Genomic DNA, 72,089 nt, shown 5'->3' on the forward strand with positions numbered 1-72,089 from the left:
TCCAGCTACAATAGTCATTTATAACATGTACAATGTCTACACTGTATTTATGATCAATTTCATGTTATTTTAACACATTTTAAAAAAAAATGCTTTTGTTTGTTATTGGTATGTTTTTGGTTATTTCGTGTTGTACAGTGCTTTCAGAAAGAATTCACACAACCTTTACTCTTTCCACATTTTTTTGTCTTACAAGGTGTGATGAACATGTATTGATTTGGGTTTTTTTGTCATCGATCTAGACAATTTTTTAAAACAATTATAAAAATAACTATAAATTAACCACTAACATATCTTATTACATAAGTATTCAACCCACTGAGTAAATACATGTTATAATCACCTTTGGTAGTGTCATGACTGTCCTGATCAGGTCAGGTTACAGGAGACCACAACCCTACAGATTATCTCTCAACCCCAACAGAGGAAGAGAGATCTAGGGGTCTGAAGATGTGGGGGTTTTATGACCCCTCACGTCCCTGGTAATTCTTAGGCCATAGACAAATTCCTTTTGTCCTGTTACTATGGAGAACCAGCCTCAGAACATTAAAAATGAAATAAAGGGACTTTGGAACAATGGTTTCCGTCAGCCACATGGAATATGTAAATGTATGTAATTTTTATTTTGTTATTAAAGGTTAATAGATGACGTTATTACGAAAACATTGTAGGTCAACAGTTTACCTAGTATATGTTTGATGTTTATACATTGTACGTTGTATGGAAAATGTCCAAATCAAAGACAATGTTTTGGTAAAGATGAAATGTGAAGTTAGTTGTCTAAAATTGGATATAAGTCAAATCTAGACCTTGCCTCTTAACTAGGTACGCCCAGAGAATTGCCCTAAAGGCGGTTACGCCCACTTCTGACACGATGGTATAAAACCTGCGAGTGAAGAATTTACAGATAAGACTATGTGACCCAAGCTGCAGCCGAGGTCTAAAACGAACTCAAAACGCAACACAAGTTTGAAGACACAGAAATCTTTTTCTACCCAAGCTACGGATGAGTAGCTGTGTCTAAGCGGGTGAATTCAAGTCGAACCACCTAGCCTCCACCTCCCATCGAATCTTGGTAACTACACTGTTTCATTCCTATGCTGTGAGCTCTGAGCTACAGAGCTGTCTGTCCTCAGAAGAGCCCTTCCAGAACAAGGGCGAGGGATGTCGTGGAATAATCAGAATTTGTTGGTAACATATGTAAGATGTTTTATATTCATCATATGTTTGTAAGTTACTTCTCATCAAGAATGTCATTTTTGTATAATACTGTGGCAGGGTTTGCAGTATCTGTTCTATGTCAAGACTAAGTTGTTTGGGCTAGAGAGAGGGGAGAGGTCAAGCATGTATCTCTTGGCTCCACAATGTCTGTGTGCCAGTCAGTGTGTCTCTGTGATCTTGTCAAGATAGGATTGGTTGTATTTAGAGTTGGTTGTATCTAAATGACAATTTGATATATGCCTGTTGATATGGAGGATTGGTTTATGGTTCTGGGGTTTGAGTAAGGAGACAAAGCTGAACTATTTATTATGTCTATGCTGTCTGACTATGTGTGTTCTTTGCTATTAAAGGATGGCAGTTGCAATGCAGAAGGGGCTCTCAGAGAATTCATGGTTAGACACTGTATTGCCTGAGAGTCACAGGATTGTGATAGAGCTGATATAATTAAAGATGGACTTTGATAACTAACTCTGACTTGTGTGTGGTTTGATCCCATGATTTGGTAAATAGAGGAAATTTCAACGACAGGGAACAGACTCCTAAGCCAAATGGACACTGACATCGTGAGGACGACCAGAGAGGTGCGCCGGAGAAGTGCGTCATTGAGCAGCCCGAACGGTCCACGCGGAGAATCCACAGAGACCTTCCCCACCTAATTACATCATTATATTCTGACCCATAAGAGCGGCAGTTTGGGGCAAAGCTAGGGTTAGAATAAGCATAGCTGACAAATTCACCCAAATATATATTTATCTTGTGTACTTTCTCTTTTTCTCTCTCTTTTAAATCCCCATTTTGGGTAACACGCGCCATAGTGTGTTGGCCCGTTATACTAAGTTCTAATCAATAGCCTAGAATGTGTTTTTGTGCATGTGTATCTTTTATCATAATTTTAGCTTTCTAGTAAATAAATACTCAACTAAGATTGGTGTGGTACGAACTCATTGGTGAGACCCGGGTCATACGACGTTCAGAACGAGATTGTAGAGGTAACTGATTAAATAGCGGCTGTTGTAAAATCGATATTATGATATCCTTTGAGTTCATTTGGGAAATAGAAACTCAATAAAAATGTATTTTCCCATGGTGCCCCAGGTTAATGAGTTAATAATTGCTTGATTCAGTTAATCACTTATAAACTTTTAATCATTAGATGAGCAACAGTCGTCACATTAACTAATACAGCGTCACGACAGTAGTGATTACAGCTATGAGTCTATCTGGGTAAATCTCTAAGAGCTTTATATACCTGGATTGCAATGTCAACTGCAATGCATTTCAATTAACAGGTGTGCCTTCTTAATGCGTTTGAGCCAATCAGTTGGGTTGTGACAAGGTAGGGGTGGTATAGAGAAGATAACCCTGTTTGGTAAAAGACCAAGACAATATTATGGCAAGAACAGCTCAAATAAGCAAAGAGAAATGACAGCCCATCATTACTTTAATACATGATGGTCAGTCAATACAGAACATTTCAAGAACTTTTAAAGTTTCTTCAAGTGCAGTCGCAAAAACCATCAAGCGCTATGACCAAATTGGCTCTCATGAGGACCGCCACAGGAATGGAAGACCCAGAGTTACCTCTGCTGCAGAGGATACGTTCATTAAAGTTACCAGACCCAGAAATTGAAGCACAAATAAATGTTAGACATTAGACCGGTGGAAATTTGTCCTTTGGTCTGGAGTCCAATTTGGAGATGTTTGGTTCCAACCCTTGTCTTTGTGAGACGCGGTGTGGGTGAACAGATGATCTCCGTATTTTCCATCAATGGAGGCCGATTTAACTTGTATGACTGCTAGGATTGTGAATAAATCCCTTATGCGCATGTGCATAACTATAGATAAATCCAACAGGAGAGTTTGAGGGATGAAAGTTGGACACATTGATCTCAAAATCTCTGTGCAAGAAACACTTGAACAAACTTCAAAAGAATGTTTGGCTATTTTCTGGCAATTATGCCTTCATTATGTGTCAGATGTTAAGACTTTGATTTATTTAGATTTTAAGGCACACTTAACCAGCATGGCTACCACAGCACTCTGCAGCGATACGCCATCCCATCTGGTTTGGGCTTATCATATGTTTATCAACAGGTCAATGACCAAACACACCTCCAGGCTATGTAAGGGCTATTTTACCAAGGAGAGTGATGCTGCATCAGATGACCTGGCCTCAACAATCCCCCGACCTCAACCAAATTGAGATGGTTGGGATGAGTCAGACCGCAGAGTGAAAGTAAAGCAGCCAACAAGTGCTCAGAATATGTGGGAACTCTTTCAAGACTGTTGGAAAAGCAATCCAAGTGAAGCTGGCGGAGAGAATGCCAAGTGTGTGCAAAGTTGTCATCAGGGCAAAGGGTGACTATTTGAAGAATCTCAAATATAAAATATGTTTAAAATTGTTTAACACTTTTTTTTGTTACTACATGATTTCTAATGTATTATTTCATAGTTTTGATGTCTTCACTATTATTCTGCAATGTTGTGTCGTGGAAATTTCCTGTATTTACCAAATCATGAGAGCAAACCACACACAAGTCAGAGTTATCACAAAGTCCATCTTTAATTATATGAACTCCACAACCCTGTGACTCTCAGATCAATTCAGTGTCTATAAATTAATTCTCTGAGAGTCCCTTACACATTGCAACTTAGATCCTTTATAGCAAAGGCACACATAGCCAGACAGCATTGGCCATAATTTATCGTTCAGCTTTGTCTCCTAAACTATGTTATTTTCTCAAACTCAGAACCTAAACAAATCCTCATATCAACAGGCATATATCAAATCCACCCTATCTTGACAAGATCACAGAGACACATTGACTGGCACACAGACATTGTGGAGCCAAGAGATACACGCTTGACCTCTCCCCTCTCTGCGGGCAAGTAACTTAGTCCTGACAGAGAACAGATGACTGCACAGTATTGCCACAGTATTATACAAAAATAAACATTCTGATGAGAAGTAACATACAAACATATGATGAATATAAAACATCTTACCTATGTTACCAACTAATTCTGATTATTCCCCAACAGTTGAACATTATAAAAAATAAAGAAGAACCCTTGAATGAGTTAGGTGTTCTAAAACATTTGACCGGTAGTGTACTTCCACTTTAACATTATGGAGTATTTTGTGTAGGCCAGTGACACAAAATTCAGGCTGTAACACAAACAAATGTGGAAAACATCAAGGGGTATGAATACTTTCTGAAGGCACTGTACATGTTTCCCTGAAGTTTCAACAAAAACCTGTGTGGAAGCCTGGGACATTAAAAACCTGTATTTGACATGTGCATAAATCAACCAGTTCTGAGTTATCTCATCAGGCTATAGTATAAACATATTGAAGCGTTCTAGTTTTTAGGTAGCATAGTTTAGCTTTGGCAAGCAGCACCTTAGAGAGCAGTTGCAGTATTTGTGTTACAGCATTTTATCCAGGCTTGAAGGGATATCGTGCGAGTAGGTCGATTTCATCCCTCCTATGACACAGGAAACTGTTTTGACGGTTACCAGTGCAGCAGGGCTCAAACTGAAACATCCTCCCTGGTTTATTTTTGAGTCCTCTGGCTGGGAGGCAGCAGAGTGTATACAACTGTGTGTGTACGTCACAGGAGGCTGCTGAGGGGACGACTCTTAATAATGGCTGGAATGGAGTGAATGGAATGGTATCAACCACATGGAAACCATGTGTTTGATGGTTTTAATACTATTCATTTGATCCCGTTTCAACCATTACTATCAACCCCTTAAGGTGCCACCGTCCGCCTATTGTGTACGTGTATGTAGCTATGTGTGTTTGAGTGTGTGTGTGGGCGCACGTGCATGCGTTTGTTTGTGTGAGTGTGTGTGTGTGTGTATATGCCTATTTACAGTACGCAAGTGTACATAATGTATGTGTGTGTGTTTATATTGTGTGTGTGTCCAAGAGATAGGCCGTCCTCTTGGGCCCAGAGCTGGGAGAGCCTGCCTTTCCTAATACGTCCATGAAGCGTAGCCAGGGCCGGGGAGTGGGGAGCAGGGAGGGAGTGGCGCGCATGCAGCAGCGCTAAGATCAGGGCTATTCTGGTGCCGCCGGCCTGCCCAGCGCTGAAAGGAAAGGATTAATGAGGCAGGGCCGCTCATCACTCGTAATTAGAAACAACACTAAAAACTATTTCTGGGCCTATTCCTATGGAGGGAACTTGACCCGCGCTGTGTTAATCAAACCCCCCTATTCCCCCTAGCCATGCAGCAGTGGATTCCTGCAGGGTTGGAGTAAAAATAGGCCCATAAAGTCCTGCAGCTATGTGACACAGGGTTCAATGGACGAGTGCAAATAATTCACAACTCTGTTTCGGTGCAGCGGCGACGTGGCTATTCGCATTTCAGCAGGCCGGGATAACTGGGAATAGTGCCACTCTTTATGGACTGTGTGGTAGTGTTACACTGTGGTGAAACTGTTGTTGTTATTGTTGTTGCTGGGTTATAATGTACATAACAATAAAATATTTACCCAAAATGTGTGTGCTTACAGTCAATGCAACCAGGAAATGGATTCAAAAGGAAGAGAACACATTTTTACAAACGCAAAAACACACGCAACCCCAGATAAAACTTTTAGCCTCGGTTTATTTTAAACCTTACAAGTAGGGAAGGGATTACAAAATTACAGTGCTTAAACCACAACTGTTTAAGAATAGAGAGGAAGAGAGGTTCATAGTCATAGATCCGTCATAGGGGGTAATATTAAGCAGGTCATGCAAAAAGGTGTTGTCCGGGAGAAGGCCTCCATTATAATAGCACCCTTTGTGAAAAAATAAAATCCAGCTGTCCATCCATAGGTCAGTGCAAAAATAGTAATGGATATAAATTTATGCATAGAAAAGTTGTGAATATAGAGTATATGCTTTAACTGCGGAACTATAGACACACACTCACTGTTAAAGTACATACACTTGTATACTGACCCCCCTGTTCTCCCCAGAGTCTCCGAGCCCAAAGCAGAAACTCAAACAGGTCTAGCCATAAACAGTCCCAAATCAAATATGACAGTTTTAAATGGTTCTAATACAGAGGTGTCTTTCCAAATAAAAGCCATACACCGGAATCCCTTTCAAGGAGCTGTCACTCAAAACCGCCTTGGCGAGAGACACAAAAGTTGCCTCCCAAATGGCACCCTACTCCCTATTTAATGCACTACTTTCGACAAGTCTAATCAAAATAAGTGCACTATGGAGGGCATGGGTAGGCAAATATATTCAGCCGCGGGCTGATTTTCCTCAGAGGGGGGCCGGAACATAATTTGAATAATTTGTAAACTGCAAATTGACCACAGCTAAACCCAAAAAGAGATTGCATTTTGAAAATAACAATAATTTAATATATTGATTACATTGCGATATGATTTTTCTATTTGTGGGAATACATGTCCTAAAGTAAACCCACCCTGGTCATTTTACAGTCTTTTTTTAACAAGAAACTAAAATCCCCCAAATCGCTGATATTGGGTGCCATTTGGAACGAGGCATAAAAGCTCGACATCCACAGTGAGAGAGCATCATTGGAAAGACAGTAGAGAGTTATGAGCGTCTCTCATGAACCGACCGGGGACACTCAACACACATGCTTTGTTTTCCAACCATAGAAGAAGAATGTACAACAGTAACATGTATCAATCAAATACCACACTGTAATTACAAATGAAAAGCAAATAGGGAACAGGTTTAGGAACCAGTGGAAGAGAAATGGGGGTTTATATTTTTTACTTAATTGGTTCAGATGTGTACTTCTTTTGCAGATGGTTATCATTTCATATACTGTAAATGTACAAGCTACAAACGTATGGTAAACTTTTGAAGACCAGTCATATCCACGTACAGTGTTTGTATAGCACCAATATACACCAATGTACTGTAAATGATAATAGCAACTGAAGACAGGAAGAATAGATGAGAATTAAAAAATATATAATTTATTACCCCAATACATAAGAAAGAACACTCCTAAAGAACACCTCAATTTGCTTAATTTGACTTGTAGTCTCCCTAAACTCTCAAATGTTTTCTTGAGTGGACTATCCGATGAATAATCATGAGGTTTTGGGTGCAGCAGTAGCAACAGTATGTATATAACCTATATGCAAAGAAACTTCAGTTCAAACCCCAAGGACACTGCAACACAAATATTATGATTGCGCGTGCAAAGCATATTTAAGTATACTTTTCCTAATTTATTCAGACACTAGTATATGACTCCATGTTTTGTTTTTGTTTCTGGGTCGTATATTCATCAAGCACTAAATCAGGGGTGTCCCAAAAAAATGCCCCGGGCGGTCTTCAACGAGATCCGGAGTGCCGCACTGAAAAGGTGTTTTATTTCCACGGCGTAAAAATTTGCATCTAAATGTGCATCTATCCAAAATTTGAATCTATCCATCGTTTTTCGAATTTTCGATACTCCCTGATGTCTATCTTTAATTTACGTGAATATTAGCGAGCTGGATACAGTCAAGAAACTATATAAATGTAGGTCCATTCTAATTTCCACAGTTTTGATTTGGTTTTAGTCATTTTAAAGCATATTGAGTTATCCCGCCCAATTGTGGGCCCCCTTGCGGGCCGGACCCCCTTATCCAATGAAAACTCAAATTTCCATTTTCTGTTGTGAAATTTTTTAAGCATTGCATGCCCTATTGAATTACGACCCTATTTTGTCTTTCGTTGTATCTACCATTGTCTACCATTGTTTGAGTTGTCGCGCTAACCCTAATGCTAACGCTAGTTAGGGCCAAAACTGAGCATCAACATAATTAGCAGCTAAGTGGCTGCACATCACCTTGTTTGAAACAGCATGCATTATGCGAGGAAACATTTCAGTGACTCGTCTTTGATGAGATTCAAAAGCTCAGCGCGGAGTCACACACACAGCCATCATAACAGACTTTTTTGCTTCAGCACAGCCTGTGTGGAAGAGGCCTAGACTATAAGTTGGTCAGGATCTCAATTCTCCTTTCAAATATCAGATTCAGCACCAGATCATAGTCATTTTAAAATACACATTATCTAAATAGCCCAAAGTGCCTTAAAAACCAAAGCAGCACAGAGTCCATTAGTGAAATTTGGTTTTAAAACAAATTCTGTGACAGGCTCTTTGGAGTGAAACTGTGTGCAAACTGCCTTAATATCCTTTTGAATGTATCACAGAGTTGACTGCTGCTGCTGAAGGTTTGGTTTGCATCCGCAGGCCGTGTAGTCGACCCCAGCCTGCTCGGCTGCTTCTGTCTGCATGCGATGATGGCCTGTACTATACAGTGCCGCAAAAAGATCCAGTGGAGAAAAGATAGGTGTTAGTTAAGGCATAGATAGAGGCACAAGTACTGAGCTTGGTGTTAAACGAAGTGGCAGAACAAGAGCTCCCCGTTAGCTTAGCTTAGAGGCAGGACTGGGAGGTTTCAAAATATTAGAAAGGGGTTACAGTACCTTCCTTCTACGACAGGTCTGACTTTTAACAATGACCCTTGATACAATGTCTCGTTTGATGCCAGAGGCCCAATTCAAGGTCATCTCAGAACTGTGTTACTTTGTAATGTAGTAAATACTCTATAAGGGCAACTATACCAAAATATATCTGGAGAGGATAGACACTACATTAAAAGAGGGACAGGTTAGAAGTGAGGGTAAATTATTTAAAAGGAAACACAGAATAGTCCTCAAATCTACTTTACAACTGAAGTAATACTTAAAACAGGATTACCACCATTTTGTTTGAGGAGCAATATATCTGCTTTCAGTAAACTTGTGGTACGAAGCTCTTTATGGCAGTAAATGTATTACTAAAAACAAATGGTATGGTTGATGGTGATGGGCAATGGAAAAACACAGTTGGAAAACAAAAAACACAGACAATCTAATTTGTGCCAAACGTAACAGCTCAATTGTATGTGCCAAAAAATACGGAATTGAGAACAACAACAATAAAAAATAAAAAAAGGTACTTAATGTCAAATCAGCGGCGAGCTGGAAATGTTTAATCGTCATTGAATACCCATATATACACATAATATCAAGCTCTCAGGCGCAGTCCACTCAGAAATTATTGCACAGTAAGCCACTTTGGGCTTGTCATGGTCACTCCCATAAACTCCTGTATAAAAATAGAACAAGAACATCAACACACCAAACAAGTCTTCATCTTTTCTGACAGGCACCGCCTCGGCCAGCTCGTTCCCAGCCTGCCTGCAACATTAACCATGAGCCACAGCACAGTGTGAGCCTGAAGAGTTCAGTTTCTATAACTACTAAATTGCTCAGTCCCCACAGAACATGGTGTTTTTTTCTCTCAAAATAGTTCATCTATTTTCCTTTCCTTCCATGTTTTTTCTCCTCCGTTGTCATGCACAGACAGCTTCCCACTGACCGTTTTCTCTCCCCAACACTGCTGTTCCTCCGGGAAGCCGGCCAGTTCAGAACAGCTGGGATTTTTGGCGTATCTCATCTCAAGAACTTTGGCACTCCTGTGACAGTCCCAAAAGAGCATGATTAGGAGATTCTGAAATAAAGATTTCTCTCTCAGAATCAGCCTTTAAGAGTAGCCTGTTGGATGTCCTCCTAAAGCAGGAATGGCAGGTGTCCTCCTTAAACCATGGTCTCCACCCCAATGAGCTTTGGCGTGAGGATGCGCGGCGTGACACCGTTGTTCAAGTCCTCCTCGAACTCAAGCAGCTGGCCCATGAAGTTAAGGTTGGGTGAAATGATGGGCCGCCGAGTCTTGACGAACTTGTAGGCGTCTGTCATGGTCATCCAGGTGTGCTTCATCAGGTAGGCGATGACAATGGTGGCCGAGCGAGACACACCCGCCTGGCAGTGGATCAAGAGGCCCATCCCTGCTTGCTGTGCTTCCTCTGAAGAAAGGAAAGAGAGGAGCATTTTAGGAGAGTTTTAGGAGCGTTTTAGTGCTAAGGCATTTGAAACATTGTACAAAATAGACTTCAACAGAAACAGATAATCATTTTAGTCTCTTTAGAATAGAACTCATCATAGCAACATAAAACATGCAGTAGTACAAAATAGACTTAGACAACATCACATTAATGTTTTAGTTATGTAACTAATGTGTCATATTTTACCCTGCAGTCCGCTCACTCAAAACCTACACTGTGCATACGTTATACTAACTGTAGAGCTAACAAATCCATAATTTCAAAAGTCCAACAACCTACACAGCCTCTGATCGATACAAGCAAGCCATTTGAATATGTATCAACCAAGCTAAATCACTGACTAACTCCAATCATAATGTGGCCTGAAAATAAATAATACAACTGAATCGATTCAATGAGATCCCACCACTGCCACCAACTGCAACCCCTGCAGTGCTCTGCCCTATTCACTGAATCTACAATGCGTTATGCTCTTTCCATGACATAGACTGACCAGGTGAATCCAGGTGAAAGCTATGATCCCTTATTGATGTCACTTGTTAAATCCACTTCAATCAGTGTAGATGAAGGGGAGGAGACAGGTTAAAGAAGGATTTTTAAGCCTTGAGAAAACTGAGACATGGATTGTGAGGGTGAATGGGCAAGAAAAAATATTGAAGTGCCTTTGAACGGGGTATGGTAGTAGGTGCCAGGTTTGAGTGTGTCAAGAACTGCAACCTTGCTGGGTTTTTCACGCTCAACAGTTTCCCGTGTGAATCAACAATTGTCCACCACCCAAAGGACATCCATCCAACTTGACACAACTGTGGGAAGCATTGGAGTGAACATGGGCCAGCCTTCCTCTGGAACGCTTTTGACGCCTTGAAGAGTCCATGCCCCAAAGTATTGAGGCTGTTCTGAGGGCAAAAGGCGGTACAACTAAATATTAGGAAGGTGTTCCTAAATGAGTTGTACACTCAGTGTACACTTCTACTGTGCACCCACCCAAATAAGAAATACTACAGTTTACTATAGAATACTACAGTAAACTATAGCATACTTTAGAATACTATACATTAGTATCCCTCAATTATGTGTAGTACTTAGTATAGAATTTTGTAGTATAGTATAGAATACTACAGTATTATCCACACAAAAAAACACTGTAGTAAATACAACAGAAATGTCTGCAAAAACGTAATATATGTTTTACTATAGTAAATGCTACAGTATTGAATTTGCATATACCTTTCCCATTCCCCTCCCCCATATCCCAATTTGTGCTACCTGTAAGTGAAAAACCTACATGCCAAATATAGACCATATACTGTGTTCCCTACAGGTCATAGAAAAGAGCAGGAGCACTAAACTCTCTGTTCAGAACCCAGTCCTGCCTTCCTGCCTGCCTGCCTGCCTGCCTGCCTGTCTGTCTGTCTGTCTGTCTGTCTGTCTGTCTTTAGTAAATATGACAGTAATGTCCCCAAAAACACTACAGTAAATCCTAAAGTATAAAGACATTACAGTATACTTCAGTCCGCAAAAACACGACAGTAATGACTATAGTATATACCCCAAAAAAATACTACAGTATTTATACTATAGCAAACTATAAATACTACAGTATACTACAGTAAAGTCAGCAAAAACAGTACAGTGAATACTATAGTATTCCTACCATTGCACACAATATAGTACTTTTTCATGTGGGCCAAGCCGCCATGCACTGACTAAACTTGGAAAAATGTCTTACCGATGAATTCAAATGCCTCCTCAAAGTACTGGCGCAGGTTCTGCTTGTTGCTGTCAGTTGCGGGCAACCGCTTGTAGCTGAAGAGACCCGTATCGTAATGGTAGAGCGGCAGGTGGGTGGTAACGTTAAGCACGAAGCTGATGTTGTAGCGCTGCAGCCTGTGGGCGTCCTGCGCATCGTGCTCATTGCCCAAGTAGAGGAAGGGCAGAATTGGCGTCAGGTCGGCATTCTCGATGTCCGGCGTGGAGGGCAGGGACATGGAGTGAGGTAGCACCCCCATGTGGCCGGAGGCCCCACTGACGCCCATGCTGGCGTCCAGGCTCTCGTGGAGGTGGAGGGAGTGGTCACACAGGCTCTGGTGGTTCTGTCTAAAGGAGCTGAGGCCCCCTGGGTAAACAACAGACAACAACAGGATGAGTTAGCGAAACATAAATACACTTAAATGTGACAATAAACTTAACGCCTGCAGGTATAATCCTTTATGTCAATGGCAGGTTACTACTGTCTGACAGGAACACGTCTGCTACGTGTCTATTGGAGGGAATTATTACTGTATTAAACTATCAAAAACAATCCATGTCCATATTGTTAGCAGTTGATGTTATTCTTTAATAAGAGAAAAATAGGTTTATTTGAGAAGGACAAATCATAGATGTTATGTTGGGAGGTAGATGTTCAGTCTCCTCAGCTTTTCTCCACAGAACAAAGGAACAGGACGCCATTTATAACCCCCCACCCTAGCCTGGGGTTGACCAATCAGAAGTCCTTGCAGTACAACTGGGCCAATGGCCGAATAACAACTATCCTGCTCCCGACTCAATGCACAGAACGTAGCACACGTAGCTCTGAGTTCAGGAGTGACATTCCACAGATTCTAAACAGCTGTTGAACTGAAAACCAACTCCTATTTACATTGACAATTCCCTATTGACCATTAGTATATTTTGTTTTTAGTACTCTCATCCTCTCATCCTATGTGTTGTGTATTTATCTTCAAAATATTCTTAGAGTTCAATTGATGTATCTACCTATTATTCAGTTGTTCTTCTTTCTTTCTGGCCCATCGCTCCTCGTTCTACTTTGAAAAGTGTAGTTTTTCATATCAATCTGATAGGGTGGCAAAATAGGTGACCAAATTATCATAACGTACACTTCTATAGCCTGAAGTCGAACACTGGGGCACTCCAATCCCCCAACTAACCCAACCATTCAAACCATATAATGTGTTTGAATTGGATATCACAACAGTTTGAAGGGAAGGCTTTGCACTTCATTTGTTTCTGTCTCTCAATCACCTACGGTCCTGGAGGTAACGTCCTATTTCCTTGATCATTTAGAGAGTGAAAGAAACATAAAACATGGCCCCAAGGCAATCCACACAGCATTCCCTTTTTTACCTCTGAAAAATAGCTGTCATCACTCTCCTCAGAGCCAAAGATGATGGCCAAATAAGGATAATAAATGTTGAACATTTGTCTTTCTGGACATCTGCACTCCTTCAAATAACACTGTGTAACGTTGACACAATGTTGACACAACGTTAACATAACGTTAACACACATAGGGCATGACGCCATCGGCATGGGGGCCTGACACAGAGTATCAGTGTCAGTTAACAAAATCTAACATCATGCTAAGTGAGTTCAAGGTATGGCCTCACCGGCTTCGCCATAGAAATGGGGCAGGTAAGGATCTCCTATCAACTTTCAACTAGGGAGGATGTTGTCTATCATAAGAGGGTCATAAAATGAGTCTAACTGATAGGGCCACACTAAACAAACATATTAAACTGCTATGTTTCTAAAGTAACGCTTTTTCATCACTCTCTCACGCAAGTATTCCAAGATGGCGTAGCAGTCAGACGTCTTTGTCCTCGTCTTGTCGTGTCCTGTGTATATACCTTTATATATTTTTTTCTTCACATATTTATTTTACTTTTTTTTTATTAACCTCAACTTCAACATACTCTCCTGCAATCCGCCTCACCCAATGTGGTACGGATCTGCTATTTTCTTTACTTTTGAACCGGAACCCCCAACAGAAGCCCCAACTAGTTACTAGCTAGTAGTCAGCTAGCCACTGCTAGCGGTCATCAGCAAACCTATAGCCCGGACAACTCTTATCAGTATGCACAGCGCGACTCAGACCACAGCAAATCTGATTTATTTTTCTCCATATCTACGGATTCCTACTGCAAGCTCTGAACCTTTTCACCTGGATCATCGCACCTAGCTAGCTGCTATCCGAGTGGCCACTCCTGGCTAACGTCTCTGTCCCGAAGCAAGAACCAATTAGCCTGGAGCTAGCCTTTGCTAGGCCCATCTCCCGGCTAGCCAAAGAGGTCCATCAGCCACTCCTTGGGCTACAATACCTATTTTGCCATTTGGCCTGGACCCCTGTTAGTGCCGACACAGAGCCACGCCCATCCATCATGACTGGACTACCGATGTAAACTGCCCGAGGTGTTTTTTCCACTGGCTCCTACGTCGCGACGTCCTCAGAATGCCCATTCTGCTAGCCTGCTAGCCACGGCCCGCTAACTGTCTAGAGCATATCGGACTGTTAGCTGAAGAGGCCCATAGGACAAATTCTTTGGCCACTATACCTATTTTGCCAATTGGCATGGACCCTTTTACCACACGGAGCTCTGCTGATCCATCACGACTGGTCTGCCGACGTAACAGCACGAGGGGGCTACAACAGACTTCTTCCATTGCGACGTCCCTCTAAGGCCCTACTGCTAACTAGCTGCTAGCCCCGGCTGCTAGCTGTCTGAACCGCCGTGTCTTCAGCCCGCTGAGCTACTCACTGGACCCCTATGATCACTTGGCTACGCATGCCTCTCCCTAATGTCAATATGCCTTGTCCATCGCTGTTTTGGTTAGTGATTATTGCCTTGTTTCACCGTAGAGCCTCTAGCCCTGCTCAATATGCCTTAGCTAACCCTTTAGTTTAGAGGTCGACCGATTATGATTTTTCAACACCGATACAGATTATTGGAGGACCAAAAAAGCCGATACCGATTAATCGTACTATTAATTTTTTTTTTTTTGTAATAATGACAATTACAACAATACTGAAGGAACACTTATTTTAACTTAATATAAAACATCAATAAGTTCAATTTAGCCTCAAATAAATAATGAAACATGTTCAATTTGGTTTAAATAATGCAAAAACAAAGTGTTGGAGAAGAAAGTAAAAGTGCAATATGTGCTATGTAAGAAAGCTAACGTTTAAGTTTCTTGCTCAGAACATGAGAACATATAAAAGCTGGTGGTTCCTTTTAACATGAGTCTTCAATATTCCCAGGTAAGAAGTTTTAGGTTGTAGTCCCTCTATACCACATATGTCAGAGTCAAGGCCCGCGGGCCACATCCGGCCCGCAAGAAGGTTTTTTACGGCCCCTGGGATGATCTTGATTTATTATTAGAACCGGCCCGCAGCAAGCCGGCAGCCCGCAGATCTTTTACACGCACCAATACTACATTTCCCACAATGCAAAGGTGACGCACCGAGCAGTAGGCTGCTTCATTTCAATATTTATTGGCACAGCAGTCGTCAGCATCACAGTAAAATTAACTTTCAGATACCCATCAAAAATGGCAAAACGGAAGGTGGATACTGAGAACCGGGGGTTTCAAACAAGGTGGGAGTCGGAGTATATGTTCACGAAGGTAGCTGGAAAACCTGTGTGTCTTCTGTGTGGAGAAAGTGTGGCGGTACTGAAAGAGTATAATCTGAGACGACATTATGAAACGAAACACGCGGACACACACGCGGACGCAACTGTCAAGGCCAGTTTTATTTTGGCAGAAGAGATCGCTAAATCAGCCCGGCCATTTACGGAGGGGGATTTCATCAAAAACTGCATGATTAAAGTTTGCCCAGAAAAAAGGCAACTCTTTTTAAATGTGAGTCTGAGCAGAAACACCATTGCCGAGAGAGTAGACCAGTTGTCCATCAATCTAAAAGAGCAGCTTGTGAAAAAGGGAAAAGATTTTATTGCATATTCCTTGGCTGTGGATGAGAGCACCGACATTTCTGACATTGCCCAGTTGTCAATTTTCATCCGCGGAGTGGACTCCAACCTAAGCGTGACAGAGGAGTTTTTGGCTTTACGTCCTATGCATGGCACAACTACGGGGCATGATTTGTATGAAGAGGTGTCAAGATGTGTAAATGAGATGGAGCTGCCTTGGGAAAAACTCGTGGGTTTGACAACCGACGGAGCACCTGCGATGTGTGGACACAGGAGCGGACTGGTGGCGAAGATACGGGAAAAGATGCAAGAGGAAAACGCGACAGGTGAGCTGACAGCTTATCATTGTATCATACACCAGGAAGCGTTGTGCGGTAAAGCCTTGAAAATGGAGCATGTAATGAGCATCATCACGCGCACAGTTAACTTTATCAGAGCCAAAGGTTTGAATCACCGCCAGTTCAAGGCATTTCTGACGGAGTTAGAAACGGAGCATGGTGATTTGCCTTATCACACAGAGGTGCGATGGCTAAGCCAGGGAAAGGTGCTTCAAAGATGTTTCGAGCTTCGTGAGGAGATTTGTCTGTTCTTGGACAGCAAAGGGAAAGACACAACACAACTCCGAGACGAAATGTTTCTGTGTGAAATGGCTTTTCTGTGTGACATTACGAGTCATCTGAATGCAATAAACTTGCAGCTGCAGGGTCGGGATCGTGTCATCTCTGATATGTACAGTACAGTGAAGGCATTTAAAACCAAACTGACTCTGTGGGAGACGCAGATGCGGAAAGAAAATTTGAGCCACTTTCCCAGCTGCCAGACCATGAAAGAGAAGCTCTCTACCAGTGCGTTCCCGAGCACACAGTTGGCTGATAAAATAGGTATGCTTGCCGCTGACTTTCGACGCCGATTTGCTGACTTTGAAGCACAAAAAAGCAGGTTGGAACTGCTCGGTAACCCATTTGCTGTTGACGTGGAAAGCTCACCACCAAACCTCCAAATGGAGTTGATTGACCTCCAATGCAATGATGCACTGAGGGCAAAATATGCGGCAGTGGGTGCTGCGGAGTTCGCCCGTTTCCTCCCCGGCACAATGCCCCAGCTGCGCATCCAGGCTGCTCAAACGTTGTCTATGTTTGGCAGCACATACCTGTGTGAACAACTGTTTTCTTTGATGAACCTGAACAAAACATCACACAGAAGTCGACTTACTGCTGAACACCTCCACTCAATTCTGAGGATTTCTTCAGCTCAGAGCCTTACCCCGAACATTGATGAACTTGTGGAAAAGATGGGACACCACCAAGTATCACCCTCAACCTCAAACAAGTGAACATTACTGTGCAATCACATATTTAGAGTTTTTACTCAGTTCAAGTTTAAAAGTTAAAATTTAATATTTGTTTTCACTGCATGTTACTTCTCCTTAAACAAAGTGTTGTTTTTGATTAATAGATTTTTGCACTTTATTTTTTTGTATTTCAATCCAATTATATTTTAAAAATATTTCAGTTGAGTGGATGATAGAAAATTGCTATTATTGTTTTTTCTTTGAAGTAAATTTAGCCCACTTTTGCTAAAATAGAAAATATAGTCTACTGATGGTGCCTTGAATACCGGTTTCTTTCATTTAATGTTCATGTTATGGGGATATTTATATAAAGGAAATTTGTCTTTTGTGTCTGTTGAAAATTAAAGATTACTGACAGAGCCATAAGAAAATATTGCTTTATTTATCTGATCATATTGTAATATATTTGTTAGGTTTTCAGTAGGTTCAATTAGGTTCACTAGACTATATGCGTCATTTAAAAATTTTTCAATGAACATTCGAACAGTCCGGCCCTCGTCTTGTAGCTGATTTTTTTATTTGGCCCTCCGTCCATTTGACTTTGACACCCCTGCTCTATACCATTTGTATTTCATTAACCTTTGACTCTTGGATGTTCTTATAGGCACTTTAGTATTGCCAGTGTAACAGTATAGCTTCCGTCCCTCTCCTCGCTCCTCCCTGGGCTCGAACCAGGAACACAATGACAAAAGCCACCCTCGAAGCAGCGTTACCCATGCAGAGCAAGGGAAACAACGACAGGCTCAGAGCGAGTGACGTTTGAAACGCTATTAGCGCGCACCCCGCTAACTAGCTAGCCATTTCACATCAGCTACACCAGCCTAATCTCGGGAGTTGATAGGCTTGAAGTCATAAACAGCGCAATGCTTGACGCACAACGAAGAGCTGCTGGCAAAACGCACGAAAGTGCTGTTTGAATTCATGTTTACAAGCCTGACACCGCTCAGTCAGATACTTAGAAACGTGTATGCTTGTATGCTCAATCAGATTATATGTAACGCAGGACACGCTAGATAATATCTAGTAATATCATCAACCATGTGTAGTTAACTAGTGATTATGATTGATTGATTTTTTTCATAAGATAAGTTTAATGCTAGCTAGCAGCTTACCTTGGCTTACTGCATTCGCGTAACAGGCAGTCTCCTTGTGGAGTGCAACGAGAGAGAGGCAGGTCGTTATTGCGTTGGACTAGTTAACTGTAAGATTAGATCCCCGAGCTGACATGGTGAAAATCTGTATTTCTGCCCCTGAACGAGGCAGTTAACCCACAGTTCCTAGGCCATCATTAAAAATATGAATGACTGACTTGCCTAGTTAAAAAAAAGATTCACTTGAAATCGGCCCTAATTAATCGGCCATTCCGATTAATCGGTTGACCTCTACTTTAGTTCCACCACCCACACATGCGGTGACCTCACGTGGTTTAAATTGTTTCTAGAGACAATATCTCTCTCATCGTCACTCAATGCATAGGTTTACCTCCACTGTATTCACATCCTACCATACCTGTCTGTACATTATGTCTTGAATCTATTCTACCATTCCCAGAAACCTGCTCCTTTTACTCTCTGTTCCGAACGTACTAGACGACCAGTTCTTATAGCCTTTAGCCACACCCTTATCCTACTCCTCCTCTTTTCCTCTGGTGATGTAGAGGTTAATCCAGGCCCTGCAGTGCCTAGCTCCACTCCCATTCCAAAAGGCGCTCTCATTTGTTGACTTCTGTAACTGTAAAAGCCTTGGTTTCATGCATGTCAACATTAGAAGACTCCTCTCTAAGTTTTGTTTTATTCACTGCTTTTACACACTCTGCCAACCCGTATGTCATAGCCTTGTCTGAATCCTGGCTTAGGAAGACCACCAAAAACCCTGAAATCTCCATTCCTAACTATAACATTTTCCGACAAGATAGAACTGCCAAAGGGGGCGGAGGTGCAATCCACTGCAAAGATAGCCTGCAGAGTTCTGTCTTACTATCCAGGTCTGTATCCAAACAATTTGAGCGTCTATTTCTAGAAATGCTATTTTTTCCAGAAACAAGTCTCTCACCGTTGGCGCTTGCTAGAGACCACCCTCTGCTCACAGCTGTGCCCTCGACACCATGTATGAATTGATTGCCCCCCCATCTATCTTCTGAGCTCGTGCTTCTAGGTGACCTAAACTGGGACATGCTTAACACCCCTGCCATCCTACAATCTAAGCTTGATGATCTCACACAAATTATCAATGAACCTACCACGTACAACCCCAAATCTGTAAACATGGGCACCCTCATAGATGTCATCCTAACTAACTCGCCCTCCAAATACACCTCTGCTGTTTTCAATCAAGATCTCAGCGATCACTGCCTCATTGCCTCCATCCGGAATGGGTCTGAAATCAAACGACCACCCCTCATCACTGTCAAACGCTCTCTGAAACACTTCTGTGAGCAGGCCTTTCTAACTGACCTGGACGGGGTATCCTGGAATGACATTGACCTCCTCCCGTCAGTAGAGGATGCCTGGTTATTCTTTAAAAGTGCCTTCCTCACCATCTTAAATAAGGATGTTCCATTCAAAAAATGTAGAACTAGGAATAGATATAGTCCTTGGTTCACTCCAGACCTGTCTGCACTTGACCAGCACAAAAACATCCTGTGGAGTTCTGCATTAGCATCGAATAGCCCCCATGATATGCAACTTTTCGGGGAAGTTAGGAACAAATATACACAGGCAGTTAGGAAAGCTAAGGCTAGCTTTTTCAAACAGAAATTTGCATCCTGTAGTACGACCTCAAAAAAGTTCTGGGACACTGTAAAGTCCATGGAGAATAAAAGCACCTCCTCCCAGCTGCCCACTGCTCTGAGGCTAGGAAACACTGTTACCACTGATAAATCCACTACAATTGAGAATTTCAACAAGCATTTCTCTATGGCTGGCCATGCTTTCCACCTGGCTACCCCTACCTCGGTCAACTGCCTGGCACCCTCCACAGCAACCCGCCCAAGCCCCCACCATTTCTCCTTCACCAAATCCAGATAGCTGATGTTCTGAAAGAGCTGCAAAATCTGGACCCCTACAAATCAGCCGGGCTAGACAATCTGGACCCTCTCTTTCTAAAATGATCTGCAGAAATTATTGCAACCCCTATTACTAGCCTGTTCAACCTCTCTTTTGTATCGTCTGAGATTCCCAAAGATTGGAAAGCTGCCGCGGTCATCCCCCTATTCAAAGGGGGTGACACTCTAGACCCAAACTGCTACAGACCTATATCTATCCTACCCTGTCTTTCTAAGGTCTTCGAAAATTTCATGCGGTGGGTGTAGCTGGTGAATGGAGATCAGGCGCAGGAGAGCAGAGATGAGTGAGTACTGAGGCAATTGTAAGAACAGAATGCAACCGCATCACAGAAACAAATGCCCAAAGAACAAGTGAGGCAGCACAAAGTACAAAAACCAAGTACAAAGTACCGGCTGCCACAAATCACGAGTACAAATAAAGACATGGAGGGAACAGAGGATGTGTGGAAAACAAGACAAAACAAATGGAAAATTAAAGGTGGAGCGGCAATGGCTAGAAGACCGGTATAACGTGGACCGTCGAACGCCGCCCGAGCAAGGAGAAGGACCAACTTCGGCGGAAGTCGTGACAGAAAGCCAAGTTAACAAACAGATTACTGACCATTTCGAATCCCACTGTACCTTCTCCGCTATGCAATCTGGTTTCAGAGCTGGTCATGGGTGCACCTCAGCCACGCTCAAGGTCCTAAACGATATCATAACGACTATCGATAAGAGACATTACTGTGCAGCCGTATTCATCGACCTGGCCAAAGCTTTCGACTCTGTCAACACGTGGACAACTAGACTGTAAACGCTCCTTCCAGACTCACATTAAGCATCTCCAATCCAAAATTAAATCTAGAATCGGCTTCCTATAATGCAACAAAGCATCCTTCACTCAAGCTGCCAAACATACCCTCGTAAAACTTACCATCCTACCGATCCTTGTCATCTATAAAATAGCCTCCAACACTCGACTCAACAAATTGGATGCAGTCTACCACAGTGCCATCCAGTTTGTCACCAAAGCCCCATACACTACCCACCACTGCGACCTGTACGCTCTCGTTGGCTGGCCCTCGCTTCATACTCGTCACCAAATGATTTAGCTCCTTTGCACCCCAGTATCTCTACTTGCACACTCGTCTTATGCACATCTATCACTCCAGTGTTTAATTGCTATATTGTAATTATTTCACCACTATGGCCTATTTATTGCCTTACCTCCCTTATCCTACCTCATTTGCACACACTGTATATAGACTTTTTCTATTGTATTATTGACTGTATGTTTGTTTATTCCATGTGTAACTCTGTGTTGTTGTTTGTGTCGCACTGCTTTGCTTTATCTTGGCCAGGTCGCAGTTGTAAATGAGAACGTGTCCTCAACTAGCCTACCTGGTTAAATAAAGGTGAAATAAAAAAATGAAATAGAAAAACACTCACTCTGAGTGTAAATAATGGAATGAGAGTCTCTTCACACAAGTCTTAAAGGCGTTGAACATTACTACAGTTGAATAAATCATAGTGACCACCACAACCTAGTTATGCCATTACTAGGGGTGTGTGTGTGTGTGTGTGTGTGTGTGTGTGTGTGTGTGTGTGTGTGTGTGTGTGTGTGTGTGTGTGTGTGTGGCAAGATTCTCTAATGATGCATTAAATAGCTTTCTCTTTCTGGATTTTTCAACAAACTAACAGATTCAACTGTTCAACCAAAATCATCTTTGAAAAAATTGTACTTGTAATGCACATATTCAAGTGGCGTCTTTCTTGTGGAGATGCGCTCAATTGGTAAATAGCTTCCTTTGAGAGGCAAGAGTGAGAATAGTAGAAAAGGCTAAATCATTTTCTGGCACATTGTGGAGAGAGATGAGATCTGTGAAGCATCTTTCGACAATCTCATGGAGGAAAGCATCTTCATCTGTCTCTCTCACTTTTAGAAGCCTCCAGCACAGTTCCTCACTCAAAAATTACAACTTCTCTGAAGCTCTGAGGGCTTCTCACAGGTTCCACTATTCAGTGCTATCCATCAATTGTAAGGTCCACAGTCTTACATCAATAATGATGTTTGCTTATGACACATTTGACAGCTATATAACTCATTACTACAATTAGGTCTGGGTCACAGGGAAAAAAGCAAGTCAGGACCAGAAATGTTGCTGTTCTCTGCATCAAAATATGCCGTCCAAGCCATATTGATATACGCCATTTGATGATTTACTCTTCTGGAAAAAGCCCAAAAATTAAACCGGAGACTGAGGTTGCGTCCCAAAGATGGCGACGACAGAGAGGGCCGCCTAGCTTCTAGTCCTTAGGAAACGTTGAAATATATATTTTTTTTATGTATTATTTCTTACACTGGTGGCCCAGAAAATCTTAAGTGTTATTGCATACAGCTGGGAAGAACTATTGAATATCAGAGCGAAGTGAATTTACCAGCACTACGACCAGGAATACAACTTTCCTGAAGCGGATCCTTTGTCCGAACCACCCAGGGCATCTGAACTGATTCCAGAGGCTAACCCAAAATAACGTCACCATAGATGAGGTAGACGGTGTGGCCTTCTGGTCAGACTTTCGGAGGCGCACACACTTGCCAACGCTTCCGAATATATTACTCGCTAATGTCCAGTCTATGGATAACAAGGTAGACGAAATTAGGGTAAGAGTTGCTTTCCAGAGAGACATCAGGGATTGTAACATACTCTGTTTCACAGAAACATGGCTCTCTCGGGATTTGCTGTCGGAGTCGGTACAGCCCCCGGGAATCTTTGTGCGTCGCGCTGACAGAAATAAACATCTCTCCGGGAAGAAGAAGGGTGGGGGTGTATGTTTCATGATTAACGACTCATAGTGTAATCGTAACAACATACAGGAACTCAAGTCCTTTTGTTCACGTCACCTAGAATTCCTCACAATCAAATGCCAACCGTATTGTCTCCCAAGAGAATTCCCGTCGATTATTGTCACAGCTATGTATATCCCCCCTCAAGCCCATACCACGATGGCCCTCAAGGAACTTCACTGGACTTTACACAAACTGGAAACCATAGGGCCCTCCCCCGCCCTCCCTTCGGCAAATCTGACCACGACTCCATTTTGCTCATCCCTTCCTATAAGCAGAAACTCAAACAGGATGTACCCGTGACACAGACTATTCAACGCTGGTCTGACCAATCGGAATCCACACTTCAAGATTGTTTAATCACGTGGATATGTTCAGAGCCTCAGAGAATAATATTGATTTATACGCTGATTCGGTGAGTGAGTTTATAAGGAAGTGCATAGGAGATGTTGTATCCACTATGCCTATTAAAACTTACCCTAACCAGAAACCGTGGATAGATGGCGGCATTCACACAAAACTGAAAGCACGAACCACTGCATTCAACCATGGAAGGTTTACTGGGAATATGACCGAATACAAACAGTGTAGTAATTCCCTCAGCAAGGCAATCAAACAAGGCGAATTGTCAGTCTAGAGACAAAGTGGAAACACAATTCAACGGCTCAGACACAAGACGTATGTGGCAGGGTCAACAGACAATCATGGACTACAAAAAGAAAACCAGCCATATCACAGACATCGACGTCTTGCTTCCAGACAAACTAAACACCTTCTTCGCCCAGTTTGAGGATAATACAGTGCCACCTACCAAGGACAACGTGTGCTCTCCTTCTCCGTGGTCAACGTAAGTAAGATATTTAAACGCGTTAACCCTCGCTAGGCTGCCAGCCCAGAGAGTATCCCCAGCAGCGTCCTCAGAGCATGCTGGCTGGTGTGTTTACAGAAATATTCAATCTCTCCCTATCCCAGTCTGCAGTCCCCCACATGCCACCTTTCTTCCTGTACCCAAGAAGGCAAAGGTAACTGAAATAAATGACTAGCGCCCCGTAGCACTCACATCTGGGATCATGAAGTGCTTTGAGAAACTAGTGAAGGATCATATCACCTCCACCTTACCTGCCACCCTAGACCCACTTCAATTTACGTACCGCCCCAATAGGTCCACAGGTGATGCAATCGCCATCACACTGCACACTGCCCTTTCTCACCTGGACACGAGGAATACCTATGTAAGAATGCTGTTCATTGACTACAGCTCAGCATTCAACACCATAGTACCCTCCAAGCTCATCATTAAGCTTGAGGTCCTGGGTCTCAACCCCGCCTGTGCAATTGGTTTCTGGACTTCCTGACGGGCCAACCCCAGGTGGTGAAGGTAGGAAACAACATCTCCACTTCGCTGATCCTCAACACTGGGTTCCCACAAGGGTACATGCTCAGCCCCCTCCTGTAATCCCTGTTCACCAATGACTGCGTAGCCATGCGCACCTCCAACTCAATCATCAAGTTTGCAGACGTCACAACAGTAGTAGGCTTGATTACCAACAACGACGAGACAGCAGACTTGAAGTCATTGGCCACTTTAATAAATGGATCACTAGTCAATTAATAATGCCACTTTAATAATGTTTACATATCTTACATTACTCATCTCATATGTATATACTGTATTTGATACCATCTAGTGCATCTTGCCTATGCCGCTCTGTCATTGCTCATCAATATATTTATATGTATATATTCTTATTCCATTCCTTACTTAGATGTGTGTGTATTAGGTAGTTGGTGTGGAATTGTTAGATTACTTGTTAGATATTTCTGCACTGTCGGAACTAGAAGCACAAACATTTCGCTACACTCGCAATACATCTGCTAACTAGAGGTCGACCGTTTATGATTTTTCAACGCCGATACCGATACCGATTATTGGAGGACCAAAAAAAGCCGATACCAATTAATCGGACAATTTAAAAAATATATATATTTTATTTTTTATTTGTAATAATGACAATAACAACAAAACTGAATAAACACTTTTATTTTAACTTAATATAATACATCAATAAAATCAATTTAGCCTCAATTTAGTTTTAGGTTGTAGTTATAGGAATTATAGGACTATTTCTCTATATACCATTTGTATTTCATATACCTTTAAGTATTGGATGTTCTTATAGGCACTTTAGTATTGCCAGTGTAACAGTATACTGAGCATAGCTTCCATCCCTCTCCTCGCCCCTACCTGAGCTCGAACCAGGAACACATCGACAATAGCCACCCTCGAAGCATCGTTACCCATCGCTCCACAGAAGCCGTGGGCCTTGCAGAGCGAGGGGAACAACTACTTCACGGTCTCAGAGCGAGTGACGTCACCGATTGAAACGCTATTAGCGCGCACCGCGCTAACTGGCTAGCCATTTCACATCGGTTACCACAGCCTAATCTCGGGAGTTGATAGGCTTGAAGTCATAAACAGCTCAATGCTTGAAGCACAGCGAAGAGCTGCTGGCAAACGCACAAAAGTGCTGTTTGAATGAATGCTTACGGGCCTGCTGCTGCCTACCACAGCTCAGTCAGACTGCTCTATCAAATATCAAATCATAGACTTAATTATAACATAATAACACGCAGAAATACGAACCTTAGGTCATTAATATGGTCAATTCCAGAAACTAACATTTTGAAAACAAAACCTTTATTCTTTCTTCACACATTTCGCAACGAGCCAGGCGGCCCAACCTGCTGCATATACCCTGACTCTGTTGCATAGAACAAAAGAGAAGTGACACAATTTCCCTAGTTAATAAAGAAGGACTTCCGGCGCCGACAGAGATGGCCGCCTCGCTTCGCGTTCCTAGGAAACTATGCAGTTTTTTGTTTTTTTTACGTGTTATTTCTTACATTAGTACCCCAGGTCATCTTAGGTTTCATTACATACAGTCGAGAAGAACTACTGAATATAAGATCAGCGTCAACTCACCATCAGTACGACCAAGAATATGTTTTTCGCGAAGCGGATCCTGTGTTCTGCCTTACAAACAGGACAACGGAGTGGATCCTATGCAGCGACCCAAAAAAACGACTCCGAAAGAGAGGGAAACGAGGTGGTCTTCTGGTCAGACTCCGGAGACGGGCACACCGTGCACCACTCCCTAGCATTCTTCTTGCCAATGTCCAGTCTCTTGACAACAAGGTTGATGAAATCCGAGCAAGGGTAGCATTCCTGAGGGACATCAGAGACTGTAACGTCCTTTGCTTCACTGAAACATGGCTCACTGGAGAGACTCTATCCGAAGCGGTGCAGCCAACGGGTTTCTCCACGCATCGCGCTGACAGAAACAAACATCTTTCTGGTAAGAAGAGGGGCGGGGTGTATGCCTCATGGCCAACGTGACATGGTGTGATGAAAGAAACATACAGGAACTCAAATCCTTCTGTTCACCTGATTTAGAATTCCTCACAATCAAATGTAGACCACATTATCTACCAAGAGAATTCTCTTCGATTATAATCACAGCCGTATATATCCCCCCCAAGCAGACACATCGATGGCTCTGAACGAACATTATTTAACTCTCTGCAAACTGGAAACGATTTATCCGGAGGCTGCATTCATTGTAGCTGGGGATTTTAACAAGGCTAATCTGAAAACAAGACTCCCTAAATTTTATCAGCATATCGATTGCGCAACCAGGGGTGGAAAGACCTTGGATCATTGTTACTCTAACTTCCGCGACGCATATAAGGCCCTGCCCCGCCCCCCTTTCGGAAAAGCTGACCACGACTCCATTTTGTTGATCCCTGCCTACAGACAGAAACTAAAACAAGAGGCTCCCACGCTGAGGTCTGTCCAACGCTGGTCCGACCAAGCTGACTTCAGAGCATGCGCAGACCAGCTGGCCGGTGTGTTTACGGACATATTCAATCAATCCCTATACCAGTCTGCTGTTCCCACATGCTTCAAGAGGGCCACCATTGTTCCTGTTCCCAAGAAAGCTAAGGTAACTGAGCTAAACGACTACCGCCCCGTAGCACTCACATCCGTCATCATGAAGTGCTTTGAGAGACAAGTCAAGGGCCATATCACCTCCACCCTACCTGACACCCTAGACCCACTCCAATTTGCTTACCGCCCAAATAGGTCCACAGACGATGCAATCTCAACCACACTGCACACTGCCCTAACCCATCTGGACAAGAGGAATACCTATGTGAGAATGCTGTTCATCGACTACAGCTCGGCATTCAACACCATAGTACCCTCCAAGCTCGTCATCAAGCTCGAGACCCTGGGTCTCGACCCCGCCCTGTGCAACTGGGTACTGGACTTCCTGACGGGCCGCCCCCAGGTGGTGAGGGTAGGCAACAACATCTCCTCCCCGCTGATCCTCAACACTGGGGTCCCACAAGGGTGCGTTCTGAGCCCTCTCCTGTACTCCCTGTTCACCCACGACTGCGTGGCCACGCACGCCTCCAACTCAATCATCAAGTTTGCGGACGACACAACAGTGGTAGGCTTGATTACCAACAACGACGAGACGGCCTACAGGGAGGAGGTGAGGGCCCTCGGAGTGTGGTGTCAGGAAAATAACCTCACACTCAACGTCAACAAAACTAAGGAGATGATTGTGGACTTCAGGAAACAGCAGAGGGAACACCCCCCTATCCACATCGATGGAACAGTAGTGGAGAGGGTAGCAAGTTTTAAGTTCCTCGGCATACACATCACAGACAAACTGAATTGGTCCACTCACACAGACAGCATCGTGAAGAAGGCGCAGCAGCGCCTCTTCAACCTCAGGAGGCTGAAGAAATTCGGCTTGTCACCAAAAGCACTCACTAACTTCTACAGATGCACAATCGAGAGCATCCTGGCGGGCTGTATCACCGCCTGGTATGGCAACTGCACCGCCCTCAACCGTAAGGCTCTCCAGAGGGTAGTGAGGTCTGCACAACGCATCACCGGGGGCAAACTACCTGCCCTCCAGGACACCTACACCACCCGATGTCACAGGAAGGCCATAAAGATCATCAAGGACATCAACCACCCGAGCCACTGCCTGTTCACCCCGCTATCATCCAGAAGGCGAGGTCAGTACAGGTGCATCAAAGCTGGGACCGGGAGACTGAAAAACAGCTTCTATCTCAAGGCCATCAGACTGTTAAACAGCCACCACTAACACTGAGTGGCTGCTGCCAACACACTGACACTGACTCAACTCCAGCCACTTTAATAATGGGAATTGATGGGAAATGATGTAAATATATCACTAGCCACTTTAAACAATGCTACCTTATATAATGTTACTTACCCTACATTATTCATCTCATATGCATACGTATATACTGTACTCTATATCATCGACTGTATCCTTATGTAATACATGTATCACTAGCCACTTTAAACTATGCCACTTTGTTTACATACTCATCTCATTTGTACATACTGTACTCGATACCATCTACTGTATCTTGCCTATGCTGCTCTGTACCATCACTCATTCATATATCCTTATGTACATATTCTTTATCCCCTTACACTGTGTACAAGACAGTAGTTTTGGAATTGTTAGTTAGATTACTTGTTATTACTGCATTGTCGGAACTAGAAGCACAAGCATTTCGCTACACTCGCATTAACATCTGCTAACCATGTGTATGTGACAAATAAAATTTGATTTGATTTGATAAAATAAATTCATGTTTGCAGGCAATATTAACTAAATATGCAGGTTTAAAAACATATACTTGTGTATTGATTTTAAGAAAGGCGTTGATGTTTATGGTTAGGTACACATTGGTGCAACGACAGTGCTTTTTTCGCGAATGCGCTTGTTAAATCACCCATTTGGCGAAGTAGGCTATGATTCAATGATAAAATAACAGGATCCGCATCGATTATATGCAACAAGCTAGATAAACTAGTAATATCATCATCCATGTGTAGTTAACTAGTGATTATGTTAAGATTTATTGTTTTTGTAAGATACATTTAATGCTAGCTAGCACCTTACCTTGGCTCCTTGCTGCACTTGCATAACAGGTAGTCAGCCTGCCACACAGTCTCCTCGTGGATGTAATCGGCCATGATCGGTGTCCAAAAATGCCGATTGTTATGAAAACTTGAAATCAGCCCTAATTAATCGGCCATTTCGATTAATTGGTCGACCTCTACTGCTAACCATGTGTATGTGAACAATAAAATTTGATTTGAAATCCCTATGTACTTTTGATTCTTGAACAGAGCTCTATGGGCCCTGTCAAAAGTAGTGCACGTAAGTAGCTAGGGAATAGAATGTTATTTGGGATGCATCCAAAACTGTTTTTCACATTTCATTAATGCATGAGTAAATCGTAACTAACATTTGGCATCCCTCCTTATGGGTAAATTAAATACCATTCGTAAATTTCACAAACAATTCTCAGGAAATCAAAAAAGTACTGATCGCCAAAAAATTTCAATCACATATGTTTCGTGGTCTATGTACATTACACGGCCGAAAGTATGTGGAAACCCGCTCGTCGAACATCTCATTCGATGTGGTTGAGGTCAGGGCTCTGTGCAGGCCAGTCAAGTTCTTCCACACCGATTTCGACAAACCATTTCTGTATAGACCTCGCTTCGTGCACAGGGGCATTGCCATGCTGAAACAGGAAAGGGCCTTCCCCACAAAGTTGGAAGCATGTGTAGTGTTAAGATTTCCTTTTACTGGACCGAAGGCGTCTAACCTGAACCATGAAAAACAGCCCCAGACCATTATTCCTCCTTCAGCAAACTTTACAGTTGGCATTATGCATTGGGGCAGGTAGCGTTCTCCTGGCATCCGCCAAACCCAGATTCTTCTGTCAGACTGCCAGATATTCAAGCGTGATTCATCAATCCAGAGAACATGTTTCCACTGTTCCAGAGTCCAATGGCAGTGAGCTTTACACCACTCCATCTGGGCATTGTGAATGATGATCTTAGGCTTATGTGCAGTTGCTCGGTAATGGAAACCCATTTCATGACGCTCCAGACGAACAGTTCTTGTGCTGACGTTGCTTCCAGAGGACCGAGGACAGATGATTTATACGCGCTACTCACTTAAGCACTCAGCAGACCCAATCTGTGAGCTTGTGTGGCCTGCGGCTGAGCCGTTGTTGCTCCTAGACGTTTCCACTTCACAATAACAATGCTTACAGTTGACCCGGACAGCTCTAGCAGGTCAGACATTTTAAGAATTGACTTGTTGGAAATGTAGCATTATATGACGGTGCCACGTTGAAAGTCACTGAGCTTTACAGAATGGGCCATTCTACTGCCAATGTTTGTCTATGGAGATTGCATGGCGGTGTGCTCAATTTTATACATCTGTCAGCAACGGGTGTAGAGGAAATAGCCAAATCAACTAATTTGAACTGGTATCCACATACTTTTGGCCATGTAGTGTATTTCTGGCTTTTGATTGCAGGGTTATAACTGATTAAAAAAATACCCACAACTTCTTGATCCAATGAAACTTGACTAAAGTAAAAAAAAATATGTATTTACAATTTTGAAGAAGAATGAAAGAAGAAGATGAAGAAAATAACATGCTCCTTTTATTTTTCAAAACTTCTTTAAAAAGACTAGTACACCCTATTCCAGTACATAGGGAATAGAATGCCATTTGAGACGCATCCTATGTCTATGGTTAGAGGCCTCTCTTCTACAGGATCCAATTAATCACTAAGACCCACCATGATCAATATTAGAATTAATCATGTCTTGTTATAAATTACACTGACGCTGGGAAACCCACATAACCACACACACACACGGCGGTTGAGACCAGCCGAGACAGAGTCATAAATATTTTTTATTTTAAACTAGGCAAGTCAGTTAAGAACAAATTCTTATTTTCAATTACGGATTAGGAACAGTGGGTTAACTGTCTGTTCAGGGGCAGAATGCCAGATTTGTACCTTGTCAGCTCGGGGATTTGAACTTGCAACCTTCCGGTTACTAGTCCTACGCTCTAACCACTAACCAGGATTCCTGCAGCAGCAGATGTCTGCATTTCAGGGGAATTAAATCAGAAAAAAAGACCAAGACATTCTGCCCTACTGTAGCCCGCTCCCTGTTCCCCATCGCCGCAGACAGAGACGGGCGCAGAGGGAGAGCGAAGGAGGAAGGAAGGGGGAAGGAATGGAGGAAGCCATCAGGTCGAGAGGAGAGGAAGGTAGAGAGGACAGTAGAGCCGTAGGAGGATGGGATGGCATCAAGGTGCTACAGTATGATCTCCCTGCAAGACAGCGTCTGCGAAGCAGACGGCAGAAACATGTCCTAGCCCCCAACCCAGAACACAGCCTGCTGCTGCTCCAGCTCTGCACACACACAAACACTCAAACACAGACACACACGAACCGAAGATATAAAACATGGCACTAACCCAGAGGCTGCTGCCTCAACAGGGCTCAGTATTTACGAACAGCTGTCTCCTAGTCTCTGCACAACAGCCAAAGCATATTACATACCCTGGCAGGACTAGAGCTGCCTGCCAAATTAAGATCTCTGTGTGTGTGTGTGTGTGTGTGTGTGTGTGTGTGTGTGTGTGTGTGTGTGTGTGTGTGTGTGTGTGTGTGTGTGTGTGTGTGTGTGTGTGTGTGTGTGTGTGTGTGTGTGTGTGTGTGTGTGTGTGTGTCTGTGTGTGTGTGTGTGTGTGTGTGTGTGTGTGTGTGGAGATGAAGCAGAAGTGTCAGTTTAGGCCTTCATTCTGTAATTTATATGGGTAGTACAAAGTAAAAGTACAAAGTAAATTGCAGTGTGAGTTACAGTAAAAGAGTCTTACACACAATGGAGGCAAGACAAATTCCTTAGATCTACTTTACACCTAACATGAGCCTATTCATCAGGGACATACATTCAATAGCAAATATCACCATTGCACCAACTTCATTGCCTATTGTCATCTAAACGTCTGTTTCCATCACAACAGAAGCACAAAGACTCTGGAAAAGGACTTGGACGGACCAGCTTAGAGCTACGTAAACCAATCTCTCTCATCCTCTCAGAAACAAACCAGAGCTCTTAAAAAATTGTCTCTAATTAAAACAGTCCTGTAGGCTTTTTATATGAAAGACCTCATCCTCATCTTTCAACAATTCCAGTTAACATCCCTGATGTTTCTACATTGACTCACTGAAGCTTCGACACAACCTCCAGAGAGACCTCAAGATTATGATCTGGAAGGCAAAACTGATGCTAGATCCGCACTCCTACACTACCTTATCTGAGACATTTTGTGAATATGAGCCCAGAACTTCGTCCTACCTTTGAGAACGATGGGGTCCTTGCCCTCCCTCCTCAGCGAATCCAGGACCACATGGAGGGGCTGCGAGGAAGTCACCCTCTGGGGATCCATGGTATTTTCGTCATACACCACGATCTCTTTGGAGAAGATGCTTTTGAAGGAGTCCTTGCCGGAAGACTCGCGGCATGACAGGAGGTCCAACACTGTGATCTTGCCCTGCTGCAGCCGCCGCCGGCTGATCTTGTCGGAACAGTTGATGTGTACCGCACCCTGGATGTGGCTCTTGTTGTACTCCATGAAGGGTCGGCAATCGATGATGACCGGGACAGGCCCGACCAGGTGTCCCATGGGGCATCTGGCCATTCGCTTGGCCAGCTCATTGGGGTGGATGACCCGGATGGTGGACCCTATAGCCTTGGGTGAGCCTGAGGTGAGACTGGGGTCACTAAAGGCCTCATGGTGGACCATGCCCATGGAGTTGGAGGAAGAGGTGGGTCCAGCATAGCTGAGGTTGGGGCTGCTGGCACTCACCTGGCTCACGTGGCTCTGGTGGCTCTGCTGGTGGCGCTGGTTGTGCTGGCTGTCCTTCTCGTAGGTGGTGACCGAGCAGCAGCTGGCACTGCTGCATCCACACGACAGGGAGCGTGTGGAGCCGTTGGATGAGGGCATATACGTGAGGTTGGTCGCCCGGATCTTCACCACCGTGGTGCTGATGACCGTTGCCTTGCTGCTGTGGCTGGTGACGGTGGTGTCCAGGTAGCTGGTGTCCAGGCACAGTCGGAGTTCCTGAGGTCGGATCGGCCTTGGCAGCGCCACCACAATTCTGTCGTCGAGGGGAGATGGAGGCATGGGGAGGCTGAGGGTCAGGACGTCTAGGGAGAACTACAAGAAGCCAGTCTACATGGGGAAAGATTGACAGAAGAAACTAAATGTCAGGGCTTGCATGCATAAAGTATTTCAGAGTAGGACTGCTGATTTAGGATATGTTTTGCCTTTTAGATAATAATAATAAATAAGATTACATTGACACGGAGCTTGAAGCTAGACCAGTACTCCGAGTTGCTTTATGAATATGGGCCTAGATTAGGTTTGTGAGTGCACCAACGGAATCCACTATAGACTAGAGGTCTTTATGGGTCCACCCTAACCTGAATACCCGAGCCCGACCCGGGACCCAAGCGGGCCCGGATCCAAAATTCAAACGTTTCCCTCAGGTTCAGGTCAGGTCCTGTTTGATTGTCATCGGTCTCGGGTCTATGTAACTGCAATTGATAGACCCAAATGGACCTGAATGGACCTGACCACGGGTCTGCATAGCCTATAGCATATTTATTTTACAGTAATAAGGTGAATCTGTTCACTTATAGAAGGCCTAGCCAACATATGAAGCCCTATTCGTTAACGAGAAGAGCAACGGGGCTGATAATCGTTTTTATTTTTTATTAAGATCCAATTGGGTCTGATATAGTTGTAGTCGGCCCCATTTAAGTTCGGATCTGATTGTTCAAGTCCGGGTCCCCTTTTCTTAAAATGATTGTGTTGTATTGCTTTATTGTATCACTGTATTATTGTATCACTGTATTACTTATACAACTAATATAAGGACAGGAATGAGACGGGAGTAGAAATTAACATGTGCGTTGTTTAATGCGTTTCACAGGAATAACATTCCAAGCATTTCATCGTAGGTAAGCAAGGGAGTTACAGGTGCCCTAAAGGGACAAAACTAGAATATCAATACACAACATATTCCTCCCCCTTTACCTTTGATGATTCAATGTTTTGCCTATTGTTTTCTTTTTAAAATAAGTTATCTTAATGTAAATAAATGAACTTCTCAGAATAACCTTTTTTTAAACTAGGGAAAGAGGGTAGACTGACACAGTTCTCCGACTTAACCCTGGGGTGTATTCTGCCCCAATGTCAGAGGTTAGTCTGAACTAAATAGTCAACCTGTCACGGGTTCGTCTTTCTCTTGCAGGGTAATGACGACGTACAGGTGAGTCTACAGTCACATTGTATCTGAGTCGGAGTGGTGATGGTGTATGCCCAAACTGGGGTGCAACAGTACCCTGAATAGGCTCTCTGGCTGGTGCAGGTGAGTCTGGAGCACTTTCCACATTTGTAGGTTGCTGCAGTGGATGTTCAAGTGATGGCTCGTAGTCATGGTAGGCCTCCAGTAGCTGATCTTGGATTGTCGCTTGACAGGAGTTATCTCTGAGGTTGGTTCCTGGCAACAGTTGATCCACATGTCTCCTCCAGATGATGTTTTCTGGTGTGTGAACTGTGTAGGACACAGGTCCTGTTTGTGCAACCACTGTGGCTGGTATCCACTTTGGAACTTTACAGTAGTTCCGAGCAAGAACTTTCTCTCCAGCTATGAAGCTTCTGTCATTTGCTTTGCTCTGTCTCTCCCCCCTGTGCTCTCTGTTGTGTCTGTACAACCTGTTTAGTCTTTGGAGGTCTCAGGAGGTCGAGTCGCGTGCAAAACTGTCTTTTCATCATGGCTGACGCGGGTGCCACTTTGGTTTAGCGTGGGGAGTGTTTCTGTAGGTTAACAGGAAGGTGTTTTTAGGTGCCTATTGAGGGAGCCGTTCCCTTGTGATGATTTTAAAGCTTGCTTCATCGTTTGGACAAACCTTTCGGCGAGGCCGTTCGTTGCAGGATGATACAGCGCTGACTTGATGTGCTGAATTCCATTTGCTTCCATGAATGACCGGAACTGTTCAGACACCTGTTGGGGGCCATTATCACTAATGAGTTGCTTTGGCAAGCCGAAGCGACTGAAGATTGACAGTAGCTCTTTAATGGTTCTCTCCGCTGAGGTGCTCTTCATCACTATGACCTCAGGCCATTTGCTGTGTGCGTCAACTACGACTAAGAACATACAATCCTCCAGTGGGCCTGCATAGTCTATGTGGACTCGCTGCCAAGGCTACCCTGGGAAGTCCCATGGGTGTAGTGGCGCTAGCTGAGACATCTTCCTCATCTTTTGACGTGCAGATCATGACTTGACCTTGTCTTTGATAGCTGTGTCCAGACCTTGCCACCAAAAGTAGCTGCGTGTAATCTCCTTCATTCACACCATGCCACAGTGCCCTGAATGGAGTTCTTCAAGCACCTGCCTTCTCAGTTGCGGCGGTATGATGACCGGAAAACCCCATAGCAAGCATCCGAACTGAACTGTGAGCTGGTTTCTCCTCACTAGGTAAGGTTATAGGCTGCCCGACATCTCTCCTTCGTTTCCACGAGTGACAATGTCCGCGACCTCAGACATCACTGGGTCAGTGTGGCTGAACTTTTTCACTTGGACAGATGTAACTGGGGCGTTCGTCACTTCCTTGAAGTAGAAGATTTCAGCCTGGGAGTGCTCAGTGTGTGTGAGTGGAAGCCTTGAGAGACCGTCTGCATTGCAGTGCTGCTCAGACCTTCTGTACTTGATATCGTACTGGTGAGCAGATAACAATGCCCATCGCTGCATACGGTTGGCTGCATGCGGCTGGCTGCAAGCGGCGGAATGCCGGTGTGGGGACCAAAGATGAAGTTGAGGGGTCTATGGTTCGTCAGCAGTGTGAATCGTCGGCCATACAAAAACTGATGAAATGTCTTAACTCCAAACACAATGGCGAGTGTTTCACGCTCTATCTGTGCATAATTGCTCTCGGCTTTACTTAAGGTCCGTGATGCGAAAGCAATTGGCCTTTCTTCACGTGATGGCATAATGTGTGAGACAACCGCACCAACGCCATAAGGCGATGCATCACATGCCAACTGTAATGGCAGGTTGGGGTTGAAGTGGGTTAGGGCCTCTGACTGAGCTAAGGCTGTTTTCACTTTCATGAAGGCGTCCTCACATCTGTCTGTCCACTTCCACTGTTTGGTTTTGTTCAAATTTAATGCAGTTGCTTTAACATGTTAGCTAGGTTGCTTCCGCAACGGCCTTCACCTTCGATGGCACCTTGTGGAGACCTGAACTGTCGATGACGTGGCCCAGGTACTCAACAGAGGGCCGGAAAAACTTGCATTTGTCCTTCCGGACCCTCAGACCGTTCTCCTCCAATCTCTGTAGTGTAGCGTTCTTGTTTCTCAGGTGCTCCTGCTCGTCTTTGCTGGTGATGAGTAGATCATCAAGGTAACATTGGACCCCAGTGAGCCCACTCAGTATCTGGTCCATAGCTCTCTGAAACAAGGCCGGAACTGAGGTGATTCAAAAAGGAAGCCACCGGTACCTGTACAGTCCTTTGTGAGTCACTATGGTCAGCAGTTCTTGTGACTCTTGGTCCACATGCACATGTAGATAGGCCTGACATATGTCTATCTTACTGAATTTTTGTCCTCCAACTAAACCAGAAAAGAGGTTATCAATGAGGGGTAGTGGATATTTTTCAGCAGTCAAGACTGGGTTAATTGTGACTTTGAAATCACCACAGAGTCTGAGGGATCCATCTTTTTTTATGACTGGAACAACAGGTGTAGCCCATTCACTGGATCCAATACTCCACTCTCCACTAGTCTGTTTAGCTCAATTTCAACTTTTGGTTTTATGGCGTATGGGACAGGTCTAGCTTTGAAGCATTTAGTTTGCTGTCTGGTTTCACGGTCAGTTTAACTGTTATGTCCTTCATACTGCCAAGTTCTCCTTTGAACACATCCGCGTGTTTCCTCAATATCCCTTGTAGGTTTGTGTCCTCTTTTGCAACCATGTGAATTTCCTGCCAGTTTAGTTTGATCTTTTTCAGCCATGTGCGTCCTAGCAATGCTGGATGGTTGCCTTTCACAATGTAGAGGGGTATCTTTACCTTCTGTTTGTTGAGCTCCACTGTAACAATCACGCTTCCTCTCACTGAAGCAATCTCACCGGTGTATGTTTTCAGCGTCATCTTTGTGGGCTGTAGTGTGAGGTAATGTAGTTTCTCCTTGTATACAGCCTCAGACAGCAAAGATATGGCTGCTCCAGTGTACACTTGCATCCGTACTGCGTTTCCATCCAGTAGCGGTGTCACCCAGTATTCGTATCCATTGTCTGAAATGGACAAAACATGCAAAGATTCTTCCCCTTCAGACAGGGTATGACTTTGTTCATCCTCTATGTGCTCCATTTTATGCACTTTCTTTTTGTACTCCCTGAAGTCGCTTTTCCTTTGTTCAGTACTTTTGTTTGATTGTCTCTTTTTGTTTTTACATGCACGTTCGATGTGACCCTTTTTTCCACAACTTCTGCAGTCTAAGTCTTTGCACCAACACTCCTCTGCTTGGTGACCTGGTTTCCCACAGCGATAGCATGGCATGCCACCTCGTGCCTTGTTTTTTAACTCCATAGACACCTTTGGCACTTGGGTCGATGCACTTAACTGTTGTGCATCTTTATTTGCCATTTCCAATGACGTACTCACTTCTATTGCTCTCTGCAATGTTAACCTCTTGAAGCTAGGGGGCACTATTTGTATGTTTGGAAAAATAATGTTCCCAAAGTAAACAGCCTATTTCTCAGGACCAGATGCTAGAATATGCATATTGACAGATATGATTCATCACCAGGTTTTTCAGGCGTTACCAGGCTGTGCAATAGATTGAATGTTTTTCCTCCCATAACAGTCAAAAATGTTGGCACGACTTCTGTTTTAATTCCATTTGCCAACACAAAGTACTCAAAACATTCTGCGTAAGAACTCCATTGTTCCACAGATTCATCAAATGTTCCTATATTTCCAACCAATGCAGACATTTTCGGTTTATTTTTCTTTCTCACACTTTTCAGACATTCCCTTACTCCCAGGCCCTTTTTTTCTCTTTTAACTCACGCTGACTTCACTTTCTCCCGCAGCTAACTCTTCCTATCCCTCGAGGGTCTCGTTGCTATGACATCAAAAGCACGTTTTGTTTGCGTCTTTCTACAGCGAATTATTTTTAATGAATTTAACTCAGACTTTCTGCCGAAGATAATGAGCACAAACGTGAGAACGTTTCTTTTGCGTCGCCAGTTGTGTTGTATAGCACACTGTATTACTTATGCAACTAATATAAGGACAGGACATGAGACGGGAGTAGAAATTAACGTGGGCATTGTTTAATGCGGTTCACAGGAAGAACATTCCAAGCATTTCAACGTAGGTTCTACTGGGTCCGTTCGGGCCCAGTTAAACCAGAGAAGACTTCTGCTATAGGCTACTATGACGTGGGTAGAATCAATAATAACCACAGCGTCTATCGAATAGCATGGAGGTTTGTTGATGACTAATGCCACTGACTGGGGACAGTGAATGAGAAACTAAACAGCTACACAGTCACCAAATATCTGCTAAGAAAACGTCTGCAAGACAACTACCACAGTCATGGGAATATGCAGTTAAAACAGAGAGCCTACTGACCATTTAGTGAGGGTGGATATAAACCATAGACTATATGATATATGTGGAGTGTCCAATGAATATGTAGCCTATGAGCAAATAATATAATCCTCACAAATATGTGCAGGTCACACGGGCATTGAAATTCACAGAGCAAATATCTCTACTACGCAGCTAGGCTACTGTCAATTTCACATTGCAGTGCAATAAGGCTATGCATTTCAGGTGACAAAAAAGACTGGAATACTGCTTCAACCTGTAGTAGAGCTACGCCGCAGTTTGGTCTCTCCCTCCAAATCACATCTGGGACAGTCATGGGATGCGCGAGGCTGCTTAAATTTCATCAAACGTTGTAATAATAACGACGTAATAAGCCATGTCCTCACATCAAAGTACGCCCATGGTCGCGTCGTCTGGCCCGTGCGTTTAGTGTCCAGCTGTTTCAACTGGCTGGTAATGTAAAAAATAAAAAAAAATCACAGGGTGTACATTCATTGAAGAGACCGGCATGAGGACGTGCTGAGAATAAAAGTATGGAGGGCTTCAGCGGTACAGACACGGTTTGATTAGATTAAACATGTCAATTCCAATTCAAAGACGCCGCGGTTGGACAGCACATATTTATCTCGTATAGTAAGTAAAACATGGTATCATTTGTAGTGATAGTCTAGTCTGGATAATTTTGGCAACATTGTAGCCAGTAACAGATATTTGTTAAAAGTGATATTGAAAAGCCAGCAGTTTATCTATCATCTGTCAGTTAGCATGAAGAAAATGAGTTCTTGCAACGATCTAAAGGATATAGGATATCGAATAGCCTATAGTTTCATGTGAAATTCCCGATATCTGAAATCGTTCATATTTAACGTTAGCACTGTTATGACTTGAAATTGCTGAGTATGGTCTGTCCATGTTGATAACGCCAGCGTAATTTATACACAACTTGTAAGCTACATACACTGTGAAAGGTCGCCTAATAAAGGAATTTTAGAAGTTTACTTACATTTTTGTAAGACAATGTTTTGGGTGCTCCGGTTGAGTGTTGACGATTTTTATTTGTGCTCAATGTTGATTCCATTCAGCCTTTCCCAGTGCCGCGGATCCGCAACATTTCTACTTTTAGCCTGGTCCCCAGTAATAATATACAAGGGGTTCAGCCAACCTAGAGAATTGGCACTTTAGGATTGGCACGTGTATGAGCCAATAAACGACTTCATTAATATTCAATTAGTAGTTTTGTACAGTGAGGGCGCAGCGAGAACCAACCCAGTAGTGGGTGTTCCGCAGCGGGTCTTAAAAAGCGGCTAGGTAGGGGTAAATCTCAATTGTTCTCCTCGTGTACTCTCTGTTGTCTCCTCGCCTCCTTCTCAAAACACATTGGATGAGAAATTCAAAGGGGAGGGACATTTGGCTTTCTCATCCAATGGATTTTGAGAAGGCGAGGAGAGCAGAGACAGGACGCGAGGAGTTAGTAATTGAGTTTCTCCTTAAATAGTCAAATGAACAATTCTCAGAGTCCCATGTATGAGAGTAGGGTGATGTCACTGGCAACCAATCAAAAGTGCGCTACGAGGAAGAGTGAAGCAAGTGTAGACGGATGATAACATTCTCAGATTAGAAATTCGTTCATCCTGTTTCGTCTTTAATGCGTTCTTCTCCGCCTATTTATGCAGAAAATACAGTCATAACCACTGTAGTAGTTGCATGAAATTTAATAGTTTAATAATGATTGTTTTTTCAGGGGCTAACTGGTTTATAGTGATTCATATTATGCAGCTAGGCTATGATATTACAATGGTAATGCATAATCTACAATAGCCTATTATATAACGGTTATGGCCACAGGTGCCTTCAATTAGCCTGTCTGTGATTCATGTTCATTGGAAATGATCTTGACAATTTGCTCATTTAGGGATGTATCATGGATAATTATAGTCATGTGATGTCCTGCTCCAGAATAGCCATGCCTAGGTTCTCCCTAGTAGATACTGTATAACAAGGCTCATGTCTCTGCATATAAGACCCTGAAACAATACCCTACTCAAGATATTTTGATGTAGGGCTATGGCTTAGGCACGTATATTATATGGACATGTAAAGGTTCATATGAAAGGGCGCATGTCTCTGCTTATAAGACCCTGAACCAATACCCTACTCAAGATGCTGTGATGTGTGGCTTGCACATCTAGGTTACATGGACATATACTTGTTCATTATAGCCTGTATACATTCTTCTTGGATATGCACTGAGTGTACAAAACATGATGAACATTAGGCTCTTTCCATGACCTAGATTGACCAGGTGAAAACTAAGATCCCTTATTGATTTCACTTGATAAATCCACTTCAATCAGTGTAGATTAAGAGGAGACCAGTGCATTTCTTTTTATGCCTTGAGATGATTGAGGCGTGGCTTCATAACTTTTCGGATTTGAAGAAAATGGCAGAATATATTCAGCTGAAGTCCGATGAAAGCGGATACAGATTCATTGCTTTAACTAATTATGACAAATGTTAAGAAAATGTTGAAAAATGTAATAAAGTAATGCCTTTTGGCTGACAATTTGTTAGCTACGCTATCCTTACGAACCGCATAGCATTATAGCAGTATGTACCGGTATGTTAGCTAGTTACCTAACGTTATTTGGCTACCAATACATTCAACTTGCCAGGCAGTATATTAACTATCTGCTATCTATCAAACTACCCAGTGTTTATTGAGTTGATTATTTACATCAAATCAAAGTTTATTTGTCACGTGCGCCGAATATAACAGGTGTAGAACTTACAGTGAAATGCTTACTTACAGGCTCTAACCAACAGTGCAATTAAAACAAAAACAAACAAAAAAGGTATTTGGTGAACAATAGGTAAGTAAAGAAATAAAAACAACAGTAAAAAGACAGTGAAAAATAACAGTAGCGAGGCTATATTCAGTAGCGAGGCTATATACAGGCACTGGTTGGTCAGGATAATTGAGGTAGTATGTACATGAATGTATAGTTAAAATGACTATGCATATATGATGAACAGAGAGTAGCAGCAGCGTAAAAGAGGGGTTGGGTAGGGGCACACAATGCAAATAGTCCGGGTGGCCATTTGATTACCTGTTCAGGAGTCTTATGGCATGGGGGTAAAAACTGTTGAGAAGCCTTTCTGTCCTAGACTTGGCACTCCGGTAATGCTTTCCATGCGGTAATAGAGAGAACAGTCTATGACTGGGGTGGCTGGAGTCTTTGACCATTTTTAGGGCCTTCCTCTGACACCGTCTGGTGTAGAGGTCCTGGATGGCAGGCAGCTTAGCCCCAGTGATGTACTGGGCCATACGCACTACCCTCTGTAGTGCCTTGCGGTCGGAGGCCGAGCAGTTGCCGTACCAGGCAGTGATGCAACCAGTCAGACCATACACTCAATGTTACGGCTGTAGAACCCTTTGAGGATCTGAGGACCCATGCCAAATCTTTTTAGTTTCCTGAGGGGGAATAGGCTTTGTCGTGCCCTATTCACGACTGTCTTGGTGTGTTTGGACCATTCTAGTTTGTTGGTGATGTGGACACCAAGGAACTTGAAGCTCTCAACCTCCTCTACTACAGCCCTGTCGATGAGAATGGGGGCATGCTCGGTCCTCCTTTTTCTGTAGTCCACAATCATCTCCTTAGTCTTGGTTACGTTGAGTGATAGGTTGTTATTCTGACACCACCCGGCCAGGTCTCTGACCTCCTCCCTATAGGCTGTCTCGTCGTTGTCAGTGATCAGGCCAGGATCCGGTTGCAGAGGGAGGTGTTTAGTCCCGGGATCTTAAGCTTAGTGATGAGCTTTGAGGGTACTATGGTTTTGAATGCTGAGCTGTAGTCAATGAACAGCATTCTCACGTAGGTGTTCATTTTGTCCTGGTGGGAAAGGGCAGTGTGGAGTGCAATAGATATTGCATAATTTGTGGATCTGTTGGGGCGGTATGCAAATTGGAGTGTGTCTAGGGTTTCTGGGATAATGGTGTTGTTGTGAGCCATTACCAGCCTATCTGTAACGTTTGTCGCCGGAAGGAGACCAAGGTGCAGCGTTGTAGTAAGTGTTCATGATACTTTAATTACTCAGAACACTAAACAAAAACAACAAAATAATAATGAACATCACGTTCTGCAGGCTTCACAGAGCTAACAAAAAACAAGATCCCACAAACAACAAAAGGAGAATGACAACTTATACGTGATCCCCAATCAGAGACAACGATAAACAGCTGCCTCTGATTGGGAACCACACTCGGCAAAAACCAAAGAAATAGAAAACGTAGAATTAAATAAACTAGAATGTCCACCCTAGTCACACCCTGGCCTAACCAAAATAGAGAATAAATGGCCAGGGCGTGACACTTTCAAAGCACTTCATGGCTAAGGACGTGAGTGCAATGGGTCGGAAATCATTTAAACCTTAGTGTTCTTGGGCACAGGGACAATGGTGGTCTGCTTGAAACATGTTGGTATTACAGACTCAGTCAGTGACTGGTTGAAAATGTCAGTGAAGACTCTTGCCAGTTGGTCAGCGCATGCTCAGAGTACACGTCCTGGTAATCCATCTAGCCCTGAGGCCTTGTGAATGTTGACCTGTTTAAACGTCTTACTCACGTCGTCTACGGAGAGCGTGATCACACAGTTGTCCGGAACAGCTGATGCTCTCATGCATGCCTCAGTGTTGCTTGCCTCGAAGTGAGCATAGAAGTGATTTAGCTCATCTGGTAGGCTAGTGTCACTGGGCAGCTTCCCTTTGTAGTCTGTAATAGTTTGCAAGCCCTGCCACATAAGAAGAGCATCGGAGCCGGTGTAGTACAAATCAATCTTAGCCCTGTATTGATGCTTTGCCTGTTTGATGGTTCATCGGAGGGCATAGCAGGATTTCTTATAAGCTTCCGGGTTAGAGTCCCGCACCTTGAAAGCAGCAGCTCTACCCTTTAGCTCAGTGTGAATGTTGCCTGTAATCCATGGCTTCTGGTTGGGGTATGTACGTACAGCCGCTGTGGGGACTACGTCCTCGATGCACTTATTGATAAAGCCAGTGACTGATGTGGTGTACTCTTAGATGCCATCGGAATAATTCTTGTTCCAGTCTGTGACCTGCAGTTTAGCATCTGCTTCATCTGACCACTTTTTTATCGACCGAGTCACTGGTGCTTCCTGCTTTAATTTTTGCTTGTAAGCGGGAATCAGGAGGATAGAATTGTGGTCAGATATACCAAATGTAGGGCGAGGGAGAGCTTTGTACGCATCTCTGTGTGTGAAGTACAGGTGATCTAGAATTATTTTCCAACTCTGGTTGCACAACACATCATGTTGATAGAAATTAGGTAGAACTGATTTAAGTTTCCCTGCATTAAAGTCTCCGGCCACTAGGTGCGTCAGCTCTGGGTGTGCAGTTTCCTGTTTGCTTATTTCCTTATACAGCTGACTGAGTGCGGTCTTAGTGCCAGCATCCGTCTGTGGTGGTAAATAAACAGCCACGGAAAGTATAGCTGAAAACTCTCTAGGCAAATAGGGTGTCCTGCATTTTATCACAGGATACTCTACTTCAGGTGAGCAAAATTCCTTAGTTCCTTAGATTTCGTGCACCAGCTGTTGTTTACAAATATGCACAGACCCCTCCCCCCCAGCGTATATCCCACTAGCTGAATATCTATGTCATCATTCAGCCACGATTCCGTGAAACATAAGATATTACAGTTTCTGATGTCCTGTTGGTAGGATATTCGTGATCGTACCTTGTCTAATTTATTGTCCAGTGATTGCACGTTGGCGAGTAATATTGATGGTAACGGCAGCTTTCCCACTTGCCTTCTGCGGATCCTTACGAGGCACCCAGCTCTGTGTCCTCTGTACCTGTGTCACTTCCTCTTGCAAATAACTGGGATGTTGGCCTTGTCAGGTGTTCGGAGAATGTCCTTTGCGTTCTGCTTGTTGAAGAAAAAATCTTAATCTAATCCGAGGTGAGTGATCACTGTCCTGATATCCAGAAGCTCTTTTTTTGCCGTAAGATATGGTTGCAGAAACATTATGTACAAAAAAAGTTACAAAAAACACATCATAGTCCAATTGATTGGGCGCCCGTAAAACTGCTGCCATTTCTTCCGGCGCCACGATTCAATGGCTATCTACTTCGATTTCAGAGCACTCTCGCACAGAATAACTGATGAATTTACGAGTGCTCAACACCCATTGAATATGGCCCAGTGTCAGTAAATGTTGGCAAAAAAAAGCATAACTAAATTGTTCCCAGCAGCACAGGTACAGTCACCAACGCTCTGGATAACATGAAAACAGCCTATCCAGCTCTGCTAGGGCGAGTAAAATGGTCAGAGTGAGGTGTTCTCTCATTTGTGTCTGGAAGTAGCTAGCAAGCTAGCCAGTTAGCTTGGGTGCTTGACTGCCGTTGTGAGGGCAGAACGCTCGGATCAACCCTACTCTTTGGCCAGAGCGTCCAGTGTGTGCTCTGAATTTACAAACGGACAATCTGACGCTCTGAATTTAGAGGGCACACTCCAGATTGAATTTACGAATGTTTAGCTAGTCATTTGTAAAACTAACAATCTAGCAACAGCATCAACTTCAGGTAGGCAGTCAAAGCTCTGGTATGCTCAACTTAAACAATACCGTTCATTTCCAGTATACTAAAATTAACTAATAGTACATAGTATGTAGTATATACTTATTAAGTATGTAGTATACAGTATGTTAGTATGGGTATTCGAACACAGCTATGGATTATGTATGTGTGCCATTCATAGGGTGAATGGGCAAGACAAAATATATACACTCAACCGTTTCCTGTGTGTATCAAGAATGGTCCACCACCCAAAGGACATCCAGCCAACTTGACACAACTTTGGGAAGCATTGGAGTCAACATAGGCCAGCATCCATGTGGAACACTTTCAACACCTTGTAGAGACCATGAATTGAGGCTGTTCTGAGGGCGCTATATTGTAATTATTTCGCCACTATGGCCTATTTATTGCCTTACCTCCCTTACCCTACCTCATTTGCACACACTGTATATAGACTTTTTCTATTGTATTATAGACTGTATGTTTGTTTATTCCATGTGTAACTCTGTGTTGTTGTTTGGGTTACACTGCTTTGCTTTATCTTGGCCAGGTCGCAGTTGTAAATGAGAACGTGTTCTCAACTAGCCTACCTGGTTAAATGAAGGTGAAATAAACATTTTTTTAAATTAAAAGGGGGGGGTTGGGAGGCGGTGCAACTCAATACTAGGAAGTTCTTAATATTTTGTACACTCAGTGTGTGTCCTTTCAAGAATCAATTAACCCCTATTATAAAAGTATGGTCCACCAGGACAACACGTCCACCATGGTTTGATACAAGTCTATTACTGTAAAATAACTTTTTTAAGTTTTATTTATTCAAGAATGATCTAATGTAATCTATTACAAAAAATAAAGCAAACGGGATGGAATATGGACAAAAAATGCACAAAATTCTTCCTGTCTCTCCTATACAGGAACACTAACAAAAATAATTTGCAGAAACCCGTTACTGAAGACGGAGTCATCTATGATTCTCCAAATTATATTTTAAAAGAGGAAGCTAATTATTTTAGGCAGATGTTCTCTTTTCCGTCTCATCCTCTCCCACTGAATGAAGATTACGGTAAGGAATTCTTTCCAAATAATATAAAAAATGGAAAATTAACAAATGTACAGAAAGATCAGTGCGAAGGCCAAATTAGAGCAATAACTATTTGAGGCTATTAAATCCTTTCAGTCTGGAAAAACCCTAGGGCTTGATGGCATACCGGTAGAGGTATATCAAGTATTTTTTGATATACTAAAAGCTCCATTTGTCACGCCCTGACCTTAGAGAGCCTTTTATTCTCTAATTTGGTTAGGTTGGGGTGTGACTAGAGTGGGTACTCTAGGTTTTGTATTTCTATGTTGGCCTGGTATGGTTCCCAATCAGAGGCAGCTGTCTATCGTTGTCTCTGATTGGGGATCATATTTAAGCAGCCTTTTTTCCCACTGGGTTTTTGTGGGATCATATTTCTGTGTAGTTGCCTGTGAGCACTGCTTGAGCTTCACATTTCGTTTGCTGTTTATTGTTTTTGTGAGTTTCCTTTATTAAACATGTGGATCCCAAATCACGCTGCTGAGTATATTTCCAGTTCGTACGACGATCGTGACACCATTGTTAGATTGTTTTATCCACTCCTATAGAAATGGTAGTCTGCCAGGTACTCAGCAGGAAGGTCTGATTTTTCTATTACTAAAACAAGACCCAGATGGCAAATATAAAGACCCAGTCCATCTAAAACACTGGAGGCCCCTTACACTTCAATGTGTGATGCAACAATACTAGCAAAATGCATAGCACTCAGAATTAAAAGGGTTTTACCAGGTATTGTTCATCCTGATCAGACAGGTTTTTTACATGGACGATACATTGGAGATAATATACAATAACTACTAGAAATAATAGAACATCATGAAACATACAGTGGGGAGAACAAGTATTTGATACACTGCCGATTTTGCAGGTTTTCCTACTTACAAAGCATGTAGAGGTCTGTAATTTTTATCATAGGTACACGTCAACTGTGAGAGACAAAAACAAAAGAAATCCAGAAAATCACATTGTATGATTTTTAAGTAATTAATTTGCATTTTATTGCATGACATAAGTATTTGATCACCTACCAACCAGTAGGAATTCCGGCTCTCACAGACCTGTTAGTTTTTCTTTAAGAAGCCCTCCTGTTCTCCACTCATTACCTGTATTAATTGCACCTGTTTGAACTCGTTACCTGTATAAAAGACACCTGTCCACACACTCAATCAAACAGACGCCAACCTCTCCTCAATGGCCAAGATCAGAGAGCTGTGTAAGGACATCAGGGATAAAATTGTAGACCTGCACAAGGCTGGGATGGGCTCCAGGACAATAGGCAAGCAGCTTGGTGAGAAGGCAACAACTGTTGGCGCAATTATTAGAAAATGGAAGAAGTTCAAGATGACGGTCAATCACCCTCGGTCTGGGGCTCCATGCCAGATCTCACTTCGTGGGGCATCAATGATCATGAGGAAGGTGAGAGATCAGCTCAGAACTACATGGCAGGACCTGGTCAATGACCTGAAAAAAGCTGGGACCACAGTCTCAAAGAAAACCATTAGTAACACACTACGCTGTCATGGATTAAAATCCTGCAGCGCACGCAAGGTCCCCCTGCTCAAGCCAGCGCATGTCCAGCCTGTCTGAAGTTTGCCAATGACCATCTGGATGATCCAGAGGAAGAATGGGAGAAGGTCATGAGGTCTGATGAGACAAAAATATAGCTTTTTGGTCTAAACTCCACTCGCCGTGTTTGGAGGAAGAAGAAGGATGAGTACAACCCAAAGAACACCATCCCAACCGTGAACCATGGAGGTGGAAACATCATTCTTTGGGGATGCTTTTCTGCAAAGGGGACAAGACGACTACACCGTATTGAGGGGAGGATGGATGGGGCCATGTATCGCGAGATCTTGGCCAACAACCTCCTTCTCTCAGTAAGAGCATTGAAGTTACTAAGGAGTGGCTCCGTAAGAAGCATCTCAAGGTCCTGGAGTGGCCTAGCCAGTCTCCAGACCTGAACCCAATAGAAAATCTTTGGAGGGAGCTGAAAGACCGTATTGCCCAGCGACAGCCCCGAAACCTGAAGGATCTGGAGAAGGTCTGTATGGAGGAGTGGGCAAAATCCCTGCTGCAGTGTGTGCAACATTACAGACATGCTTTGTAAGTAGGGAAACCTGCTTACAAAATGTTCTCCCCACTGTATAAGAAGCCAGGAATGGTATTTATAGCGGATTTTTAAAAGGCATTTGATAAAGTAAGACTGGATTTTACTTCTAAATGCCTGGATTTTTTTCAATTTCGGTAATTCTCTTATAAAATGGGTAAAAATAATGTATATAGTAAATAATGGCTACTTCTCAGAGAGTTTTGAATTGTCAAGAGGAGATAAACAAGGGTGTCCGCTGTCACCATATCTATTCGTTATGGCCATCGAAATGCTAGCTATTAAAATCAGATCCAAGAACAACATTAGAGGATTAGAAATCCAAGGCTTAAAAACAAAGGTGTCCATGTATGCCGATTACTCAAGTTTTATGTTAAGACCGCAAGCTAGATCCCTGCAATGTCTCATTAAAGGTCTCGATAACTTAGTCATATCTCAGTTTACTCACTTACTTATGGCGTTGCCTACTCCTGATTTGTTTTTCAAATCATATGAGCAAAAAAATATTTCACTTTGTCTGGGACGCTAAACCAGACAAAATAAAACGTGCCTATCTATATAATGAATATGAATTGAGTGGGTTAAGATTAAATATAAAAGCACTAAACCTCTCTGTAAAAGCTTCACTCATTATTTGAATCCTAATGGTTCTCAACTAGATTAATAAGAAAAGCTCATCCATTGTTTAAAAATTGCCTTTTTGCCTTTTTTCAAAGAATCTGTCTTTTTCAAACAAGCATTGCAGAGCTGGCTACAATTTCAATTTCATCCCCCTGAAAAGATAGAACAAATATTACAAAAAAATTATATTACTGAACTCAAATGTGCTAGTTGATAAAATACCTGTATTTATGTGAAAGATGTTTGAAAGGGGTATTTTGTTCTTAAATTATATTGTTATGTCCTTCATGGAGTTATCAGAATTGTATGGGAAGGTCTGCTCAATCCAATAATACAACCAATTGATTACAGCATTGCCCCAAAAATGGAGGAGGCGGGTGGCAGTGGGAGAAGGTAGGGAACTGGTCTGTCTGCCCAATATAAAGGATAAAAACTGGAGGAATAAAAATAGCATAAATAGGAAAGTATACCAGTTTCATTTGAGGACCAGGATGTTGACAACTGCCATACAGATTGCAAAATAGTTGGGAAGAGATTTTTGATGTACCAATTTCATGGTATGAGTTGATATATTAAACAACGCAAGATTCAAAACTTCGTGCTTTTCAGCTAAAATTATTATATAGAATTCTTGCCACCATCAAAATGTTGAATATTTGGGGCATAAAATCATCGAAGCTCTGCAGATTTTGTTGTGAGGATACAGAATCAATAGACCATTTATTTTGGTATTGCCCTCAGGTAGCCTGTTTCTGGTCTCAGGTTCAGGAATGGCTGAAAATGCATAGCATTGACCTAAAATTGACCCTAGAAATAGTAATGTTAGGAGATCTGGAGAGACTGGGTCAGTCAGTTACTAATATACTAATACTCTTAGTAAAAGTATTTATCTTCAACACACAATCTGTAGATTCTATTCGATTAGATAGATTGAAATTGTATGTTAAACATCATAGCATAGTTGAAAGATATGTGTTGCGTAGAAACACGAAGTGGGTGGCCAGCAGAGATAGATGGGATGGGCTGAGGGTTGGTATGTGGAATTGGAGACAAGTGAGAGTGGAGTTGCTGTGTGTGAGAGAGTATGATGGTCAAAAGATAAAATTAAAAAAAGTCAAAATAAAACTTTTTAAAGTTAGTTTTGATTAACTACACAAAGTTGGCTGCCCATCCCATCCAGTCAATTCTGACAAGGGATAGCAGGTCAATGACGCAAAGACTTTGAAAACCTGTCCAAGAAAATAGGGTTATAGTGCTGCTTGTTTACACACACAAACAAAAGTTACCCCTGAAGCCTGTAAAAAATGTGAGGTAATATTGTTGTTGGGTAATTAAGTGGCAGCGGGCCCGTTGAGAAAAGTGCCAACTTGGCTAAGAGCACATGCTCCCATATGACAGGACACATGTCGTAGGGAGAGGGTCTCACCGAGACTCTCTATTTATACCCGTTGGCAGCCTTGAACAATGCAGGACATTTCTTATTGCTTCTATTGTTAGCAGCTGCACAGAGGGGGTATTTATAAATGTGTGGCTGGAGCTGATCAAAGCCCCATCCAATTTGAATTATCTGAGACCTGGCCATGAATAATTGTTCACCCCGCAAGACCCTAGTATAATCGTATCAATGTCCACACTTAAGTGTATGGTATCATGGTTTGATAGAGAGTGTGATTGGTGTCGTTGATGTTTTGTGATGTTATGTTACGTTACGTTATGTTTATCCCATAAACTATTTCACCTGACATTATGCTAAAACTGTAAAGGCAGTAACCTACTCCTGGTGTTATTGTTTTTGCTGAATGTGCTAAAAATGGATGCAGGTGTAGATACAGGAAATACAACACGTTCAGATTTACATAACATTCGAATTAATACTCATAGTCAATGTTGAAATAGCATCGGCAGTTGGTGATATCACAGCCGGGTTGTGTTGTTATGAATATGTGTCACTGTTAAAGGGGAATTTCACCCAGGGGAAATCTGGGATTGTTTTCATCATGTCTGGTGTCCATTTCTAGGACAGTGAGATGTGTTTCACACATAATTGCCCAGGAGTAAGGCAGGTCTGGGCTTTGCATGCTGAATTGATATCACGGCCTCTGGTGTATTTATGGGGGGGGGGGGGGGGGCTGACAATAAATGTAGTCCTGCTTTTTGGCATTTTGCAAAGGCTCTATGTGATGCTGATCGCACTATAAGTTTTGCGCATGTAGATATGGTTGTCCTTATTCAATAGAGCCTTTGGACATCTTTCAGCGATGTTCTTATCAGCAGATTCATTGCTAATTATACAAGCTGACACAATTTTTCCGTATTTGAAAGACTACAACTCGTATGGGCGGTGCTTCGTGCTCTGGCCCCGTCCTGCCCCAAAGGCAGACTTTTTTTTAAAGGGAGGCGGACACAATCCATTTGGCAAAACGGAAATAACTGACCAGAGCACAATGGCTTCAAGTGACTCCTCTCATCAACACGAATTCGAAGATGGAGCTTTTTCTTTTTAGCTACATGGTGACATTCAACCATACATGTTTCAACCGGAATATAGCGAAGAGGATTTGAAACAAGGAGTTGGATTTTGCTCAGGCTCAGCTACAGCCATTTACAGCACCAAGAGGGCAGATGACAAATACGGTGGCTAGTAAGTCATTTTTCCTGCAAGCCACCTAGATATCTTTAGTTTATCTACTGAAACCCATATTGTGTATTACTGACGAACATACTTTTGTGTTACAGTGGGGGGACATCATGTTTTTTCCCAGTTTGCTAACTTTAGCTAGCTAGCTAGCTAAATTAGCTAAACAATACAGGTAGTCATATCCATGACAAAAAATTGAAGAGGTTTTACCATGAGAGATTTATTGTATCTCGATTGTAAAACCTCTTCTCTTTTTAGTCGTAGATATGGCTACTTAACATCAAGTGATAACGTTACAACCACCTACCTAAAACTAGGTTTATCAGCAAACGTTAGCACATGACTGGAGTTGGCTAGCTAGTTAGCCTGGCACCTGCTAACTTATTACTATGCACCAGGCCTCCCTTATGTAACTTTTTAGCAAACATGTAACATCAGCAACTGTAAATAGTTTTACTAGCTAGCTATGTAACATAATTGACAATGACCATGGAAGCATTTCAAAATCACTAAATTATAGGCATGGCGCAAAATAAGATTCCAAACAGATGTGAATAACAATTATAGACTATGCAGCAAGCTAACTACTTAAGTTTACTAGCTAACAGTGAGGAGAAAAAAATAATACAACAATTTAAATGTTGTAAATCTCTAAAAATGCTAAGCTGGTTTTACTATAAAAAAGATTTGCCCAAGCATGCCTGTTAGACATCGCTGTAGCTAGATACTCTGCCTACCTACTTACCTAGGTACATTTGTACTGTCTAGTCACTGTGTAAAGGTTGAAGGCTATGCCATATTTCTTTCTATTAGGCTAGATATTGTTCTAAATGTAATCTATGTGCCTATGCACATGTTTGCATGTTCAAGTAGTCTACCCTAATAGTGTTATGCTGGCACAGTTCAACTGTTGTTTAAACTGTGCAATGGAGTATCATTTATTATCTTTTTTTTGTCTTACAGGCAATACTGTGTGGTGCCTGGGCTTCTTTCTAGAGTGGATTCTTAGAGAGAGAAGTAATTCCTTTGCCTGCGCATGTCATTGTAGAACTGACTCCTGTGAACTGTATCCCTCTCGATGGATTGGACATTATGCTGGATTTCAAGCAGAAGATGACTCAAGAGGAGCTGAATGGCAGTTTGATCATGACAACACACCTCCCACAGCTATACATTTGTTCTCTGAACTTACTGTATGTTTCTTTGGAATGGCAATTTTATCATGACCACATCACCCATCATCTGCTGATCATCAGTTCTCTTAGCTACAAATTGATACACCCGACAATGTGATTTAACCAAATATGTTTGGTATCCATTACTGGGAGTTACAGGATAGGTACTGTTTGGTGTAGCACGGCATTTTTGATGGTGTCTTCATCCTCGGTTTATGGAAACAGGAGTCTCAGAAAATGTCCATGTCCAGTTGCAGGGGTTCAGTTTGAGTTTAGAAAATGCTCATTTATTGTAACAAATACTTAGCTATATAGACAATTATAGTGTTTTCCAGACAAGGGTGGAATAGATGGCTACCAGATTGAGTTACTCTTATTCGTTAACATTAGCTAGCTTATGCTTACGCTAGCTAACATTAGTCCAAGATAGAACAAACAGACAAACAAACATGCTTACTCTGCTGAAGGTAGCTACCAGTCTAGGAGTGACTACCATGGCATTGGCGAAATTGATTGACAGTGTGTATCCAAAAGATAGCTAGCAATATGATTTTGCTGATGGCTTTCAGAGTTCAATACAAGACTGTAATGTTTGCTAACGTAGATAATTTAACTAGTCCAGCTAACGTTACGCTACCTCGAATTGAGAATCTTTCATTTTGTTGTGAAAGGAGAAAACGATGGTATCGCATCACTTCTCAGCTATCGTCTAAATGGATTCCCCATCTGTTCAGTCTGAAAATCCCTCTGATAATCATTCTTCATATCCGCAAACCACTGGCAGCATCTGGATAAATCTCTGGTAGGTAGAAAGGTGAACGATAACACATTTTTGCGCTTGTTTGTAATTAGGACTGCCAGACAGAAGACCACGCGGGCATGATGACAAACGTTAGTTAAAAAACAAAAGTATAAAAAAAATGTGCCTGGAGAAGTTCTGAGATTTCTGTGTGTTGTAAACAACGCCATGAACCAAGTTTGTGGGCACACCCCATCTACCTAACGGCGCTATCTGCATTCACTATGAATGCTGCCCTTACAAAAAAAACAGTGCCATTTGGAAACTGAAGTAAAAGTGCAGTAACTGCAGTTATACTGCACTCTAACTGCATTTGCACTGCAAAATTACTGCAGTAAAAAAAAAGTAATTTTGGACGCAGTATTTGCAGCATACTGCTGTTACACTGCACTATAATTGCAGTTATACTGCACTCTGACTGCAATCTTTTTTTGTAAGGGTGGACTGTGGTTCACTATGAGCAGACGAATACACAGGAATTCAAAACTTCCAGATTCTACGGTAAAATGAAAATGCGCTCTTTCTAGTTTGTGGTTTGGATAATGTTGATGTTTATGACAAAAATGTAATGTTGTCAATAAAATAATGACTATATGCTGTGACAGAGCCAGTGTGAAATTCCCCTTTCATGTTCATGAAAAGCACTTACAGTAATTGTCCCAGGTTGAATAAACATAACAATTAATCACCAACCCTGAATCAATATTCATCTTAGTCACATTTTACAATAGTAACCAAAATAATATCACCAGACCATTCTTGATGATGATCTCCTATTGTTTTCTGTGGTAGGTGTGCACCATTCAGGACAGCAAAGGCTATGCAGCCTACTTGTCAGGTGCTAGTGAAAGCCACAACTATTTCCACTGGTAAAAAAACTAAGTGATTTTGTTATATTCTAAAGCCTCTTCCAAAATACACAACACGGTTGTACTCTGGGATTTCTGAAAAATACACAACAAATGACTCAGCATAGCAGATTCATCAGCTTTCCCCAGTAAAACCCATGCTAACACTGACAGTGTGGCTGATGTGCTTTTTGCAAACTGAGCCAGTTTGTCTGGTTACAAAACATGGAATAAAAGTACAGGTCAACGTTGGTTGGAGGATTGTCACACTGATGTTAGTGAGGTATTTTGAAAGGCTAGTTTGTCCTATAGAATGGTTTAGCTTTATGCGCATAGATTCTATGTTTGTCAAACCTAGAAATAGCTCAGATAAACTGCATGAATGCTGTGGAACCTATACTCTAAAAACAAATAGTTATATATAGTGCCAAATAAAGTTTGTTATAAAGAACCATGCTCTTAAGGTTCTAAATGGAACCTGTATGGTATTATAAAGAACCCTATCCTACGGTTCTATAAATAACCATTAAAAAAGGGTTCTGCTATGGATACAACCCTTTTTAGGACTACAAATATAGGATCTTAATTTGAGCCAGTTTGCCACAGCAGGAAAATAATCCTGCAGCAACAGAAAATGTAAATAATTATGTGAATTATAATTAATATGCATGTTTTGTGGGGGTTAATACATTTTTCATTAGGGCAAATGAAGTCTGACATTTTCAAATGGAAATTGCAACCATTAGAAGCCTAAAATTGCCTTGAATAGAGAAGTTTGCATTTCCTGCACAAAAGAGTGATCAAATTAATATATTGCATCTGTGTATATATAGCCTTCTCTTATGGTTCTTTGTGGAACCTTTATGGAGAATGGTTATATAAATAACCTTGCCCAATCTCAACGTGTTTTTTTATAACCTTACAGGGTTTTTTATTCTGGTTTAATAGCCATACCATAGTTTACAATTTCAATAGGTTTTATTATTGTGTTTATTAACAAGTTGAATCAGGTGTGCTAGCTCTGGAACAGCTAGGGGCCCCCGAGGAGAGAATTGATGTAACAAAAAAGCAAGTTCAGTGAGTGTATTTAGTAAATAAATGAACATGGACCAAAACAAGAAACACGGGTAGCGTACAGACATGAACAGAAACAATAACGCCTGGGGAAGGAACCAAAGGGAGTGACAGATATTGGGACGGTAATCAGGAAGGTGATGAAGTCTGTCTGAGTCTGATGAGGCACTGGTGCGCGTAACAATGGTGACAGGTGTGTGTAATAATGAGTAGCCTGGTGACCTAAAGAGCTGGAGAGGGAGTATATGCGACAATTTAGAACTACTGACTTAGTCAACCGTTCACAATTGACAGAAGGCCATATGAGTCTTTCACAAAACACCATCACTGGCCATAGTCATACAGTATATAACATGAAATAGCATAACACAACAGATCAACTGAAATGACACTCACTTATGGTTGCATTTTTTGAACTTCAAAGAACCATTTAAAGGCTCAAAGGTTACTTTGGGTCAGTATGGTTCCACATAGAACCACCACCCTCCCCAAAGAATCCTTGAGGAACCCTCATTTTGTGTGTGTAGCGTTTTGCGTCTTGTCACTTTTCATGATGAACCACAGTCCTATGATTTATTAACCAGACATTGAAAGATCGCAAAAATATTTATTGCCAGTGAATTTTATTGTAGAATTTCATTCAGTATGCAGCCTATGTTCTGTTTGTAAAAAAAAAAAAACATGTCACACTAGTCACATTACCTAATGTAATGTTGAAAAATTACATTTAAACCAGGGTTGCATAAATCAGACACATTCATGGTATTTCATTTTCAGTTTGGAAGCCTACTCTTCAGATAATGTGTTGTTTGAATCAAAAGAGAGTAGCATTCCCATCTATTTTTATAACCATACCTTTATGTACACACATGTAAATTAAATGTGGGAAAGTCCTTGATATGTTAACATGCATTTTTTTTCATTTAGTTGTTCAACTAGTTTATCTTGAGAATTTCACCCCACTTTTCATTCCAAAGTTTGACTTGCACTGTAAACTATGTTGTAGAACAGAATGTACCTTGGTTACCATAAATAATAATACTTACATTACAGGCATTTTTAATTTACAATGGAGATATCTAAATGGAGGCTTGTTTTTTGTTTTTTTTACAGTAGTGCAATGGCATACAGTATACAGTATCTTTGGGAAGGGAACTTGCAAATTCATGTTCATTAGCTTTTAGGACTACTCACATTATTTTTGTTATATTTAAGTGAACATCTATTTACCAATCTTCATGTGTCCACAACATAAATGATCCATGATTTGACACATCAGCACTAGAGAAATGCTCATGTGCCATATGAGGTCATACGGTCCCCATTGGGAGAAGAATGTTCTTGTATCTTCAATTTCTCAGGCCCAAATCATCTTTGGCTGCAGATATGGTTCCGTCTGTTTTTCACTTCAATGGGAGCTTTCTTAATGTCAAGGCTTGGAACGCAATGATAAAATGAACTCACAGGTTTCCTTCATTGACCGATGACACGCATATTACCGGATCATGTCAAAACTTTGATGCTAAACAGGGCAGCGTGGGGTTGTACGTGTTTCTCGCTCTATTTGGAAAATCTGACAGCTAATTCACCGTGTGGTATTTGCTGGTTCTGAAGCACAGGAAAAAGCTAAACCACTTCCTGTGTTCACTTAAAGAGCAGCCCAAGCGCTGTCACAACTTAACCTCTTGTAGCCTAGGAAATAGGTTGTCCTACATATACATTTTTTAGTTAACCCGAGAAACAGGTTTTCTTACATTGCTTTTTTAAAAGTAACCTGCCTTCAACCTATATTCGTGTACTGTATATCCGCTTTATGTTCGCCTAGAAAAGTATATGTGACTCACCACCTGGATTCGGTCTTATGTGGCAAAATGTAAAAAAATAAAAATAAAATTACATTGGTAAAAGGTGGAGACTCAGAGCTACAAAATGTTATATCATATACTGCATTTTTGAAGAACAATGGCAAAGTAGTTCTGCTTTGAAAGTTGATAAACTTGTAAACTCACTTTTGAGAGTGGTACCTACTGGAGAGCTCTCCTTTGTTTACACCAATTCAGCATTGTTCACCCCCTCTTAACAATTAAGCCAGCACCACCCATCTCTTTAAGTATTCACATGTGAGGTCATATGCTTAAGAGTGAGTAGTGTAGTAAAGATTAAGACTAAAAGTGGTAGGTGGGTGGGGCTGGTTTAAGAGGGTGTGAACAATGCTGAATGGGTGTAGACAAAGGAGAGCTTTTTTTCAAATTTTGCTACATAAGACCGAATCCAGGTGGTGAGTCACATATACTTGTCTAGGCGAACATAAATAGGATATACAGTACATTAATATAGGTTGAGGGCAGGGGTGGCAGGTAGCCTAGTGGTTAGAGTGATTGGTCAGTAACTGAAAGGTTGCTGGATTGAATCCCCAAGCTGACAAGGTAAACATCTCTCATTCTGCCCCTGAGCAAGGAAGTTTACAAACTGTTCCCCGGGCTTCGTTGATTCAGAGGGGTTCGCTTAAATGCAGAAGACACATTCAATTGTACAACTGACTTGGTTTTCCCCTTTCCACAGACACACTTGTCTAAATTGATGGGTCATGTGACAGAAATGCTATATCCCCCAGCAACATCTGGTGGTGGAAAAAGTACTAAATTGTCATACTTGAGTAAATGTAAAGATAGCTTAATAGAAAATGACTGAAGATAAAGTCATCCAGTAAATTACTACTTGAGTAAAAGTCTAAATGTATTTGGTTTTAAAAATACTAAAGTATCAAAAGTAAATGGAATTGCTAAAATGTACTTAAGCATCAAAAGTATAAATCATTTAAAATTCCTTATATTAAACCAGACGGAACAATTTTTTTATATATTTTTTTTATTGACGGATAGCCAGGGACACACTACAACACTCAGACATAATTTACAAACAAAGCATCTGTGTTTAGTGAGTCTGCCAGATGAAATGCAGTAGGGATGACCAGGGATGTTCTCTTGATAAGTGTTTGAATTGTAACGAGTATTTTTGGGTGTCAGGGAAAATGTATGGAGTAAAAAGTACATTATTTTCTTTCGGAATGTAGTGAAGTAAATGTAAAAGTTGCCAAAAATATAAATAGTAAAGTAATGTACAGATAACTCCAAAAAATACTTAAGTAGAACTTCAAGGTATTTTTACTGAAGTACTTTACACCACTGCCCAAATGTCTTCACACCATACATTAGCATACGTCATATACTGTTACACATGCACTTATCACAGTATTCCATACATAAGTTAAGGCCATGCAACCGGAGTTGAAACTTGAGTGAGGTGCACACGTACAAATCAAATCAAATTTTATTTGTCACATACACATGGTTAGCAGATGTTAATGCGAGTGTAGCGAAATGCTTGTGCTTCTAGTTCCGACAATGCAGTAATAACCAACAAGTAATCTAGCTAACAATTCCAAAACTACTACCTTATAGACACAAGTGTAAGGGGATAAAGAATATGTACATAAAGATATATGAATGAGTGATGGTACTGAGTGCAGTATATACATATGAGATGAGTATGTAAACAAAGTGGCATAGTTAAAGTGGCTAGTGATACATGTATTACATAAAGATGCAGTAGATGATATAGAGTACAGTATATACATATACATATGAGATGAATAATGTAGGGTATGTAAACATTATATTAGGTAGCATTGTTTAAAGTGGCTAGTGATATATTTTACATCATTTCCCATCAATTCCCATTATTAAAGTGGCTGGAGTTGAGTCAGTGTGCTGGCAGCAGCCACTCAATGTTAGTGGTGGCTGTTTAACAGTCTGATGGCCTTGAGATAGAAGCTGTTTTTCAGTCTCTCGGTCCCAGCTTTGAAGCACCTGTACTGACCTCGCCTTCTGGATGATAGCGGGGTGAACAGGCAGTGGCTCGGGTGGTTGTTGTCCTTGATGATCTTTATGGCCTTCCTGTGACATCGGGTGGTGTAGGTGTCCTGGAGGGCAGGTAGTTTGCCCCCGGTGATGCGTTGTGCAGACCTCACTACCCTCTGGAGAGCCTTACGGTTGTGGGCGGAGCAGTTGCCGTACCAGGCGGTGATACAGCCCGACAGGATGCTCTCGATTGTGCATCTGTAGAAGTTTGTGAGTGCTTTTGGTGACAAGCCAAATTTCTTCAGCCTCCTGAGGTTGAAGAGGCGCTGCTGCGCCTTCTTCACGATGCTGTCTGTGTGGGTGGACCAATTCAGTTTGTCTGTGATGTGTACGTCGAGGAACTTAAAACTTACTACCCTCTCCACTACTGTTCCATCGATGTGGATAGGGGGGTGTTCCCTCTGCTGTTTCCTGAAGTCCACAATCATCTCCTTAGTTTTGTTGACAGTACATAAACAGATGCATGTGGCATATATTTATGTGTTGGACAATTGATACGGTCACATGATATTGTTGTGGTATGTCACAAAATCATGTTACGACCACACATATCAATATTAATTTGATATATAAAAATGTTGCTAAGTCTTGCTAAGTGGATGGGTCTCTACAGAAGGTGTAAGCGGTACAGCCAAATGGTTACTTGCATAGTAGCAATATCAGAAATAGATGGTGTCAATTTAAATAAAATAATATCGAGTATGTACACGAACAATATCAATAACAATAGTGATAGATGAGGTAGTTGTATGCATACAATCAGGGGTAAAGTGGCTGGTGTTACGTGAGATGTATTTCAAGCCGAAATCAATTAAGAAATGTTTTATACATGTTTTTGCCCCCCATCTGCCCATGAAACACCAACTTATAACATTTCCTCTGCGAGGCTGAGGATTTAAAAGATTTGAAAGATTCTGCAGCTTTTGGGGTTTTTGGGAGAAAATGTCACAGATGGGCATACTGCAGGCTCGACAGCTTGAAAAGCAACATGTCTAGTGATGGGAGAGAGAGACAGTGCCAAGGATTCAACAGTCTGTTGACCTATGGCCCCATAACTCTCTGCACATTCATCCGATTAAACTCAATTTACATAGCACAGCACTATTGTAAAGAGGGAGATAATGGCTTTGGAAAGAGAGTGTTTGGGAGGAGGGGTGTCGGACAAAAAAGGAACTAACCTGCTGAAACTTGATGAAGGTAATTATCCATTTTACCGTAGGTTCAAATCCATTTCAAAATCTACGTATATGAGAAATCGAATGATTACAGACAATCAAACAATTCACTTACAGGTCCTCATCATATTTCAACGTCAGATATTTTATAGCCTTAATTAATAGGTTTAATTATTTGATAAAAACATCCTTAATTCACACTGACTCTATCTCTCTCTGTCTCATTTTGACTGTAGAAAGATTGGATCCTACCTAACTGTTTTGACATGGCTTTTTCATTAGCACTTTGGCTGTGGCCTTCATTGTATGAAACTAGGAGGTACAGTATTTTGTAAGGCCTTACATCAAGGCTCAATCAATCATGAGCCATAACTGCCAAGCTGTATCAGATCACCACCAATGATAACAGAAAAGGTGGTATTGGCAGCTCCCAGAATTGTGGCTGAGCCGTTTAAACAACTGTAATGAATAATTTGGTATTGTTGAAGGATAAAATGTCTCCCCAGCTGTCACGCTATCTCTGAGCAGAGGCCAACATCTGTGACAGTCTTAAAGAGAAAAGGCATGATTTACATTTAGCCAAGCAGCTCCATCACTGTATTCATAGCAACCCTATTTTCAATGAGTTGGCGTGGTCTGCTCAGTATTATTCATTCAAGCTGGCATGTCCTTTAGCCCGAAGTGGGGGTGAATCATCCTCACAGTCACTTAGCAACTGCTAAATATTGTTTGGTTAATAATAATAACATTTAAAAAACACTTTCACTCTCTCGCACACACAAACACTTTCACATGCTTGCATGAAGCCCGTGATGTAACGGCCTGAAAATGCACTCTTGATATAGGGACTGATACTGTATATACCATGACATCTGGGTGTGCAATATTGTTTTAGCTCATGCCCCATTGAAATACAAGATAACAAGCTTAAGAATAGCAAATACTTTCATTCGGCCTACATTGTAAACATCATGTTATTGGTAACCTGATCCGAGAATGGAAGCATGTCTTACACTAAGCCCTGAATGCTAATGGTATATCAGATCGTATACCACGGGTGTGACAAAAAATATATTTTTACTGCTCTAATTACATTGCGAACCAGTTTATAATAGCAGTAAGGCACCTCTGGGATTTGTGGTTTATGGCCAAAATACCACGGCTAAGGCCTGTGTCCGCGTTGCGTCGTACCTAAGAACAGACCTTAGCTGTGGTATATGGGCCATATATCAGACCCACTCGGGCCTTATTGCTTAATTATATTACATGTGGTACTTCAATACTTATACTCATCCCTACCAATACAAAAGCAACATTTAACATAAATTAGATGTTAGTATTTACTTTTAGTTCAAACCAGTACGACAAACACCACAACCGACGTACATACCAAACAAATTGTAATCCCCATTCCCCCCTCAAACCTCTGTGATGGAGTCTGAAACAAACACATGGGGATATTGGCTCTTCAGCAGCGCTGTAACTCTGCACAGTATAAATAACAATGACTCTCTCCTTGCGCTGCCGTCGCTAATGCTACTCACGTAAAAACAGCAACTGTTTCTAGGACAGTGGTCACCTACTGCAGGAGATAAAGCCAGGGGCCTTCTTACTCGATCTCTCCAGGGGACCCGCGGGGCTTAGCCCCTTTTAGCATTAGCCTAGCAGCTGTTAGCTTACCTCCTCTACAGCAAAACAGGATCGTGTTCAGAAGGCACCAAATGGAGAAAAAAAATGTAGTGAAACAGGGAGGGATTATCTCAACTTGTCGAAGGAAACTATCTTGAAATGTTTTGCTACAGTGTACCCTAATAAACATGACCCAATACTACAATATGCAACCACGCCATAGGGGGAGACATGGCAGCCATGTTGGGGTATGCATGCTGTGTGGACCAGAGCACATTATCCGAGCAGCAGGTCAAGTGTAACTGAACTGGAGATACAAAAGGAACATAGAAGCTGTCATAACTGCCTATATATATATATATATATATACACAGAACAAAAATATAAAACGCAACATGCAAAAATTTCTACGATTTTACTGATTTACAGTTCATATAAGGAAATCAATCAATGAAAATAAATTAATTAGGCCCTACTCTATGGATTTCACATGACTGGGAATACAGATGTGCATCTGTTGGTCACAAAAAAAGGTAGGGGCTTGGATCAGAAAACCAGTCAGTATCTGGCGTGACGACCATTTGCCTCATGTAGCACGACACACCAGGCTGTTGATTGCGGCCTGTGGAATGTTGTCCAACTCCTGTTCAATGGCTGTGTGAAGTTGCTGGATATTGGCGGGAACTGGAACACGGTATTGTACAGGTCGATACAGAGCATCGCAAACATGCTCAGGGGGTGACATGTCTGGTGAGTATGTAGGCCATGGAAGAACTGGGACATTTTCAGCATCCAGGATTTTTGTACAGATCCTTGCGACATGAGGACATGCACTATGCAATTGTGTTCGTTGTCCGTAGCTTATGCCTGCCCATATTATTAACCCACCGACACTATGGGGCACTCTGTTCACAATGTTGACATCAACAAACAGCTCGAACACATGACGACATACATGTTGTCAGCCATCTGCCCAGTACAGATGAAACCAGGATTCAAACGTGAAGGTTCAATCGAAGGTGAGCCCACTGATGTTGGTTCCGACGCCAAACTACAGTCAGGTCAAGACCCTGGTGAGGACAATGAGCATACAGATGAGCTTCCCTGAGATGGTTTCTGACAGTTTGTGCAGGACTTATTGCGCTGTGCAAACCTACCGTTTCATTAGTTTACCAGGTGGCTGGTCTCAGACGATCCCGCAGTTGAAGAAGCCAGATGTGGAGGTCCTGGGCTGACATGCTTACATAAGGTCTGAGGTTGTGAGGCCGGTTGGAAATACTGCCAAATTCTCTAAAACCACGTTGGAGGCAGCTTATGGTAGAGAAATTAACATTAAATTATCTTGCAACAGCTCTGGTGGAGATTCCTGCAGTCAGCATGTCAATTGCATGCTCCCTCAAAACTTGAGACATCTGTGGCATTGTGTTGTGTGACAAAACTGCACATTTTAGAATGGACATTTAATTGTCCCCAGCACAAGGAGCATCTGTGTCATGATCACGCTGTTTAATCAGCTTCTTCTGTTGAATAACATACAACTGGTGGGTTATACACTGTATCGGCAGGATAGAACAGCAGCCAAGACAAGGGGTGGCAGTCTATGTATATTTGTAAACAACAGCTTGTATCTAAGGAAGTCTCAAGGTTTTGGTCGCCTGAGGTAGAGTATCTCATAGAGCTGTAGACCAAACTATCTACCTAGAGAGTTTTCATCTGTACTTTTCGTAGCTGTCTACATACCACCACAGACCGATGATGTCACTAAGACTGCACACAATGAACTGTAAGCCATAAACAAACAGGAAAACATTAATCCAGAGGCGGCACTCCTAGTGGAGGGAACTTTAATGCAGGGAAACTTAAATCCGTTTTACCTCATTTCTATCAGCGTGTTAAATGTGCAACCAGAGAGGAAAAAAACTCTAGACCACCTTTACACACAGAGACGTGTACAAAGCTCTTCCTCACCCTCCCTCGATTTGGCAAATCTGACCATAATTTTAACCTCCTGATTGCTGCTTACAAGCAAAAATGAAAGCAGGAAGCACCAGTGACTCAGTCAATAAAAAAAGTTGTCAGATGAAGCAGATGCTAAGCTACAGGACTGTTTTGCTTGCACAGACTGGAATATGTTCCGGGATTCTTCCGATGGCATTGAGGAGTACACCACATCAGTCACTGGCTTCATCAATAAGTGAATCAATGATGTCATCCCCACAGTGACTGTACGTACGTACCCCAACCAGAAGCCAAGGATTACAGGAAACATCTGCACTGAGCTAAAGGTTAGAGCTGCCACTTTAAAGGAGCGGGACAATAAGCCAGAACCATTAAACAGGCAAAGTGTCAAAACATGACTAAGATCGAATCGTACTACACCAGCTCTGATGCTCATCGGATGTGGCAGGGCTTGCGAACTATTACAGACTGCAAAGGGAAGCACAGCCAGGGGCTTCCCAGTGACACAAGCCTACTAGACAAGCTAAATTACTTCTATGCTCGCTTCGAGGCAAGCAACACCGAAACATGCATGAGAGCATCAGCTATTCCGGATGACTGTGTGATCACGCTCTCCGCAGCCGATGTGACATTCACAAGGCCACAGGGCCAGACGGATTACCAGGACGTGTACTCCGAGCATGCGCTGACCAACTGGCAAGTGTCTTCACTGACATTTTCAACCTCTCCCTGTCTGAGTCTGTAATACCAACATGTTTCAAGCAGTACCCAAAAACACTAAGGTAACCTGCCTAAATGACTACTGACCCGTAGCACTCATGGCTGTAGCCATGAAATGCTTTGAAAGGCTGGTCATGGCTCACATCAACACCATTATCCTAGAAACCCTAGACCCACTCCAATTTGCATACCGCCCCAACAGATTCACAGATGATGCAATCTCTATTGCACTCCACACTGCCCTTTCACACCTGGAAAAAGGAACACCTATGTGAGAATGCTGTTCATTGATTACAGCTCAGCGTTCAATACCATAGTGCCCTCAAAGCTCATTAGTAAGCTAAGGACCCTGGAACTAAACACTTCCCTCTGCAACTGGATCCTGAACTTCCTGACGGGCCGCTCCCAGCTGGTAAGGGTAGGTAACAACACATCCCCCACACTGACACAACGCAGGGGGCCCCTCAGGGGTGCGTGCTGAGTCCCCAAATGTACTCCCTGTTCACTCACGACTGCACGGCCAGGCACGACTCCAACACCATCATTAAGTTTGCCGATGACACAACAGTGGTAGGCCTAATCACAGACAACGATGAGACAGCCTATAGAGAGGAGGTCAGAGACCTGACCGTGTGGTGCAAGGACAACAACCTCTCCCTCAATGTGATAGAGCCAATGGAGATGATTGTGGGCTACAGGAGAAGGAGGTCCGAGCAGGCCCCCATTCTCATCGACTGGGTTGTAGTTGAGCAGGTTGAGAGCTTCAAGTTCCTTGGCATCCACATCACCAACAAACTAACATGGTCCAAGCACACCAACAGTTGTGAAGAGAGCACGACAAAACCTATTACCCCTCAGGAGATTGAAAAGATTTGGCATGGGTACTTAGATTCTCAAAATGTTCTGCAGCTGCACCATCATGAGCATCCTGAAGGGTTGCGTCACTGCTTGGCATGGCAACTGCTCAGCCTCCGACCACAAGGAACTATAGAGGGTAGTGCGTACGGCCCAGTACACCACTGGGGCCAATCTTCCTGCCATCCAGGACCTCTATACCAGGCAGTGTCAGAGGAAGGCCCTAAAAATTGTCAAAGACTCCAGCCACCCCAGTCATAGAGTGTACTCTCTGCTATTGCACGCAAGCGGTACCGGAGGCTGATTCTAAACAACATGACATCATTCTAAACAACATGATGTCATTCCATTCTCTTTCTATTCTCCCTCTTTTTTTAAACAAACTAACAAAGTGGTACTACAGATGTAGGATCTTAATTTGGTCACCCTTTTGTTGCTGAGAATTTTCCCGTACTGCAGAAAATGCAAACTTGTAGTGTATTCGAGGTTTAAAAAATAAATCTAAAGTTTGTAATTACCACTGTCAGACTTGATTTGCCCTAACGAAAATGTTATCAGCCCCTACAAACATGTCCATTAACATGTCCATTAATTATAATCCACATAATAATTCCAATTATTTTCCTGCTGTAGCAAACTGGCTCAAATTAAGATTCTGCATCTCTGTGTTATAAAACTGATGGGGCAGGTTTTTTCAAAGAGAGCAAGAAAGAAGGGGATGGAAAGAGAGAAAGAAGGAGAGAGAATCAAATGGGTGGGAGAAACAGAGAGAGACCAGGGAGAGAGGGGGGGCAGAGAGAGAGAGAGGGAGAGATTGAGTGACAGTAGAGGAAAGAGAAAAAAGAGTCACAGGTCAGCTGGTGGTGGTAGAGAGTGATTCCTGTCATTTACTGGTGGCATTTTGATAGCCAGGGGCTGACAGTTGTGGTGGTGGTAAGCGCCAGAGTCAGAGGATGACATCAACCAGCCAGCAGACAGGTTGTAAAAGGGCTTAGTCCCACAATCCCATTGTCCCCTGGTTAATGCTGGTATTCAGCTTGGGAGCGGGGCTACCATTCGTTAATCTGACCTAACACACAGTTTAGGACACACAGTCAAACAGGACAAATAAGCTACACAAACTGCAGGTTTGCAGGAGAGAGTAGAAAGAAAATGGCGTAATAATCAGACTGCAATACAGAAACTTTATGAAAAATAAAAGACATACAGTACATGTTTTCAAAAGACAGTGATTACTGATTTAGCAGAGGGCAGAGCATGTACTGACCGTGAAATGTGTAAGGACACCATGTGTTGGAGTTACTGTTTCCTATTACTACTTCACATACTAACAGTAATAAAAGGCCAAAATCAAACGTTTTAGATGTCAACTGTATTATCTATGATATAAATGACAAGAAAAATCCATAAGGGCCACCTCCACAACACAGAACATTCAGGCAGATTTCAAAAATCATATTTTATACAGGGAGATGACCAATGCCAGCAAAGCCCCTACACAGCACAACACTAAACAATACATTAAACAACTTATTTGGGATAGGGAGTGGTATTTTCACATCCGGATGAAAAGCGTGCCCAAAGTAAACTGCCTGTCACTCAGGCCCAGAAGCTAGGATATGCATATAATTGGAAGATTTACATAGAAAACACACACGTTTCTAAAGCTGTTAAAATGATGTCTGTGAGTATAACAGAACTGATATGGCAGGCGAAACCCCGAGGACAAACCATCCCAAAAATCAAACATTTCACCTTACCACTGTTTTCAATGGCTAGTACTATAATTATAAGCCCAAGTCCTCCCAAATTGCAGTTCCTAGGGTTTCCACTAGATGCCAACAGTCTTTAGAAAGAGTTTCAGGCCGGGTTTTTTGAAAAATTTCCCAGAAACTAGGTGGCTCCCATCTTGGCTGAAGTGGTTCCAAGCATGTGGAGGAAAGCGCGTTCTTTCTTATTTATCTCCGGCAATGAACATACTATTCTCAGTCTTAAATTGTATCGTTAATTTGCATATTAGGATACCTAAGGCTTGATTATAAACGTTGTTTGACTTGTTTGGAAAAGTTTATAAGTAACATTTGGGATTCATTTTGTATGCATTTTGATGGAGGGAAACTGAGTCGATTATTGACTGAAGCGCGCCAGCTAAACTGTGTTTTTATGGATATAACGAAGGACATTATCGAATATAACTGGGACCTTTTGGGGCGCCAACAGAAGAAGATCTTCAAAGGTAAGGCATATATTATATCGCTATTTCTGACTTTTGTGTCGCAACTCCCTGATTGAAAATTATTTGTTATGCATTTGTGTGCATAACAAATTAGGCACATTTGGGCAGTCTTGACACAACATTTTGAACAGATATGCAATGGTTCATTGTATCAGTCTAAAACTTTGCACATACACTGCTGTGGCCAAAATCTAAATTGTGCCTGGGTGGAACAAAACATGTCTCTCTCATTTCCCTTTCTCTTGCATTTCAAAGATGATGGTACAGTTGTGCAGTTGTGGGTGAACAGGGAGAACAGGAGGGACTAAGCACGCACCCCTGAGGGGCCCCAGTGTTGAGGATCAGCATGGCAAATATGTTGTTGCCTACCCTTACCACCTGGGGGCAGCCCATCAGGAAGTCTAGGATCCAGTTGCAGAGAGAGGTGTTTTAGTCCCAGGGTCCTTAGCTTAGTGATGAGCTTTGTGGGCACTATGGTGTTGAACGCTGAGCTGTAGTCAAGGTGGGAAAGAGCAGTCTGGATTTCGATTGAGATTGCGTCATCTGTGGATCTGTTGGGGCGGTATGTGAATTGGAGTGTGTCTAGGGTATCTGGGATGATGCTGTTGATGTGAGCTATGACCAGCCTTTCAAAGCACTTCATGGCTACCGATGTGAGTTCTATGGGGCGGTAATCATTTAGGCAGGTTACCTTTGCTTCCTTGGGCACAGGGACTATAGTGGTCTTTTTGAAACATGTAGGTATTACAGACTCGGTCAGGGAGAGGTTGAAAATGTCAGAAAAGACACTTGCCAGTTGGTCCTCGTATGCTTTGAGTACACGTCCTGGTAATCCGTCTGGCCCCGCGGCTTTGTGAATGTTAACCTATTTAAAGGTCTTGTTTGGCTACCGAGAGCGTTATCACACAGTTGTCCGGAACAGCTGGTGCTCTCATACATGCTTCAGTGTTGTTTTCCTCGAAGCGAGCATAAAAAGGCATTTAGCCCATCTGGTAGGCTCTGCCCCACCTGCCCTTAACAACTGGTCACCACTGCATATAACAAAGGGATGGATAAATATGTAAATTTAGAAAGACTGATAGACAAGCAATACTGTTGAAACGCCCACAATGATCTAAACCCATTCTGTGCTGTGCTTTGACAGCTGTATTTTCCAACCATACGACCAGCCATCTCTAGACGTGACAGACACTAAAGTATTCTCTGGGCCCCACAATATTGCTCATTGTGGCCACTTAGCATTCCAGATAGTGGAAATTAGTCAAATGAGCTTACCGTGTATGCCTTTGAGGATAAATAATAAATAAATATGCAGCCAGTAGGTTGGTTAATTGGAAAGCATTATCACATTGGTGGTTCAAAATTCCACATAATGAAATTAGTTCCAATTTCCTTGAATAGGTGTGAATTGTACCCAATTTGCAGACTGCAGGTATGATAGCTGAGTGTGTATGTGTGTTTGTGTGTGCACGCATCGGTGACCGTGTGTGCATGTGTGTGTGGGAGGATGGGTGATTGATTACACCTCGACAAAATCTATCCCTTCCCACTCCCAAATTAAAACAATATCCCTTGTTTTTCTTTCACAGGAGGAAAGCGGAAGAGTGGAGCGAGATAAGTGAGAAGAAGCTGGTAGAATAACAATTAGCCATCAGTGTCTGCGGACGCTCAAACAGAATAATTATACTCAACAAAAAGGTCAATGTCAGATGATTTGAAACCAGTCTCACAACAAAAGAATCAAACCGAATAAAAGGCTTCTTCAAGTTTATCCTCAGACAACAACAGAGTTTACATAACTGTACAAATGAACACAAAATATTACCTAGCATAATTCCACTTCAATGCTAGTCTGCGCTCATATTTTTGTGTTCACATTTCCGTAGCTTGGCAAGAGCTTTATATGTGAAGAGATGGGATGGAAATAGTCTCATTTTTGGGTGTGCCAGTGCCTCACTAAGTATAGAACACACCTTACGTGATCTTCTAGTATATCTTAACACATCATTCACAAGTGTTAGCCACTTGGTCATGACTCCAGCATCAGTAATGTCACAGCGAGCTATACGTCACCGTAGGAGGTAGCTTGAGTGCCCTCTGCAGGAAAGAACTGGTACCAGTGGTACTACTGGCAATTGGGCAACATGTTGCAGTTACATGGACAGTTGAAGTCGGAAGTTTACATACACCTTAGCCAAATACATTTAAACTCAGTTTTTCCACAATTTCTGACATTTAATCTTCGTAAACAATTCCCTGTCTTAGATCAGTTAGGATCACCACTTTTTTATTAAGAATGTGAAATGTCAGAATAATAGTAGAGAGAATAATTTATTTCAGCTTTTTTTTCTTTCATCACATTCCCAGTAGGTCAGAAGTTTACATACACTCAATTAGTATTTGGTAGCGTTGCCTTTAAATTGTTTAACTTGGGTCAAACATTTCAGGTAGCCTTCCACAAGCTTCCCACAATAAGTAGGGTGAATTTTGGCCCATTTGTGGCTTTGTGATGGCCACTCCAATACCTTGACTTTGTTGTCCTTAAGCCATTTTGCCACAACTTTGGAAGTATGCTTGGGATCATTGTCCCATTTGGAAGACCCATTTGCGAACAAGCTTTAACTTCCTGACTGATGTCTTGAGATGTTTCAACATATCCACATATTTGTCCAGCCTCATGATACCATCTACTTTGTGAAGTGCACCAGTCCCCCCTGCAGCAAAGCACCCCCACAACATGATGCTGCCACCGCCGTACTACACGGTTGGGATGGTGTTTTTTGGCTTGCAAGCCTCCCCCTTTTTCCTCCAAACATAACAATGGTCATTATGGCCAAACAGTTCTATTTTTGTTCCATCAGACCAGAAGACATTTCTCCAAAAAGTATGATCTTTGTCCCCATGTGCAGTTGCAAACCGTAGTCTGGCTTTTTTATGGAGGTTTTGAAGCAGTGGCTTCTTCCTTGCTGAGCGGCCTTTCAGGTTATGTTGATATAGGACTCGTTTTACTGTAGATTGTCGTGGAAATTTCCTGTATTACTAAATAAGGAGTTACAAACCACACACCAGTCAGAGTTATACATAAACTTCATATTTTAAATTAAATGAGCTTCACCATAGCCCTGTGACTCTCAGATCAATTCAGTGTCTATAAATGAATTATCTGAGAGTGCTTACAAAATGGCAACTGAGATCTTTTATAGCAAAGATCCACCCCTCTCAACTCACAATGACGAACCACAGATCTTAGGAACTTCACAAAGTGCCTTTTACTTGGAAGAGGAGTATCCCATAGCCAGATAGCATTAGCTATAAATTATTGTTCAGTTTGGTCTCCTAAACCGAGATTGTAATCTCGTTCCTGGTACTTTTTAGTACCAAAACATTACCTCATTCAATGGCATATATCAATTGTCAATTCTAGATATTCCCATCTCAAAAATACCCCCTCCTGGATAAACTCACAAAGGGGAGTGACTGGCACACAGACATTGTGGAGCCCTTCACATGGTATAACAGATACATTGGAAGATACTGTTCAATTCTGACTTCTCCCTTTCTGATATTCTGCATATTACCAGACAGATAAAAGACAAGCCTGACCTCTCTCCTCTCTGGGCCCGAAGTGACTTTTCCCACATAAGCATATTTATGAAGGTAGATAAAACATCTTATTTATCAATGTTACCTAACTAATTCTGATTCTGCTACGACAGCATATAGATACTTTTGTACCCGTTTCTCTAGCATCTTCACAAGGTCCTTTGCTGTTGTTCTGGGATTGATTTGCACTTTTTGCACCAAAGTACGTTCATCTCTAGGATACAGAACGAGTCTCCTTCCTGAGTGGTATGACGGCTGTATGGTCCCATGGTGTTTATACTTGCGTACTATTGTTTGTACAGATGAATGTGGTACCTTCAGGCGTTTGGAAATTGCTGC

The 72,089-nt window shown here is 42.3% G+C and overlaps 1 protein-coding gene and 1 long non-coding RNA gene across 4 annotated transcripts; one reads left to right on the top strand and one right to left on the bottom strand.

Annotated features, from left to right (window-relative positions):
* Window positions 1–5,818: 5,818 nt before the first annotated feature.
* On the bottom strand, window positions 5,819–39,989 carry LOC139406974 (dual specificity phosphatase 10). 3 transcript variants are annotated; one of them, XM_071150196.1, is made up of 5 exons: window positions 39,726–39,850; window positions 32,396–33,272; window positions 11,877–12,263; window positions 10,865–11,043; window positions 10,044–10,108 (listed from the first exon to the last, which is right to left on the bottom strand). In XM_071150196.1, exons 2-4 carry the CDS (start codon window positions 33,222–33,224, stop codon window positions 10,904–10,906), a joined length of 1,356 nt encoding a protein of 451 aa, XP_071006297.1. In that variant the 5' UTR covers window positions 33,225–33,272; window positions 39,726–39,850; the 3' UTR covers window positions 10,044–10,108; window positions 10,865–10,903. The 3 variants fall into 3 exon arrangements, with proteins under 3 accessions (XP_071006295.1, XP_071006296.1, XP_071006297.1); XM_071150194.1 differs by lacking the exon at window positions 10,865–11,043 and having other exon boundaries at window positions 5,819–10,108; window positions 39,726–39,989; XM_071150195.1 differs by lacking the exons at window positions 10,865–11,043; window positions 39,726–39,850 and adding an exon at window positions 39,109–39,172 and having other exon boundaries at window positions 5,819–10,108.
* Window positions 39,990–51,508: 11,519 nt separating this feature from the next.
* On the top strand, window positions 51,509–54,335 carry LOC139406975 (uncharacterized). The gene is made up of 2 exons (XR_011634045.1): window positions 51,509–51,760; window positions 52,721–54,335. It is a non-coding gene; the product is annotated as an uncharacterized lncRNA (long non-coding RNA).
* The last annotated feature ends 17,754 nt before the right edge of the window (window positions 54,336–72,089 follow it).

The sequence above is a fragment of the Oncorhynchus clarkii genome, chromosome 4 (genome assembly GCF_045791955.1).
Source record: "Oncorhynchus clarkii lewisi isolate Uvic-CL-2024 chromosome 4, UVic_Ocla_1.0, whole genome shotgun sequence".
In the NCBI taxonomy this organism is placed as follows: Eukaryota; Metazoa; Chordata; class Actinopteri; order Salmoniformes; family Salmonidae; genus Oncorhynchus; species Oncorhynchus clarkii.

What these genes read in the sequence shown, in the direction of transcription:
- LOC139406974 (XM_071150194.1), bottom strand. Translation starts at nt 33,224, where the DNA reads ATGCCTCCATCTCCCCTCGACGACAGAATTGTGGTGGCGCTGCCAAGG. An exon ending in GGACCCCATCGTTCTCAAAG is followed by an intron (nt 12,264 to 32,395) that starts GTAGGACGAAGT and finishes TTGTTTACCCAG; the next exon opens with GGGGCCTCAGCTCCTTTAGA. An exon ending in GGAGGCATTTGAATTCATCG is followed by an intron (nt 10,109 to 11,876) that starts GTAAGACATTTT and finishes TCCTTTCTTCAG; the next exon opens with AGGAAGCACAGCAAGCAGGG.